A 60,948-nucleotide genomic window follows, 5' to 3' on the forward strand; every position below is an offset into this window, starting at 1 on the left:
GATCAAACTTTCACTCTTCGCAGATGATATGATCGTATATCTGGAAAACACTAGGGATTCTACTACAAAACTTTTAGAAGTGATCAAGGAATATAGCAATGTCTCAGGCTACAAAATCAACACCCATAAATCTGTAGCCTTTATATATACCAACAATAACCAAGCCGAAGAAACAGTCAAGTACTCTATTCCTTTCACAGTAGTGCCAAAGAAGATGAAATATTTGGTAGTGTACCTAACAAAGGACGTGAAGGATCTCTACAAAGAGAACTATGAAACTCTAAGAAAAGAAATAGCCGAAGATGTTAACAGATGGAAAAACATACCATGCTCATGGCTGGGAAGAATCAGCATTGTTAAAATGTCCATACTGCCCAAAGCAATATATAATTTTAATGCAATTCCTATTAAAGCTCCATTGTCATACTTTAAAGATCTTGAAAAAAATAATAGTTCGTTTTATATGGAATCAGAAAAAACCTCGAATAGCCAAAACATTACTGAGCAATAAAAACAAAGCAGGAGGAATCACGCTACCAGACCTGAGACTGTACTATAAATCCATAGTGATCAAAACAGCATGGTACTGGCACAAAAGCAGAGAGGTAGATGTCTGGAACAGACTAGAGAACCAAGAGATGGATCAGCTACTTACCATTATTTGATCTTTGACAAGCCAATTAAAAACATTCAGTGGGGAAAAGATTCCCTATTTAACAAATGGTGCTGGGTAAACTGGCTGGCAACCTGTAGAAGATTGAAACTGGACCCACACCTTTCGCCATTAACTAAGATAGACTCTCACTGGATTAAAGATTTAAACTTAAGACATGAAGGCATAAAAATACTTGAATAAAGGGCAGGGAAAACTCTTGAAGGAATCGGCCTGGGTGAATATTTTATGAGGAGGACTACCCAGGCAATTGAAGCAGTATCAAAAATACACTACTGGGACCTGATCAAACTAAAAAGCTTCTGCACAGCCAAGAACATAGTGAGTAAAGCAAGCAGACAGCCTTCAGAATGGGAGAAAATATTTGCAGGTTACACCTCCGATAAAGGTCTAATAACCAGAATCCACAGAGAACTCAAACATACTAGCAAGAAAAGAACACATGATCCCATCTCAGGGTGGACAAAGGACTTGAAGAGAAACTTCTCCAAAGAAGACAGATGCAAGATCTACAAACACTTGAAAAAAAGCTCATCATCCTTAATCATCAGAGAAATGCAAATCAAAACTACTCTGAGATATCACCTAACCCCAGTAAGAGTAGCCCACATAACAAAATCCCAAAACCAGAAATGTTGGCGTGGATGTGGAGGAAAGGGCACACTTCTACACTGCTGGTGGGAATGCACACTAATACGTTCCTTCTGGAAGGATGTTTGGAGAATACTTAGAGACCTAAAAATAGACCTGCCATTCAATCCTATAATTCCTTTACTAGGTTTATACCCAGAAGACCAAAAGTCACAATATAACAAAGACATCTGTACCAGAATGTTTATTGCAGCCCAATTCATAATTGCTAAATCATGGAAGAAGCCCAAGTGCCCATCAACCCACGAATGGACTAGCAAATTGTGGTACATGTATACCATGGAATACTATGCAGCCTTAAAGAAAGATGGAGACTTTACCTCTTTCATGTTTACATGGATGGAGCTGGAACATATTCTTCTTAGCAAAGTATGTCAGGAATGGAAGAAAAAGTATCCAATGTACTGAGCCCTACTATGAAGCTAAATTATAGCTTTCACATGAAGGCTATAACCCAAGTATAGCACAAGACTATGGGGAAAGGGCCAAGGAAGGGGAAGGGAGGGGGGAGGTTTTGGTGGAGGGAGGGTAATAGGTGAGGCCACATCTATGGTGCATCTTAGAATGGGTATAGGCGATTGCACTAATGTACACAGCTATGATTTAACAATAAAAAAAATAAATAAAATTTAAAAAAAGACCAAATAATAATTGTAATACCCACCTCATTGAGAATGGAGGAATGAATAAGTCACTCAGAACTGCATGTGGCATAGAGGAAGTTCAAGAGAAAGGTTAACCTTTATTATTACATTAGTGAACTGGTCTGGAGTTAGTCCCTTAATCTTTCTGAGAAGTGATGACTTTTAAAATTAAGTTGAGTGTACTCATAATAAGATTATAACACTATGTGTGGTTAAACCTAAAATCCAATTTCACTATTAATATTGGTTTTACGAGAGTCCAAGACCTGAGGGTTAAGGTTTTCTTTGTCAGTACCCTGGAGGTAAACTTTACAGTCACAGCCTCCTTCTATTTCCCTGAACTTCCTTGAGCTGTTTAGAAAAACTTTCTTTCTTTCTTTTTTTTTTTTTACTCCAAGCGGAGAGCCCTGCTGGAACTTAAGTTTGTGGTTGGAACTGATTCGGAAATAAGACTGAGTCACATTCTGGACCATAGACAGAGCATTTCCAAACCCCATGAAGTGCTGCTGACTGCTCCTCAAGACACCCCCCTCCCCAGGTGTAAAGCTCTTTTAGAACTCGAAGTGTAGTAGTATCAGGGCCTTAAACAGCAAGCATTATTCATTGTTCACCTTGAGAAACTGATACTGAAACGGGAGAAATGATTTGATTACTTCCTCTAAAGGGATTATTCAATGTTGCCCTTGGGTCTAAATATTTATTTACTATTGCCAAGAATTCTTAGTGCATGATACATCAGTGTTTTTGGATAAGTCATAGATTTGGCTAAAAACAAAATTTCAGGATGAGTGGCGTGGCAAAATTACAGGATGTCTTTGAATGTCTTCCCTTTAAAATAAAAGAGACAGTGTGTCCACATGAATTGCCTACCAGGAGGGAGCTAGAGGGGTCGGACACTCTTCTTAGCCCCGTTGTTGATTTGGAGTTTGCTCTCTTCTGTCCTTCAGTTTGGGTAAGCAGCATTATCTGAAGTTCAGAATGAGAAAAGTACCCACACTTGATGTTTAGAGGAAATGTGCTTTCTTGAAATATAGTAAGAATTACTATGTTTCTTCTTTCGTTTATAAATTTCAATGTTAGTTCTATCTCTTCTCTGACTTTTTAAGGTAAGAAGTAGTATAGTAAATGATTCTTTGCTAAAAGCAAAAAGAGGAATATTTAGTTATTACAGACCTTCAACTATTCTTGCAAAATGTGGGGGGCCACTTGGGAACCTACTGAGATTGGGACCAATTTGGGGTAGAGTTTGGTGCAGTCACTTTTCTTTACTCTACAATCAACTTCATTTGCTTTGTGTTGACCATTAGCAAGTGTATCTGTTTGTGAGTTAGGTATGCGTGCGTGCTGCTGCCAGCCTCTGCGGTTTTATAGAATATAGTAAGTTCTAGGATCTACTAAATGTTATGGCTTTAATATTTTTTCCAAAAATAGAAACTTATTTTATTTCCTCTTAATTTAGCTTTTTGCAGGAAATTCTTATAAGACTAGTGAAAAATAACAGTTAAATAGCATTATCATTGTAAGGGCTGCATGACCCAAAGTTTCAATAGGAATAAATGCAATGTTACTTGTCTAAAACCAGGTGTTATATGTATTTTTACTTACTAAAACATGTTGATTGATTCATTATCCCAGGCAATGTTGAGCAAGTAAAAATCGTGGCTGATAGGTATGTTGCTATGGTTTTCTGTGATTTTTCAGTAGAGACACTGGCTACTCTTCCCAACTACAAGTCTTAAGGAGCACCATCTTTTGCCCAGTGGCAACCTTCACCCTAAAAGTGACTCAGTCATCTGGAGTAAACTGAGAAACCAGTTTCCAACTCTTGCTTTTGATTAATAAATACAGAATGGAGCTTTGGATCTTGGCAATTCTAACAGCCCTCATACATTCCACAGTAGCTGCAACAGCTAAGTATAGTAAGTATGGCTTTTCACCTAAAATGTCAATGTTTTAAAATTAAGTACTCCTTAGAACATTTGCCTTGTTTTAAACTGCTTGCTTCCAATTGTTGCAGTTGAATTGTAAACTAGGAAAGTCATCATTTGCTTTATAATCATTCTTCATCAATATCTAGCAGAAGAAATTCTTCATAAGAAGTATACTATAATTTTAGTTTGACTTACTCAAATATGTCAGAATTTAACATGGTGCCTACCCATAGGCGGTTATTGTAGGCATTTGTTGACTGGCATACAATTTGTTTAGATAGGCACAGCTGCTTTGCCACTGTTCCACTAAGAGGGATTTAGCTCCAAATAATTCATTAATATGTGGTACTTAGCAGAGCATTTCTTAAAAGATCTTAATCATATACTTTACTTAGCAGAGCATTTCTTAAAAGATCTTAATCATATACTTATCCTTTTCAAAAGTATTGTAACCCACATATGACCCATTTCTAAGCTTTATCCTAGAAGGAAAGACTAAGAATATAGAAATTATGATCTTTTCAAATGGTCATTTCAAGATCGTATTAATATTTTTATTTGCAGATAATCTATCTGGGGGCTTGGAAAATGAGGCTTTGATTGTGAGATGTCCTAAACAAAAAGGAGCTCATTACCCTGTGGATTGGTATTACTCAAAAACAAACAAAAGTATCCCCACCCATGAAAGAAGTCGTGTATTTGCCTCAGGTAGAAATCTGAAGTTTCTACCAGCCAAAGTGGATGATTCTGGTATTTATACCTGCATCATCAGAAGGTATGATCCAGAAAGCCACCATAATCTTTGAGCTTCTTCCCCTTTCTTTCAAGCTGATGGTTTGAGATAGCCTCACTTTTATTCCTTCCCTTGCCTTTTCTGGAAGAGCTGAATTTATAAAGCAATCCTAATAAAAGAATACTTCTAGGAGTGTCTTCAGGTTGGGGTCAGGTGCCTATGAGCTAAGTATGTGGATTTGTAATTGCAGGAATTAACTTGTAGCCTCATTGGAGAAAGGCTTAGCTTTCCTAGTGACCAAAGGAACTGAGATCAATTGCTCACTCTTGGCTGGAATTAAAAACAAACCACAGAAAATCTAGTAACCTAGTTGTTCAGCATTATAGGGTGAAAAAGGGTGGTTGCTAATGGCTTAGACCTAAGCTACAGAAGGTCATATGAGATTGCACACCTACAAATTACTTACTCTAGATATAAATTGTTATATATTCTGATTTTGTATTCATATTTGGCACAAAATGTCAGATGAACTACATCAAAAGGTAGGATGTGTAATTTAAATGCCTGGGTTCTAAGCCTGGACAAGTGTCAGTTTCAAATTCACGCTCTGCCACTAGTTAGCTGTGCAATGCTGGCAAGTTACTTCTCCACCGCTTAGTTGCCTTATGTGTAAAATATTTATATATATATATATATATACACACACATATATATAGTAATATAATTCACCTCAAAGTATTATTGTGGCTGGGAATGGTGACTTGCACCTGTAGTCCCAGCTACTTGGGAGGCTGAGGCAGGAGGATCATTTGAGCCCAGGAGTTTGAGGTTGCAGTGAGCTATGATCACAACATTGTATTCAAGCCTGGACAACAAAAGCAGAATTGTTTAAAAAAATAGCATATTGTGAGAATAAAATGAGTGAATGTGTGAAAAGTGCTCATCATAATGACTAGTGCATAGGAAACTCTCATTAAATAGTAACTACCTTTATTATACTGGGATCTTGGCATTACAGCAGGTGCAGTGATGTGGTGTATGAAGAAATGGTGAAGGAGGCATTCTTAGGGCTACAACAGGGATTATATTTTACCTTAAGGGTGATAAAATAGTATTTGAAACTCTATATTTTAACAATAATTTTTAAATAAAATAGCCATTGTTTTAAGAAAAAAGCAATACTAAGTAAAGGCTACAGTTGGATTAAGTTATTGCACAATGCTAAGTGATTCTTTTTAATTGTCTGACTTATTTCAATAGCCCCAACGTCAATAAGACTAGATATGTAAATGTTACCATATATAAAAAACAACCAGATTGCAACACTCCAGATTATTTGATACATTCCACAGTATCTGGATCAGAAAAAAATTCCAAAATATATTGTCCTACAATTGACCTCTACAATTGGACAGCACCTCTTGAGTGGTTCAAGGTAAAAGGAAATATGTGTGTTGGGGGAAGGGGTGGGTAGATGAAATTTACGCACTTAGATACAAGGGAAGCATTACTGATTAGGGAATGGATTTTCTTATTTCAGAATTGTCAAGCTCTTCAAGGATCAAGATACAAAGCACACAGGTCATTTTTGGTTATTGACAACGTGATGAGTGAAGATGCCGGTGATTACACGTGTAAATTTACCCACAATGAAAATGGTGTCAATTACAGTGTGTCAGCAACCAGGTCATTCACAGTTCAAGGTAAGCTACTGACTATAACGAAGGAAAACATTTGAAAAAAGACAAACTGGGAAAAATTGTGCCCTCTGGTTAGGTTTTGCCCTTCATCTCTTCCCTGTACTCCCTCCTGCTCCATCTTCCCTTGCATGTTCTCTCCTATAATGCAAAGGGATTTTCTGAATGCACTACTGAGGCATAAGTATTATAACAAAGACATTTGCACCAGAATGTTTATTGCAGTCCAGTTCATAATTGCCAAGTCATGGAAGAAGCCCAAGTTCCCATTGACCCATGAATGGATTAATAAATTGTGGTACATGTATACCATGGAATATTATGCAGCCTTAGAAAAGATGGAGACTTTACCTCTTTCATGTTTACATGGATGAGCTGGAACATATTTTTCTTAGTAAAGTATTTCAAGAATGGAAGAAAAGTATCCAATGTACTTAGTTCTACTATGAAACCAATATATAACCACCCACACTTCCATATGAAAGATATAACACAACTACAGGCCAAGATGAAGGGGGCAAGAGGAGAGGGAGGGAAGGGGAGGGGGGAGGATGGGTGGAGGGAGGGTAATTGGCAGGACCACACCTATGTTGCATTTTGCAAGGGTACATGGCAAATATATTATGTATAGAGTATAAATGTCTTAACACAAAAGTTGAGAAAATGAGGTGAAGGCTATGTTAACCAGTTTGAGGTAAGCATTCCAAATTGTATATAAAACCAGCACATTGTACCCCATAAATGTATTAATGTATTCAGCTATGATTTAATTTAAAAAATGAATAAAATAAAATAGTACAGCCACTATGAATAAAAGAAAGAAATTTAAGGAGGAAATTAAACTACCAATCCAAAGCCATATCTATTCTTTCTTTTTTGACTTAATTTTTGAAAGACAAAGAGATCTGGATGCTAACATAATTTTATTTTTTTGCATGGCAAAATACCTCTTACAAGAGCAAGAGCCACTTTCTTTATCCTAATTTGGTCTCAGAGACTCTAAACATTAAAGAAAAAGAATTCAATCTTTAATATAACTCACTGGACTAAATGTTTAATGAGAAACTTTATGATGGGGTACAATGGCGTATGTAAATATTATTGAGTAGTTTCGAATCCTGCCTTACATCGCTTTCTACATCATCAATGACCAAGTAGTTTGCTTCATTCTCAATTTTATTTTCCAAATTTATTTTAAATTTTATAAAAGATTGCTTAGGAGAAAGACTTCTCAATCATAGTTTGTGAAATCTACACAGCTTGATCTATAGATGGAGATGAAATAGCAACTTTACATGTTGAAGTTCCTCTAGGCCAAAGCAATTTTGGTGAAAATTTTATTTTTTGGACTTTTTCAGTGCTTATCTGTTGTCAACATCACTAGACTATATTCCCATTAGCGCCTTTCACTATTTAACATCACCCCCCCCAATCCCCCAGTGATCCTTATTCACACTGTCTTAAGGTAAATGAGCAGGTAAGGGTGGAGGATTGCAGCAATGCTTTAGAAGACATCCCCTTCTCTGTTCTGGGCTCAGTGGCCACAGGAATTAGAATTTCTTAAAAAGAAGAGACTTCTTTTACTGCAGAGGAGCCACAGCGGTGAGGAACTTTGAGGAGTATGGACTCACACATTTGTCATTTCATGGATCTTTTGAAATCTTCTCTGTAGTTTTATGCTTATTCTATAGAATTGGGGTCTTCTAATAATTACTAGGTCATGCAATTAATATAATGGGTTGTATGGGCTTGTCTTAGTTGATATAGAAGAGATTAGAGAGGTAGAGAGAAATTTTTATTTAAATACTTTTGTGTCATTTGTGTGTGGGTATTTGTTTCCACGGATTATTGTCAGAAGAATTTGAGAAATGTTACTATGAGAAAGGATAGAAATATAAATATACAAGCTTTATATTGATGACCATCCAATGCTGTCCTAATATTTATATTCTTTTTTTTTTTGTCTTTAGATGATCAAGCCTTTTCTTTGTTTCCAGTTATTAGAGCTCCTCCATACAATGAAACAAAGGAAGTGGAAATCGGTAAGAAACCTTTAAGAATGGTCTAAATATTACCCGAAAAATCCTTCCTATGTCCCCCGATCTGAATTTCCTTAGCAGGGGCTGGTAATTTCCATAAGGCACCTTGAAGGTTAAGGGAAGGGACACCTGTGGAAGCATCTGCCCCAACTAATGGCTAATACTAGAAACCCTGGGCATAGTGAAATGCAGCACTTACATGCAATTTATAATTCATGGTGCTTTCGTGTGGGCATTTCATTTTATCCTCTTCTATGGGATGGAGAGCTGGAGAGATCTTTCTGGAGATGGTAGCTGGGCTGGGTAAAATATATTTGCCTCTAAGAGTAGAGCTCATGAAAGATGAGGAAAAATGGAGAGGAGAATAAAGGTGTGGAAGAGAGCAGTCAAAAAAACCCCATCAATTTCAAGTAAAGGGCAATCCTACATTACTATGTGTGGTCTGTGAAGCCTGAGTCATTTGCCAGAGTGACTTTCCCCCATGGGTCAGAGGGTCTTGGGGGCTGAGCTTCAAACCTAACTGAGTGAAATAAAGATAGTGAAAGAGGGGAAGCAGCCAAGGGAGGGCATAGAAAGGGCAGAGAGGGAAGAAGGTGCTGGAAATGAGGGAGGGAGGAACGAAGATGCTGGAAATCATCCCGAGGCATGCACCAAGTGTTTGCTGAACGTTTTTGCACATTAAATGAAATTAAATCCTACTCTGCGAATTTAATGTTACTGGTGAATTTCTTTACTTTTCATCTAGGAGAAACAGTTAACATAACTTGCTCTGCTTGCTTTGGGAGAGGCGCTCAGTTCTTGGCTGTGGTCCTTTGGCAGCTTAATGGAAGCAAAGTTAAGGACTTTGGTGAAGGAAGAATTCAAGAGGAGGAGGGACAGAATCAAAGGTATTTGTATATGGAAGTGAAAATGTCTCCTTCCACACAATTTGCACCTGCAAAGCAAGCATTCCAAATAACAAGTTTCTTTCTTAGTTCCAGCAGTGAGATGACTTGTCTAAACATGGTGCTAAGGATAGCTGATGTGAAGGAAGAGGACCTGTCACTGAAATATGACTGTCTGGCCCTGAATTTGCATGGCGTGAGAAGGCACACCGTAAGGCTGAGTAGGAAAAATCCAAGTAAGGAGTGTTCCTGAGGCTTTGGTCACCTGAATTTGCTGTGTTAACTTTAAGCTTAAGGAACGATATATTGGGAAGACAATGGAAATGGCCTGTCTCGTGAAATGTGCCCCCTTGAGGACACTGGCTCTGTGCAACCTGGTCTTCCCAGAATGTTTCTGAAGGCTGGGAATCTTCTCTGTTGCTTTACTTCCTCCTTGTCCTCTGTCAGTTCCTCTGGCAAACTCAGCCACTTGTTTGGTCATCCTTCTGTCTTCTTGAGCACCATCTATTTCACTGTATGTGAAAGAAAACACACCAGCTAAACTGTGAACATGTCCTTTTACGTTCCTTTATATATTTTATAATCTGTTATAAGCATGTTTCCTTTTATAGATTTTTCAGTCATAATGAACGCACATCTATTTAGTAATGATGGCAAAATGGACAAAAAAGTCGATGTTTACTGACATTTCAGTAAGAAAATCTTAGATGCTACTTTTTAAGGCATGCATTATCATTGTTAAACTTTTAAAAATATTAAATTTAGGTGACTCATGGAAAGTCTGGTAGCTCAACCCATTTCTTTGTTGCATCTTTTTTTCAACGTGTAATCCAGGTACCAACTTTTCAGGGGAGCCTTCCTTGACCACCAGTTTTTGGTACACATATCTTCCATGTACTCCTCCAGCATCCTGTCTCTGTCATTGCCCAGGTCCTTGCCTTTCCAAAAGCTGTTTGACAGTTTGCTTAACTTGACCATGAACTCGGTGAGGGCAGGGGTGCAGCTCCCTCACCTTTGGGTCCTCAGGCTATGGAGTAGCGCCTAGCACATAACAAGGGCTCAATAAATATTTGTTGAGTGCATCAATGAATGCCCAAGGTTATCAATTAAAATACTTCTTGCACATTTCTACTTCTCTATCTACAAGGCTTAATCATATAACAAAACACTATTTTATATTTATGTTTGGTAAACTGAATCATTTTCCCCATAAATCAGAAAGACAAGCTGTTTATAGCTTCCCTGTAGTTTTATCTGAATTCTAGCCTGTTTTGATGACTTCATTAACATTTGACACAATGAAATTTGACACTAATCTTTAATGTATTAATTTCAGATACTATAAACAACATTTTTAAAAGGTAGCATTCTCTTTTATAAGTAATGGGTGGCATCACAAACAACCCAAGGAGGGTGGGATGAGTGATCCCTGCCACTTACAGGCAACATTACTGTGTGTGGATGTTTCAGAACAGTAATAGAGTGTCCCCAAGTCACTGTGCTCCTGATGATCACCATACCCAGGCAATGTTCAATAGCATCAGGGATCAAATACTCCTCCCACAGAGGCAGACTGATTCTGTCACTGACTTCCTTTGTGTGTCTCTGAATGCACGTTGCCTCAGAAATAGCTTTACATGTCTTTCATTCCTGAGCACATCGTGTTTCTTATAGGAAATCTTTCTGCTGTACAAAAAGGAGAGAAAAATACAGTAGAACCTCTGTAAGGTGACCACTCAAGGGACTGTGTAACAAACTGGTCAATATATGGAGGTGATCAACATAAAGAACTAGGCCTACCGTACTGATCCGTACATGTGGCACTCCTCCAGTCAATGAAAATTAGGTCAACTTAAGGAAGTGGTCAATGTAGGAAGGGGTCAACTATGCAGGTTCACTACTGTGCATTTTAACACTTGTCTCTCCTTAGTGGCTGTAAAACTATATGGAAATTATTTAATGTGCTTGTCAAATAGCCCAAGAGAGTGTTAAAATCCAAATTCATACAGATGTGGAGGATGTGGCCCAGATTCATTGGTGAAAAACACACAGGAAACAACAAGATGTCAAAGGATTAGGGGTGCAGGAAAGCAGGCCATCAGTCTGACATGGTTGTGGCAGGTCTCTGCTTGAGGTGGTGCATGGGATTTTTTTGTTTCCAATTTTGACTTCAACCCCCAATGTGTAAGTTTTTACAAAACAAACAGAATCGTGAGTTTTGTAGATCATTTGGAGTGATGTCATGTTCTGTAGGCCATCAAGATTCTGCCAGTGATAACTGTGCGCCCACCCCCATGCTGGCTGGGCACCTATCCAGGTGTTGTGTGAAGGCCATGCTTGGGGCCGAGGTGGGCACAGCACAGCTGGAGTCATCCATTTGTTCTCCCCCCAACTACCCTTGCTTCCATATCTTCATGCTTTGCTTGCATTATTCCTGATGAATGTTCTCTGGTTACCTGTTTATTGGAATGATTTTCATGTAACAGGTATTTGATGATTTTGCTCTTTCTTGTTTATTTGTATTTCACCTGTTTTTCTTCAAATCAGCATGGTTACACTCTGTTTTGACAACTGTATAAATTAAACAAAAATTGTCCTGACTGCTGTTGAATTGTCAAGATATAGTCCTTCACTTTTGAAATGGCAGCATTTCTCAAATTTGGGAAAAAAATCTTTGAAAACCTATGTTTCTATATCATGAAATATTAAATAAATATTTGACACTCATAATAATAATAGTACACATTTATTCATTGTTTCCTATGGACCAGGCCTTGTCTAGTTATTTTACATTTAAGTTTTTCATTTGTTTTCCCAACATTCCACAAGACAGAGACTGTTATTATCATCTAATTTTATAGACAAGAAAACAAAGGCAAAAGTTGAGTAACTTGCCAAATACTGTAGTTATAGAGTCAGGACTCACATGCAGACAGCATTTTCCTATTTATAAGCACTTATAAGAAGTTTCTAGTTTTTGTTCTTCACACACAGAAATTATCTGCACATTTATAAAACCACTGACCTTTAGGAAGATACTGAACTTGAACTTCCTTTAATGCCTTAGGTCAAGTTCTTTCCTCAAGTTGGAAGTGGCAGCCCCTGGCATAATTACTTCACAATAATCCCCACAATTAGTATATATTCCTACCATGCATCCCAACAGGATTTTTGGAGAGCATGAACTGGAAAGGAATCCGGCAGAAATTATTTACTTACAGTTTTTATGACTTAACCTGATGATGGTGAAGACTGTAAAGACTTATGCCAATTTTCAGTGTTTTCACCTCGCTTCCCCCAGATCATCTTGATCACTCTTGATTTCATGGTGCTGGATACTCAGCTGACAAACTCTTAGAGCTAACAGAAGCATCTGCCAATATGGGCCAGTGATTTTCATGCATTGAGACTTAGGATGAAAATGAAAAGAACCACAGAATTTCATTTGAGATTCTGTTCACGTTCACTTTTAAATAGGACTGTTTCTAAAGTAAAATACTAACAATCCTAAAGAGGGTTAACTGAAAATAGCCAAAAATACCACGAACGATCGTAGTGCTTAGGTTCGATTTGGATGTCGTCTGTTACAAATCTCTGAAGGTGGAAACTGTGCTGCACATGCATTGTGTGAAGCAGGAGTGCCAGGAGAAAGTTCAGCGATGACTGGGCACTGTTCACCTTCAGAGACACACGCAGTAGGTGTGGGACCCAGAACTTAAAAACTGGACTTACCTATCCACTGACATGGCTCTTGCTTCTTCCTCGCTTCCTACACCACCAATCCCTCAGGTGCAACAAGTCCCTCAACCTTTTGCTTCTTTCTCTTTAAGCCCAACATAGGCTTGTTCACTCCTTCCTTACTGAAGGACTTTGAACCCTCCTCATCTCCTACCCCAAGTACCAGACCCCACTGTGCTCCGAGTACCTGTCGTCTCTTTCCACAGAAACACACCTCCCACTATCAATCAGATTAGTCATGTGTGAGAACCACCTTCACTGTTAACAGTCCACTCTCCACCCCTTTGTGCCTCTTGTGACCCTCATGATAGGCACAGTGCCCCTTAGTTGGGGGTTCAAGTCCGATCTAAACACAGCCTTGATCTACCTTTCTAATCCCGTCTTCCACTAATTCCCCAAACTGAATTACTCCAGCTTCTCAGAAAATACACTCTCATCTCTGTAATATGGCTCATAGCATCAATCTGGCCAGGAAAACATTTCATTTTTGCATCTCACTAAATCTTACCCAGTCTTCGCAGACCTCCTCTGGCAGGAAGGCTCCCTTGCCCAGTCTAGCCTAGAGTGAGCTGTCTTTTTACAAGTCTCTGCTAGCAAAAATCACGCCAATATGTCCCATCTTAGCTAAGTCTACACCTGCCTCTATGTTTCTTTCTTGCTTGTAGACTGCCCTATGGTGCCAGACTGATATCTTGTACAGAACAAAGGGCTCAATAAATGTTAATTTACTGATTCTTAAAGCAGCCATAAAATTCCAAGTGGACGTCTCTTGTGTGAATCTCCTATACTTGCAACAGAAGGCGTTGCCCATGTATTTGCTTATTTTATCTTGTTTTAGTACTAATAATGATGTTTTTTTTCCTCCTACTATCTTTTGGACAGTTGATAATCCAAGCATCTACTACATAGTTGCAGGATGTAGTACCTTATTAATGCTAATCAATGGCTTGGCAATCATCCTAAAAGTGTTCTGGATTGAGCTTATTCTGCTCTGGAGAGATATAGTTAGACCTTACAAAACTAGGAATGGTAAGTGGCAAATCTCAATTTTTTCTTCCAAAGAAAAAGTCCCATAATGACTGTTGGTCATTTGTCTATTAATCTCTTAGTAGCTATGTTACTAGACCCAGATTCCATTTTCCTTGCCAACGTATTATCAATAACTTTTCCCTTTGTGTTTTCTCAGAGGCCATTCTCTACTCTATCCTGTGTCTCCTGGTTGTCTTTAGCTTCATCTGAACAGTTCAATTTTTGTTCTCAGTAGGATTGCTGCTCCTACTAAATCCCCAATAACAGAATCTGCCCTGAGCCCAAAAAGGTTGAAATATTTTGGGACACATATGTTGGTAAAACTTTATGAAATTCAACCCAGTAATGCAATTGTTCCTGTTTTCCTGATGTGAGCAGGTTAGAAAGGTCCATCAGAAACCCGTGTATTGTACCTGAAATTCGATTCCTTGAAAGTCTTACTTAGGCACTTTACATATGCAGACAAAAGAAGACATTTCTGCCCGCTAAATATGAGCATCACTTTTTTATTTGGAGGCAGATAAATGTTAGATGTTTTGTGTGGTGGACTCAGTTAGGAGCTAGTTGTGAAAAATTTGAATCCCTTAAAAAAATTCTATTCCCTTGGCACTATTAGTATTTAACACTTTCACCTCCCCAAGGGAAATATGAGGCAAACAAAAGATGATGTGGAGGTCTACCCAACACAGAAGAAAGCTCCTATCCGTGACCATAAATGCTTCCTAACCTATTATTAATCAAGCTGGTTGGAATGATGTTAACTACCCTGGGTGGGCTCTTGTCCATTTTCTGTCATTCAGTCTCACCCAGTAAAAAAGAGAAAAGCATTGGGATGAAGATTGTTGTTTCTTGATCATATTTTATGACAGGGGATGGCCCCCATCATCTTTTGATTCTAGAATATTTTGGAGAATGAGATCTGCTCACCAGCAAACATAAAATGTGGAGAGGAATGTCTACTAAGAGTCCAGTGAGAATTTTTAAAACCAAGTAATGCAGCTGTGCTTCTTGCTTTCATTTTCAGACGGAAAGATCTATGATGCTTATGTTATCTATCCTCGGGACTACAAAGCTAGTCCAGAGGGAGCCGGTCCTGTGGAGTACTTTGTTCACCAGATTCTGCCTGATGTTCTTGAAAATAAATGCGGATACAACCTCTGTATTTATGGGAGAGATCTGCTACCTGGAGAAGGTAAAGCTATCAAAATGCATCAGGAATAGAAATTCATGCTTATCACAAAGCTAAGAGCTGGGCCACCTTCTTCCTCCATTGGATAAGAAATTGCATTTACTACTCTAGGCTGTAAGAGCGGAGGTTTTAAATATTTCTCTAGAATAAGGAGACACTTATCCTTTCTTCTCCCCACCCCCATCATTGTCCTAGTGATGAGTTTTTCATAATAAAGTTGGTGATGTGAAGACAGAGTTAGGGGTCCTTAGCTTTGTGGCTCTAGCAGAGAACTGCTCAGTCCCCTGCTAAGATAACTCTGACACATCTTAATTCTCTCCCTAAGATTGGTTAAGAGGAGTCAAACATTGAAGAGTTTTGTTCTGACAATGTTTTAGCATTAGCTAAAATATTTTAAAAGGCTCAGAGTCTTCGCGATTTTCCTTAGATTTGTGAAACATTTGTAAATGTATAGTCTTGCCAGAACAAATAGAACTGTGGCTTCTGCTTCTTAATATTTGTAGCTAATTTTTTATTTTATTTTATTTTTTGTTTTTTTCTTAATATGTGTAGCTAATTTTATGTACTTTTGACAATTTTATCACAATTCCAATGATGTCAGTAGTTATTTTTCTTGTCTCTCCACATGGTTATGTCCAGTACCTAAGAACACTCCTTGTAAAATCTTTCTTAGTTATTCAGAGATTAGGAAGGGCTTGAAATGTGAATTATACCAGGATATCACAGGCATAAACCTAACAAAGCACAGGCAGTCTTTGGGTTACAAACAAGAAAGGTTCTGTAAGTTTGTTCTTAAGTTGAATTTGTATGTAAGTTGGAACAGGTACATTTACCTGTGGCCTGTAATAACCTCCATTTGTAAGTACAAGTCTTACGTCAGTCAGATATTGGTAACCTGGGGACTGCCTGTAAATGTTCAGCTTAGCATTTTAAATTGACATTCTTTTATTATTATTATTATTTATTAATATTAGATCATAGCTGTGTATATTAATGCGATCATGGGGCACCATACACTGGTTTTATAAACAGTTCGACACATTTTCATCACACTGGTTAACATAGCATTCCTGAGAGGAGGGATTCAAGTGCCTATAGATTTAAAGATACTCACAACAGTTGAATTTGATTTGTCCTGGAATATCTGGGTAGTGCTAGTAGCCTCGTAATGGCTCAAGAGACTTGTAAAATGTGCAGTTTAAGAGAAGGCCATGCAATACTGCTCTTGAAGTCTCTCCTCCCTCCAGTTCTCCCACTGGCCACCCCTGCAGGTAGAAATAATAGTGAATTGAAAATATATTATTATAATGGTTACACAATATTGTCAGTGTAATTAATGCCACTGTTTTGTACACTACTGGTGAAAATGATTAAAATGTCTAAAATTAAAATAAAGAAATAATAGAAATGATCTCAAATGCTCGTTTCATGTTACAAGTGTGCCCAAGGCTCTGCAGTTGTTTGTGAGGTCACACTCTGTGTCACCTGGGACCACAAGCTCTCCATCTCTTCTTTCTCAGTCATTGACTCTGTTTTGAGTCACCCCATCTCCCCAGCTGAACTCAGATGTCAGCTCTCCAATGGTCAAGTGTGTGTTGTCTTCACTGTGCGACCACACATTCGTTTGGGATGGTTTCCCACTTCCCTCCCTCAGTGTATGTCCTCTGATCTCTCCTCAACTGACATGAAATAAAACCCAACAAAACAAGACTACACTTCACTCCTCCCGTAGAAAAGTTCGTGGCTGGCCAAGGCAGTGTGTTTATTCTCGTGCCAGTCACCTTCCTTTTGCCCGTTAACTCTACTCTGCAGCCACCTCCATCTGTAGAGATGATCCTCGTGGGATCTGTCACTCCTTGGCCTCTAACACAGACTGGGATTGGAGGTCAGAGGGTGAGCGTCCAGCTAGGGTTTCAGGGCAGCTGTGTTCCTTCCTCCTGGAGCACTCCTGTCGTCACCTGCCTTGAGCATTTTTCAGCCACCACTCTGTGAGAATATCCTGAGTGTTTCCTTATTCATGGGTTTCCTTAACATGCTTTCACCGCCTGCAGTGAGAATGGGGTGTTGCACATGCTCTTTCTAAGTCCACCCAGAGCTAAATGGAATCCCCCTGGAATTGATATTCCATAACTACTTACTTAGAAAAGGAATCTCATCAGGCGGCACCTGTGGCTCAAGGAGTAGGGCGCTGGTCCCATATGCCGGAGGTGGCGGGTTCACCTACCCCCGGCCAAAAACCACAAAAAAAAAAAAAAAGAAATAAATAAAAGGAATCCCGTCTTTCTTAGGATTTTTTTCTATCTGGATGAAATAAGCTCCTACAGCAGAGGTGATTGGGGGGTGAAGTGGATGTAGGACTTCCTTAACAAATTTGATCAGTTCAGAAAGGCAAGGCTTCCTGAGCTTGTGTTCTTTAATATGTGAGTTACAATGTAAGCAAATATTCTAAAAAGATAATATGTAGTTAATGAACCTGAATTCTAAGTCTCCCAGTAAGCAAGAAGCTAAATGTCTCCACGTTCCCACTGAGCTGGAAAGACTTTGTTTTCGTTAGGGCTCATCTATTTGGGCAAAATGAGGGCATTGGAGCTGATGCTCTCACTGTCAAACAGGTTCTCTACCCAACTATGTTTCTACTTTTCTGAGTAAGTAGCTGTCAGAATCTCACACCAGATTACAACAATAAGAAGTTTTAAATGATCGGAAAACATCTATGACCAAAGCATTAACCTGGAAAAAAAAAAAAAAAAAAAAGATAGGAAATCTTACTTCATTTTTTGTGTGACCAGATGCAGCCACTGCAGTGGAAAGCAGCATCCGACAGAGCCGGAGGCACATCTTCATCCTGACTCCTCAGGTCTTGCAGAGTAAAGAGTTCGCCTACGAGCAGGAGATCGCCCTGCACAGCGCCCTCATCCAGAACGACTCCAAGGCCATTCTCCTTGAAATGGAGGCTCTGAGCGGACCAAGTGGCCTTCAGGTTGGGGAGCTTCAGGACTCCCTCAGGCATCTCATGGAAGTGCAGGGCACCATCAAGTGGAGGGAAGACCACGTTGCCAACAAGCGGTCCCTGAATTCCAAATTCTGGAAGCACGTGAGGTACCAAATGCCTGTGCCAAGCAGACTTTCTAGTTTGACTTCCCAGGGGCAATAGTGCTTGCTGGGACGAGCTCAGGTGTCTGAATTTGTGGATCTCTGAACTCCTCCTAGCTGGATCCCACCCCCCTGAGCAGACACGGGCCGCTGAGGCATGAGGACTAGGACTGCCCAGGCGTTCAGGCCTCAGTGTTCATCTAGTAACTTTACTTCCATTTCCAGGATTCTGGGGGGATGCTGAATGCCCCCCAGTTTTTCTCAATCTTCCCCCTACCCGGCATCCCCACCCCATTTCCTTCCCTTTCTCTCTTTGCTTGCCTCTCTCTATTGCAGGACAGGGTCTTTCCCCTGTGCCCTTTTTCTTTCTTTCCATCTTTCTTGTTCTCTTTCTCTTCATTCCATTTCTCAACAATCTCCAATCTGAACATTCATAATGAGCTCAGGAAATCGCCAAAAAACCTGAATTCTTGTGTAAGTATTACCACGAATCTCTCTTATTTCTTCCTCTGTGTAGTGAAAGTAATGGACATTTCACCTACCATGCAAGGTGTTGTAAATAAAACAAATTTAGCCATACTCATTTGGTGTCCATCACATAATCGTGGAAAAAATGTCTATAAGTTATAAAAGCACAATTATTTTTAACTGGGTCAAGTTTGCCTACAGTAGAACGTGGATCCCCAGTGTTCAGTTGGATGAGTTTTGACAGGTGAACACATCTGTGTAGGTATCACCCAAACCAAGATGGAAGTATTTTTGTCACCCCAGGGAGTTGCATCATGCCATTTCCCAGCCAATCTCACTCCCCAAGGCAAACAACATTCTAATTTCTATCTCCGTGGATTAGTTTGGTTGGATATGGATATTCGTATCAATCAAGTCATTCAGTTACTTCTATACAACATAACATTTTAAAGATTTGTCTGTGTTTTGTAAGAGTTTGTTGCTTTGTATTGCTATATAGTATTCCATTGTATGGCTAAACAACAGTTCAACCATTTTCCTGAATGTAAGGGTTGTTTCCCTCATGTAACTATTATGAACATGGTTCCTGTGAACATAGTTGTGGATGTATGTTTTTATTTCTTTTTGGGGTTGATACTGAGGAGTGACCATAGGGTAGGTGCATGTTTAACTTTTAGAGAAATTGACAAATTGTTTTGTACACTAATTGTACCATTTTAGATTCCCACCATTTATAGACGAGAGTTCTGGTGCTTCACCCTCTCATCAATGATTGATATAGTCAGGTTTCTTTATATTTTAGTCATTTTAATTTGTCTTAAACGAGTATCATTGTGGTCTTAATTCCCAGTTTTCTGATTATTAGTGACATTGACTATTTGTTTATCTTCTTCAGTAAAGGTGAAATATTTTGCCCTATTTAAATTGTGTTTCTTTTTTATATTTTTGGTGTATAGAAATTATTTACATATTGTAAATATATGTTCTTTGCCAGATAAAGGCAAGGTGAGAATTTTTTCAGGCTTACCAATTCATTTTTAAATGATGTCATTGTCTAGCAGTTATTTTAATTCTGATGACATCCAGTTCATCAGTTTATCTCATCTGACTAGTTCTTTTCATGCCCTAAGAATTTTCTTTGCCTGCTGCAAGGGCATGGAGATTTTTATGAAATAATATTGTATGAAATATTTATGATTTTAGCTTTTATGTTTTTGAATATATATTTTTCAAAAATATTTTAATGAAATATTTATGGTGCTTTTATGTTAGGTCTATAGTCTAATATGAATTAATATTTGTGTGTGGAATGAGGCCAGGATCAAGGATCTTTTCTTTCTTCTTCCATAGAGATACCCAGGTATTCCAGAAACACTTGGAATACTACTTTCCCTCTACTAGTGGACATGGGGCTATATATGTGGTCTATTAATCTACTTTTTATTTTGTATACATAAGGTATCTATAAAGCTCATGTGCAATTTAAAATAGTTGTCTATTTTATGTGTCTTCTGAACATATCACACTTGCATGGTTACTATTGCCTTATTGTAACGTGAAGTAGGCCTAAGTCCTCCAATGTTGTTCTTGTTCAAGACTGTTCTGAGAAGTCTAGATTATTTGCATTTTCTCTTTGAAAATTTCTCCTGGGATTTGGATTGGTTTGCATTAAATATAGACTCTCTAACATACAGAGTCCAAACATATACAGACTCTATAAACTATACAGTTAATGAAGAATGGCTATCGTAACAATAATGAGTCTTCCAATCCATAAACATGGTACATCCTTCCATTTTCTTGGATATTTCCTCTCAGCAATATTTTATCATTTTCATAATAGGGATCTTGAACATCTTCCAAAGAAGTTATACTTTGCTAACTTTATTTTTTAATGCTATTGTAAATGGCATTTTAAACGAACCTCATTTTTCAAATTTCTTTCACTAATAATACAGAATTAAAACTGATTTTTGTGGACTGACCTTGTATTCCATGATCTTGCTCATCTCACTTAAGATCTCCAGTAATTTTTTTTTCTAGATTTCAAATCGACATGCAATTATGTCCTCTGTCAAAACCAGTAGCTTTACTTATTCCTTTCCAATCACTTTTTTTTTTTTCAGGTTACTGTGAGGATACATATAATTAGGTTACATTATTTGTGTTTATGAGGTGAAGTCCAAAGTCTGCATCCTGGGTGATCATTACCAGTCTTTAGGCCTTCTGTTTTTATTTCTTTGTTTATCACAAAGTAATTATTCCAAGACAAAGCAGATCTCTTTACCTTGTTACTAATCTTAGGGAAAAGCAAAATGTTTCATTACTATCTACTAATTAATTATTACCTGTAGATCTCTTTAAGAGATCATTAGGAATTATTACTGTAGAGAGAGATCTACAGGTAATAATTAATCTCTTAAATCTCTTATCAGATTAAGAAAGATCATTCCTTTCTACCCTCCATTTTCTTAGCGTTATTAATTCAGACACTGTTGAATTTTGTCATGTTTTTTAGTGTATTTATCGAGATAATTACATGGTTTTTCTATTTATTATATAGTGAATTGTTTTGATGGGGTAAAAAATAATGTCAATTATTATCTCATTAAACTGTTTCTCTGTCAGCCATGGGTTTCAAGCTTCATTTTTGTTTGAGAACATTTCTACAACACTACAAAAATCTAGAAACATTCTCCTTTGTCTGTTTTTTCTTTTAAACAATTTACAATCTTGATTTAACAACTCTGCGTGCCTCTCTGTTATTTTTCCCAACAGTGGAACCCCCATCCCTGGAGGGCAGCTGAAAGCCTAGTGTAGACCTGAGTGCAAGAACCATGGGCCGTCCCATTCTCAGGCTCGCCTAGGGGAGCCCAGGTGGCTTTGGGACTCACTTTAGCCAGCTTCCTTCCTTTCTTCAGCCCTCCCCCAGCCCTTGCCCTTAAATGCGGGCGCTGCACCCCTGGACGCCGGCGTCCTCCCTCCGGAGTGCAGCGCCCCGCGGCCTGAAGGGTGCGTGCGAGCCGCGCGAGCGTTCGGATCCTGCAGGTCGCTCGGCCGCCCGGGAGTGCCCGGGGACCCGCGCTGGGCCCCTGGGCGGAAGGTCCAGGTGGCTTGGAGGTCACAGTCCGTGGGGACAGGGCAAGGAGCGGGGATTTCCTGCTGCGCCCCGTCGCCCCCACTGGGACTCGCAGGAGGGCGCCTGGGTGGAGGGACCGGTGCCTGCGCCCGCTGCCGGGAGCACCCGAGACAGGGCGCGTCTGCGATCGGAGGCACCCAGGACCGCGGCACTCCCGGCCCTACCAGAGCCTGGCTGCCGCCTTCACAACCACTTTTCCTTTCTTACTTTCTGTTCCTTTTTTCTCTTTGTAGCCCTCTCTCCTTGCTGGGTCTCTATCCTGCACCCCCCGCCCATCCCTCCTCTCATCCCCCCGCGGCGGCGTGTCTCCTTCCAGGTTTCACGTTGTGCGGGATCGCGCTTCTCACCGGCTTTCGGAACTCGGCCTCCGCAGCCTAGACCCCGACTGAAGAAGGGGACGTCTCTTGGGAGGTAAGGACCGGCGCTGCCACCACCCGCTGGGCTCAGCACCCTCTCTGCCCCCCACCCCCACCCCGGGCGAGGGTAGACCCGGCCTCCCAGACGGAAACAGACTATAAACTGGGGAGACAGAAGCGTCGCCTTTCCCTGATAGCACAGTGAGGTTCTACATTCTCAGAACAGCTAATATAAGTTCTCTTTTATTAAGTCTTACTGTGTGTCGGACACTGTAGAAAACTTTTAGAGATATTTTCACTTAATCCTCCTCAGGGCCCAGTGATTTACGGACCACTATCAGTCTTAGTGAAAGAAAGGGGGACCAAAGCACCCAGAGGTTTAGTCACTTTTCCCTGTTTTTGTATACTTGTGATTGGTGGGATTACACCTGCGGTGTATCTTACAAGGGTACATGTGAAACTTAGTAAATATAGAATATAAATGTCTTAGAACAATAACTAAGAAAATGCCAGGAAGGCTATGTTAACCAGTGTGATGAAAATGTGTCAAACGGTCTATAAAACCAGTGTATGGTGCCCCATGATCGCACAGCTATGATTTAATAATAATAAAAAAAAAAAAAACAGAAAGAAAAAAAAAAGCGCTGTTGACCCTGGCTGTACGTGCTGGAATCACCCCCGGAGTTGTGAGGGTTCTGAATGCCCACAGTGTACTCCAGAGGGCTGGGATGGGCCCAGATCTCATTGTTGTTTTCCAAGCTGTAGGTGAGAGCTAGTGTCCTGGAATGGCTAAAACATACTTTTCAAAATTTAAAAAGCATTAAAGTGGATTATACACATGTGCCAGTGGCTCAGATGGCCATCTAGATCTAAAGTTCAGAGTATGGGCTTAATGCATTCATCAATTCAACAAATAATAAACAAATAAGTAGCCGTGAAGTGAAACTATATCAGTTAGTGATAAGTGCTATGAGGAGAAAAACAAAAACAAGCTGAGGGAGTAGGGAGAGAGTGGTGTGTGTAGGCAGGCCTGCTGTGATAGATTTGGCACGCAGTGTTTGGACGGACCTGCCTATCACCCTGATATAGAGGAAATACAGAACTATTCAATTAATGATGGAAAAATAATTGGTAGCTATTTGGGAAAAGTAAGTTTAGGTAGGCCCCATCTTCACACCAAACAAGAAAATTGGTGGATGCAAAAAGTTAAAGGTAAAAAAGAAGAATAACTATGCCATAAAAATGAAGAAAATACAATAAGCACCTATCAGTATTTGACCACTGAAAGTAAGAATCACAAAGCAAAATAGTGATTGATTTGACTGTATCAATATAAAACCTTCCACTTTTTAACACATCAAAAGAGAGATTAAAAGTAAACTAAAGACGAAGTTGGTCGAAACACTAAATGTCTGAGAACTGGACAAAAGATATAAAGAGATGGTTCACAAACATGGAAATAAAATGGCTCACAATACAGGATTAATATTTGCCTCCTTCATGCAAAAGAAATGCAGATTCAAAAAACAGGGAGATACCATTTTTCCATTTTGACTACCTAGTTAGATTGGAAAATGGAGAATGCTTAGTGCTTTACTAAAGACAGTAGGTAAACACTGGCACTACTAAGGGCAGGTGGAAGAGTTATTGCAACATTTCTGGAATGCAGTTTTGCAGTATGCATCTGTCATTTAAATATGTTTAAAATGTACTCTTTGACTTAATCACTATACTGCCATATAATAGCACCAAGAAAATAATAGCGCATGAAGCAAATAATAATAGCTAATATTTATGTAGTTTGTATGATTCACCAGACACATTGCAAAAATAATTCAAGCACCTTTCACTTCAGCTCTGGGAGAAGGTATTGTTATTCCTTTCTATAGATAAAGACATTGAGACACAGAGAGGGTAAGTGACTTGCCCCAGGTTATTCAACTGGTAAAGGGGAGAATAGAGATTCAAATCCAGCCAGGCTGCCATCAGAGCTCATAGTCCTAAAAACTGAGCCATACTGCCTTACACATGAAGATGGTCATGGGGTTATTTCACGGTATAATGTATCTTATCAATGATAATATATCCGTATGAAGTAATATTAGGTGGCAATTAAAATGGTGTTAGCACCAATAGTGTTGTAACACAGGAAAATGCTCATTATACACTATTAAGTGGAAGTGTAGGATGTGAGATTATTTAAACATTATCTTTATTATTTAGAATATATAGAAAAAAGCACAAGAAAACTTGCACAAGCTATTGAGAATGTATAGAAAACACAGACACACACACAAAAAAACAACAAAGAAAACATGTTAAGAATATTTTCTTCTTTTAGTGTTCATTTTGTAAACAACCTATATTAGGCATAATGCTTTGGAAATGAGAAAAATACTAAAAAAGAAAAAAGAAAGAAACAAAAGTTATGAAAAATCAAAATAAATGATATAAACAACAAACATAACACTAAAAAAAAACACTTTAAATTTCCTACATGCTTGAAATTGAGTATTTATATTCTCCAAATCTATTTTATTAATATGTGCTAAGGCATCTAAGACATTTCTCACAGTAACTCTTTTTCTGGAGATGAATTCGTTATTTAATAAAATCTTAATCTCTTAAATTCACATGTAAAATTTAACAAGTATATTAAAAATGTTGCATGCACACATATATACACACAGAGAGTGGCGTGATGATCAGCTGTTTTTGGTAGACTGGATCTTAAATGTTTCATATTGAAGAGTTAACTTATCAGAATGTGGAATCATCTCATAGCTTTAGTTCTTGGCAGACCTTGACGATTTAAAAAAAAAAAAAAAAAGGTGATGCTCTTTACAAGGCTCTGTCAACCTCAACCGGAGGAGTAACACAAAGGAAGTAACACTTTTCTTTCTACCCAAAAAACCAAAATAAAAGAATAGACAGAGTTAATAATAAGATGTGTGTGGGGAGCTGCGAGGGAGGTTTCAAACCATAGAACTGTTGTAATTTGATTAAGAACAGTTGGTACTTTCCATACAGACTTATCCCTTTTGTCGTTATATTATTGATTAGTATCTCTTGGAAATTCCACCAAATGTTTGGTGATGTTATTCATAAGGATAGATGTAAATCCTCTGGCAATTTAACCATTAAACTTTATCCTGGATTTGGGTACTACAATGGTCCTTTTTTAAAGATGGGAAATGAGGTGCTCAGAGGGGAATTATTCTAGGCTAGAAGGCTACCACTCGCTCCAGAAGTCTGCTTAAACACCAGCTGCTTTCATCACTCAGTAAATTCTGCAGGGATGGTTCTTATCATCTCCATATTGGGAATGAGCAAACAGGCTCTGAGACTTTTATGTAACTTGTTTGAGGTTGCACAGCTTGTCAGGGCTCAGACTGGAATGGCCAGCCCAGGTTTGTGTATCCCTGAAACCAGACTCTTGCACCATGCCGAGTTCCCTCCTCCCAGTACAATTCTTCAAGGAGTACGGAGTTATTATGAAATATGCAGATGGAGTGAAGGTCTCCACTGAGGAGGAGATGTCTTCCCTTTTGCTCTGAAGTTGTAATGAGAAGGGTGAAGGTTAGGTTGTGATAGGATCAAAGTTAACGCAGATCTTAGTCACATCGGGTCCCAGTCTGGAGTGTAGGGAACTGTGCTTACTGTGTGCTAAGTGGATTTTAGTGATACAGTGATGAGCAAAATAGACTTAGTTCCTAGACTTATGAAACCTATGTTCAGAAAGGAAGATGGATTTAAAAAAATTCAACCCACAGATGAAAATCTAATTACATACAAATCATAATGAAATTTTCATGTGAAAACACACACACACACATACACACACACATTCTTACGTGTGTAGAACTGCTGTACATAGCTCACCATGTCCCAGTTTATTCATAGATTGATAGATTTTCTAGGAATACTGTTGTCCTCCACTTGGACTTGGAGACAGGATTTAGCAGACCAGGCATAAAGTTCATCAGGCTCTGTTGTAATAGACAAATGAATTATTCCGGGCTTCTTCTGGAAGCCAAAATTCATTGCCTTGAATTTTCATTAATTTTATATGGCTGAAAGTTCTGAGAATTAGTGACAAAATTAAGAAATATGAAGACCTTCTGGGTTTTTTTTTTAAGTTTGTATGCCAGAAATTTTTTAAATTTTCATATATGTATATATGTATATAATTTTTTTTTTTTGAGACAGCATCTCAAGCTGTTGACCTGGGTAGAGTGCCATGGAGTCACAGCTTATAGCAACCTCAAACTCTTGGGCTTAAGCGATTCTCTAGCTCTTCCCAAGTAGCTGGGACTACAGGCGCCCGCCACAATGCCTGGCTGTTTATTTTTGTTCCAGTTGTCATTGTTTTAGCTGGCCTGGGCTGGATTCTAACCGGTCAGCCTTGGTGTTTCTGGCCGGCGCCCTACCCACTGAGCTACGGGCGCCGCCCCAGAAGATCTTTTTAAATGTTTAGAAGACAGGTATGCTGGGGCAGCGCCTGTGGCTCAAGGAGTAGGGCGCTAGTCCCATATGCCGGAGGTGGCGGGTTCAAACCCAGCCCTGGCCAAAAACCACAAAAAAAAAAAAAAAAAAAGAAAGGTGTGCTTATGATTGAAAACTTCAGTTGAATCTGTCTTGTTCTGTTTTCCAGAGAAACCATTTGAATCAGAATCCTAAGCATGTATCGTGGAGCATTATCCTTGATACTCTGGGCATTTATGTTTATAAACACCTCAGGTAAGTGTTTATAAAAATTCACAAACGTACTTCATTAATAATGTAGAAGGCATATTAAAGTTTTGGGGTTTTGTGCGATGTTGCTCCTGAAGTTGCTGAATTTATTGAAATAAATGATTTGAAGTTTTATTTTACAAAGTTGCCAACCATTTGGTATTCCTGGCATGAAGAAAGATAGAAAGTAAAGAAGTTGCATATGGTATTGTTGAAAAAGAAAAGATCCTACCCTCCGAGTTTTATAAGAGGGAGCAGGATGTAAAAACTGGCATCCTGAAATAATTTACATTTGCCAGAGATGAAAATTTTGTTTCATGTCATTTGAAACCAAGGCGGTAAAAGTCATCTTTGTTGTTGATTTTTAGAAAGTTTTTAAACTAACTTATCTCCTTTCAGAGAGGAAGCCAAAGATTCATCTTAGTTAGATAATGAGAAGGAAAGTAAATGGAAAATGCCTTACAGATCTTTTTAAAAAATTAGAGTTACAAGGAATATACAAAAAAGATTGATTAGGCCAGGGAGCTCCAGTAGGCTTCATAGCAAGTATCAAATACAACTTTAACTTATTAGGAGTGATTGCTTGTAGGTGCTGTTTTCTGTTTTGAGAAAGATTCTGAGGCCCCCTTCCATGATGGAATAGCAAGATATTCCTTAGGATTTGGAGGAGAAAGATTTATTAGCTAGGAGAGAGAATCACACGGGGTCATGTCTCCTACTTTGAGAATTACTGCCGAAGAGCAGAATTAAGGTTTGATATTTTCAAATAATGCAGGTCTAAATGTTGGGGTCTATATATTGAGTGAATCCATGTATTGTTGAGATCCATGCAATGTCATCCTGCCCAGATGGGAAAGGCACGAGGGAGATACTTTCTTCTTCTTCTTCTTTCTTTTTTTTTTTGAGACAGAGTCTCAAGCTTTCACCCTGAGTAGAGTGCAGTGGTGTCACAGCTCACAGCAACCTCAAACTCTTAGGCTTTAGCAATTCTCTTGTCTCAGCCTCACAAGCTGGGGCTACAGGTGCCCACCACAATGCCCGCTGTTTTTTGGTTGTAGTTTTCATTGTTGCTTGGCAGGCCTGGGCTGTATTCGAACCTGACAGCTTCAGTGTATGTGGCTGGTGCCCTAGCTGCTGAGCTACAGGCGCCGAGCCGAGATACTTTCTTCTTGATGTGGAATGATCTATCAGAGAGCACTAAGTGAAAAAAACAAGGTGCAGGAGGATGTGTGTAACAGGTCCTCTGTTCTCTGGATGCACACTAATAACCTTGCTCCCTGTCACATGAAAGTATGTATCAGGCACAGAAACAGTGACACAGCCTCCTCTGTAAGGTGAGTGAAGTCTCAAATCCCTCTTCTGGTCCTTCGAAGAACTTGTGGAGAGTGCTTTCCACAAGTAGTTCACTCTAGGCAGATAATGGTAGTGTTCCATGTGCAGGATTGATTTGACCTAGTTATTTCTAGGTGACAACACCTTAGAATTGTCCAAGGGCAATTTCAAACACATTCCAAAGGGCATAGGTTTTTGGCCCTGAGGGGCTCTCACATTCTGGTTAGAGAGTAGCCGGGGTGCCTGTACTGGCATTTTGAACTCCACATTCTACTCATTTCTCCAATCAAAAAACATTTCTAGCAAGCATTATGTTAATCTACAAAGCCTCTGATGGTAAACATAAGATTAGATATACCAGGTAATAGGAAAGTGTGAACTTTCATTGCCAACCACCCACCGCTGGAGAGTATGTATTTCACTTTAGGTTTTTCTTTTTCTTTTTTTTTTTTTTTTGGTTTTTGGCCAGGGCTGGGTTTGAACTCGCCACCTCTGGCATATGGAACCAGTGCCCTACTCCTTGAGCCACAGGCGCCGCCCCACTTTAGGTTTTTTCAAATGATAGTTATCTCCAGAAAAAAATAAGTGCATACGTCCATCAAAATGTGTGTTTATAGAAGCTTTTTAAAGATTAAATAAAACTTGGAAATAACTCAGATGTCCAATAGATATTTGTTCAGTGACCCAAATCCCAATAGTTATTCATTTATAGAATGGATAAATGAATAGTCAAGTAATAACACAACTGGATACTACATAATGATGGGAAGAGAACACACCACTGATAGGTGCACGGATGCCTATCACAGCATAATAATATTCAAAATAATCCAGACACCAAAGAGCGTATATTGTACAATTTAAACTGTTAACGACTTACCATAGTTTTGAAGCTCAATTAAAACTCACACCCTCATATGCACATATATCTCACATTCTGTGCTGAGGTATTGAAATGTAAAATAGAGGTTTATAACAAGCGGTGAACATAAGGCGGATGCTTATGCACTCTTGGGCTATAATGTAAATTTGTCCTCCATGTTTTCAAAGGATGCTTCCACCATTCGAGCCACTTCCTTTTTATGTTGTGGTTAACAACACTGAGTTAAAAGCAGAATGTTGCTTTGAGAAATAAATCTGAGCTGTAGAAAGGGCATTTCATCCAAGACCTCAAGAAAACGTTTCATTCTGTGTAAAGATTCTCATTCTCAAAATGCAGTTAAAGTACACTGTGGAACCCCTGGAAGCCAGGATGCGAGAAAAGCCCACTAACGCAGACCTTGAACTGCCAGAAGTGCAAAAGCAGGAGGAATAGCATTTGCCCTGTGTTGATGACAGGATCGAGTACATTTCCAAAGCCAGGAAGAGAGAGAGCTCAGGGAAGGAAAATGAGAGGCCACAGACTGGACTGATACTATGTTAGTCAATCCTTGATCATCCACTTGGGACTGTAGCAATTGCACACTCCCTAACCCAGCTAGGCACACCGTTCATCACCTCACACCTGCTGGGGATCGGTTAGGTAGACTGGCCCAGCACCAGAGGTAGGTGAGATTTCTGATGATCCGGCTGGAGAATGCCACAGTCGCTAGGTTTGTTTTGTTTTCCATAGAGACTGTGGATGTTTTAGGGTTTAGGTGTGGCAACACTGTCCCTTCTGTGGCTTTCCTTATGAAGACATTGTAATGTGTAATGTTTACTCTTAAAAGATGGCACTACTGTTAGCTGTCTTCTTGCTATAGCAGATTACATTCTAATTCCTTTCTGTTTCCAAGAAGCTGTTGGAAGTTGTGTTTTCATTTAAGTTCTGAAAAAGCCTCATGCCTCCTTGGGTTAAAAGAAAACTGATGTTAAAATAAGGGAACCCGCAGGAAAATGACTCAGCGTTCTCAGGACTTTCTTACCAATGGTGCTTGTTCACCTTAGGAGAGGAATAATTACCTTTGTCATTTGTTTTTCTTTTACTTTGCTTATCTCTTGAAGAAGACTGTACTTCACGTTCTCACATCACTGCAGTTGAAGGTGAACCTTTCTATCTGAAACATTGCCCCTTTGTACCTGTGCGTGAGAATGAAACCACCCCCACACAATGGTGGTATAGAAGCAACGGATCACACGAACACGTTGAGCTAAACCCAGCAAGTTCACCCAGAATCACTTTGTGGAATTATGTTTTGGAGTTTTGGCCACTTGAGTTAGACGACGGGGGAGAGTACTTTTTCCAAAAGGGGTAAGTATGCCTTTTCTTTAAGTTAGAATATATTTTATAGCATTATTTGCCTTTGTTCAGCAACTCAAATATACAGTAATCTGAAAGGTCAGATGACCCAAGCACATTTTTGTCTCTTAATGCTTCCTGCAACATTGAATAAATACTTCATTATTGAAAAAATACATTCATCTCCTCATATTTATTTTTCTAGTGATAATAATGAAGGATGTTACCTTGATAGGATTTCCTTTTAGGGAATTCTTGTCAGTGATAAGTGAAGATTTAATGTCAGTTTTAAAATTCAGCTGCCTCTGCTGTCTAGACCCTTTGGTCAAATGAAATCGATGGCTTGAACTTTCTGATACTGTGTAATACTGTAATATCAACATGTCTGGAGCAGGGGGCAGTGTCAGTTTCCTGGGTGGCATCTCTAGGCTGGGGAGGAGGACTGGGAGTGATGCAGGCCCACTCCAGGCTGGTTTGCAGGGGACCCTGGGAGCCAGGTGGCAGTGCTAGTAGAGAAGTGTGTTTGGCAGCCAGTCACAAGCCCACAGCCAGAGGAAGAGGGGTTGGGAGGACATGAGAAGGGCTTTGCAGTCCACACTTATGCCGTGGGCCTAGATTCTGCTAGGACAGTCATAACCAAGTGGCATAACCTCTATGAAATCAGAGCAAACACTTACAGCATCAACCACTGTTACTGAACTTGGTTCTCTTCATACGTATCTACCTACATAAGCGTGTATTGTCATAGAATACCTCCACTGACTATAGAAAATGGCTCAGGGCCAGCTGAGTGGTGCTGGTGTGCTGTTAGCCCCATAGATGGGTCCTGATCATTATCAAGCGCACTCTGGACTCTTTGAGGGCAGACTGAGATATCACAGTGGTTGATATAGCCTCTGTGGTTTCGTACAAAACTAGGTCAGAAAGAAATCAATGAACTCATTTTTTTTACATGATAATTTGTATGTAACTTTTTAAGAGAGAAATGGGTCACAACTGGAGATGATAGAGAGCACTTGGAGATGTTTCATTCTCACGCACAGGTACTGTTGATATTACAGTATTACACAGAGAGAGGGTGTTGGCCATCTTTCTGATATTCAGAGTGGAGAATACGGGCCAAGTAAGGGAGCAAAAGAGGAATCATTGTATAGAGGTAGGGTGCCAGCAAGGAGAAAGGGTAGCAGGTAGGAGAGCCGGCCCTCATCCTGTAATAGCTGTGTGCCCTTGGGAGTATTGTTTAACCTCTTGGAGATTTAGTATTTTTATCCGAACCTAAGAAAAATAGTTATCTTCCTTACACGTACATAGTGCAATACCTGAACCTCAGTGAGGGCTAGACTTGTCTTCCTTCCATCCTATTGTAGACTTGAAGGAGAACTGGAAGAGTCCAGAGTGAGCACAAATTTGTTTCAGGCACTCAGGAAACTTAACAACACCTCTGCTGTATTTAGTATATGCATCTATATATCATAAGTGCAGGGAAGAGAACATCAGATTGCAAACATTTTGTCTTTAAACATATCATTCACTTTTTTCCTTTCTCCAGATTATTTTCTGATTAGAAGGAACAATTATAAAATTTATTCAAACTCACTTGCGTTCAGTAAAACATTTAAGGTGCTAATACAGTTTTGCTGAGGGCAGCAACTCCAGGCTTCAGCTTCCTCAACCCTAAGAGAAAGAGTTTGGAATCTACTGCCTTGAGAAATACAACACCTAAAACATTTACACACACATACAGAAAACAGTAACAGGAGTGTATTTGCACGTTTCATGAAAACAAGGCCTTTCTCTGTCATCCTGGGCTAAGACCTTCTGAACTTGTTTAATTACCATAGATGATTGAAATTTTAAGCAATTTGCTGTTTCGACATCTATTATATGGTCTACGATAGGGTGAGTGTGTGTGTGTGTGTGCGTGTGTGTGTGTAGACTGCTCAGGTTTTTACCTCTTACCTTCTGCCCCCTGACAGTTGAATTTCTTGCTGCTCTGAACCAAGAAGAGGCAGAATAGACTTTGGACATCAGTGAACAAATCTCTTTATACAAAAATAAGGGGAAAAAATGTATCGCATTGGTTCCTAAAGGGAAGGTGGGGGATATTTGCAAAGTGTCTCATTTTAAAATAACTTTTACACCTTTATTCCATAGAAACGATAGTCGGGGATGGCAATTAAACATAATCAGAAGAGATAAACACAGCTGTTTTACTGAAAAAGAAGTAACTAGTAAAACTGTGGAAGTTAAAAAGGCTTTGGAAATAACCTGTGAAAATAGGCACTATCAAAACCGGATCAACAGCACATCATTGTATAAGGTAATGCTTTAAAAATGTTTTTTTCCTTTTTCTTTTTTATTAAATCATAGCTTTGTACATTAATGCAATCGTGGGGTACAATGTGCTGGTTTTATACACAATTTGAAATGTTTTCATCAAACTGGTTAACATAGCCTTCACGGCATTTTCTTAGTTATTGTGTTAAGACATTTATATTCTACACCTAGTAAATTTCACATGTACCCTTGTAAGATGTACTGGAGGTGTGGTCCCACCAGTTACCCTCCCTCCACTCATCCTCCCCCTCCCCTCCCCTCCCTCTCCCCTTTCCCCTTCTTCTTGGGCTATAATTGGGTTATAGCTTTCATAAGAAAGCTATAAATTGGTTTCATAGTAAAACTGAGTACATTGGAATCTTAAAATTTTTTAAGACTTGAAAGAAAAGATAAAATTCCAAAAGGAGGGGTTAAAGTCTATGGACCAATTTAATCTTGTAAAAAATAAGCTGTTTGACTCCAGACAGCTCAGTGGGCCTGTGGTGAACTGAGTATCCTCACAGGATTGTCATAAAAAGCTGTTACGTAACATAGGTACCACAGTAACACCCTGGATTTGTGTTCAATAAATGATAATGGCTTCTGTTCCTTCCTTCATTTTTCTTCTCTTTCAGTACATACATTTTGGGGAATGCTAGTTTAAGGATTTTCATTTTTCTCCTGTCTCGTGTACCTAACATTTTAAAAATGCCACTGCATATAGTTCTTCTAAATATATTAGCTGATTTTATAAAATTGGAAGATGAAAAAACAAAGAATGAAGAAAGTAAAAATTACTCATAATCCCACCAGCCAGAGATGCCGGTTTTTTCCCCTGGTGTAAAAATCTACTTAAAAAAAAAAATGGTATATTTTGAGGCAGGTGCAGTGGCTCATGCCTATAATTCCAGCAGTCTGGGAGGCCAAGAAGGGAGGATCGCTTGAGCTCATTACCAGCCTGAAGAAGAACAAGACCACATCTCTAAAAAATAGCCAGGCATTGTGGCAGGTGCCTGTACTCAGGAGGCTGAGGCAAGAGGATCCCCTGAGCTTAAGAGTTTGAGGTTACTATAAGCTGTGACACCATGGCGCTCTACTGTGGGCAAGAAAGTGAGAATCTGTCTCAAAAAAAAAACAAAACAAAACTATATTTTGAGGTGGGTATAGTGGCTCATGCCTGTAATCCTAGCACTCTGAGAGGCCAAAGCAGGTGGATTGCTTGAGCTCAAGTGTTTCAGATCAGTCTGAGCAAGAGGAAGACCCCCATCTCCACTAAAAATAGAAAAACTAGCCTGACATATTGGTGGGCATCTGTAGTCCCAACTACTCAGGAGACTGAGGCAAGAGACTCGCCTGAGCCCATGAGTTTGAGGTTGCTGTGAGCTATGATGATGCCGCAGCACTCTACTCAGGGCAATGGAGCGAGACTCTGTCTCAAAAAAAAATTTTTTTTTTTTCATTTTATTACTTGTGTCTTTTATTTATCCACTAAAATTTACATTGTGTTTATTCCCCACATCTTTAAATATTCTTCCATATATGGGATCCCATTTTGCATGTGCCTGGATTCACTCAACTAATCCCTTTGTTCTTGGATGTTTATGAATCTCCTATTTTGCAATATTATTTAAGAAATAAAATGAATGTCATTTCCATAAGTCTTTGGGTTTTTATATGATTTTTCCTTAAACCAGATTCTTAAATATAGAATTACGGGCTCAAAGGCTATGAACATGTTTATAAGGCTTTTGAGCCATATTCTCAAACTAGCCTCTCCTGAGAGCTATGCTGTATAAAATCCTATACCTGGTAAAAAATGCAAGCAAGCAAACAAACAAAAATTCAGCCACAGAAAATTTCTGAAACTCCTAGTAGTTTTTTTTCTTTTTCATTTCTTTTCTTAATAGTAAATTAAACTTTTGCCTATATTCATTGTATCTTAACTGTTCCTTTGTGGACTATCTGCTTATTTTCTTGATTTTTTTTTTTTTGCAGTTTTTGGCTGGGGCCGGGTTCGAACCCATCACCTCTGGTATATGGGGCCAGCACCCTACTCCTTTGAGCCACAGGCACCACCCCCTTGATTTTCTTTAGTTGGTATGTCTTTTACTTGTCGAGCTGTGAGATCTCTTTTTGACAATGCTATGGAGATTGTACATACACATAATGTGTGTGTGTATACAGAGAGATCATGTGTGTGCATTAAAATATACACACTCACACTATACACACACAACCCCTTACTACGTGTGTGTAGAAGAACAAATCTGGGTGGTGCGAATCTATCAGGGAAACTTTGAAGTGCGGTGAGAACGGATGATCTGAACAGAAGGACTTGGGAAAACTGAGGCCACCGATGATGATTTCCTTGAAACTGTTGTTTGTACATTTTGCCGAAACACTGTTTACTTGTGTTTTTTCAAAGAGAGCTCTTATTTGAAATGTTTTCCAAACATATGAGTCAGTCCTGAGTTGACTCGACTCTATTTCCTGTCAAATGTACAAATCTTTCACAGCGCATGTAAATTTTTGAAGTTCGGGGTACTGGGTTTTAAGAAATTCCAACAGGCAGATATTTAAATTTAGAAAAGAGGTGTCCCAACGATGTTTTTAGTAATAGCGCAATGGCTGACCACTGGACTAAGTTGTGTAAGCCTGTTGACTGACCATGACCTACCTGAGAGGAAGGGAGCAAGGAAGCTAAATTAGTAAACAACTGAGTGGAAATGAAAATGAAGAGTCTCTGATCTTTTTATATTTGTTGGGAAAAATCATTTTGGGTTTATGACAATTTGACTTTCATGTAAATTACTGCTGTGAGGTACACCTGTGGGTGCCTTCAGAACCATTCTGAGCACTGGGTCCACACTCAGTGGCTACCAGCTTTGGGGGACAGGAGGCCCTCCCTGTTTGGTGCTACAGGAACAGAATTGAATGATTAAGAACAGCTAATCAGCTTCCATTTTTCCCATCTAGTCCCTGGCTTGATGGGATGGTTTGAAGAAGGTGGCTTTATTTATTATTATTAATTTCTGTGACATATATGTACATGGAAATTAGTGCGTGTGTGTGAGTGAGAGAGAGATGTTTGAGTGTGCCTTTGGATTTGAAAAATTTTGCTGCATTTCTAATCATTGGTACTAGCTTCTGGTGGAGGACATCATATCACACCAGGTCTGCTAGGTACTCAGTTCTCTGAGCAATTCTGCTCCTACCTACTACTCACCCCAGGATGGGTATTCCTGAGTACATGAGAAAGGCCTGAAAGTGTTATAAAATAAGAGCTGTGACCCGAGCAGCAATTTTTGTTGTAATGTTTCTGTGTGTGCACATGTGTGTATGTGTGTGTAAAAGAGAGGTTAAAGGAAATGATGGAAGCAGCTACAGAGCCCCTGTGCTCTCTTGCAGCAGGAATCGGCTTGCATCTCATTGGTTCAGTGGAAGCTGTGCCGAATCACTGGACATTTACTCAAGCATTGCAAGTTTTCATTCTGTTTCCCTTTTTCTCTAAAGATGTCTAACTTTAAAAAAATTGAGTGATTACAATATGAATACCACTTTTACTTAAAATATTTCAACTCACTTTCTTAAAAACAGAACTGTGAAAAGCTACTTGAGAACAATATAAAGAAGAATGCCGTGTTTGAAGATCAGGGGTTTTATTCCTGTGTGTTTTTCCTTCATCATAATGGAAAGCTATTTAACATCACCAAAACTTACAATATAACAATAGGTAAAGGTAAGAGAAATCTTAGAATTGGGAAGAAACAAATGTATTTTAGGAAAACAAAATTTTTTCTTTCTTCTAAAGCTGCATAGGAATTAAGAGGCCACTTAGCTGAGGTTGTGACTACACCACTAATTCAAATATAAAGATCCAAACTTTCGTTTTGGTGCCCGTCCACTTGGCTGAAAAATAATTTTTTTGGCTCCAAATGAAAGTTTATATGAATAAACCTCACATAAGTTGGCTCTTTCTCTTATTTGGAATATGAGTAAATTGTGGAATCTTTTGTTGTTTAAACTTTCATTTACACTCAGCAAATATTTAATGAGGATGTATACGTTGGATAAACTGTACTTGTTCTGGGAGGCAAGAGAAGTAAGGAAATATGAAAAATGAAAGAAGTACAAAACTATTCCCAAGGAATTTGGTTGTAATCCCGAGAGGCAATAAGCCGCCTAAAGGTAGCCCAATGTATAAAACAGTGAAAGGCCTTTCATCTGAAAGGCTTTAAGTATATGGTGAGAAACTAGAGGAAGACCAGATGTATCAGACCCTCTCTTAACCTTGATCTTGGAGACTGAGTGTCATCAATAGGCAGAAGGACATGCTGAGGAAAAGGAACCCTCCAAGAATGAGACAATGTAAAGAGGACAGGTGGTAGGAAGGGGAGGCTGCTAACAGTCTGGTTTGTCATGGACTCCAACTATGCATGATGAAAAGACAGAAGGCCGGGACCTTAGAGATAATGTAATTAATCCTCTCCCTGTGAAGATGTCTTTCCTATGGCACAGCCAATAATTGATCTTCTAGTCCCTTCTTGGGAACTATCAAGGAAATTACCAAACTATCCAGCAGCTTAGTTTAATATCTGACTAATGGGAAATCTTTTTTTCCCATCGAGTCAATGTATGCCTTGCAGTAGCTGCCACCCACAGGTTTTTGTTTGCCTGCAGTAACTTCACAGAAGTCTAGCCCCTTCTTAAAATGACAGCTTCTTTGAAATATTTGAAGAGAGGTGACCTATCCACCCTAGGCTTTCTTTCATGTACTCCTGGGAAACTGTGAACCCAGATAGGTGACTCATTCAGCAGAATCCGTGGGCTCACTGGGGACCACAGCTCCTTCGCTTTGGTAACATTTGTCCTCTTCTCTTGGACCATCCACTTAGATGGGTATTCACCCATGCATGGCTTCTGTGGTGAATTACCTCAAACTTAGTGTCCTCCCTAAAAGTCAAAGTTTCAGCAGGATTGCATGACTTCTGGAGGCTCAAGGGGAAAATGTATTTCTTTGCTTTCCCATTTTCTAGCGGCCACCTGCATTCTTTGGCTGGTGCCCCTTCATTGGAGCTGACTATACAGCATCTTCAAGTTTCTCTCTCTCAACTTTCCTTCCATCATCACATCCTCCATCTGACTCTGACCTTTCCATCCCCCTCTTATGAAGACCCCTGTTACAACATTGGATCCTCCCAGAAAACCTGGGAGAGTCTCCCCATTTCAAGAGCATTCATTTAATCCTATCTGAAATTTCCTCCTTGCCCTGTAGCAAAACATTTCCAGGACCTGGAGATTAGAATGTGGAAAACTTTAGAGGCTGATATTTTGCCTGCCACAACCCAGAACTTGGTAATCCCATAACAGACTTCTTAAACCCCTAAACTTAAATCTGTGTATAATTATCTGCCCTGAGTTCTTCGGCTTTACTTTTCCATGTGTATATTGTTTAATCTCAGGTCAATCTCTGGTCCTTTGATACTCTCAGTGCCTGTACCCTCTCTCCCATCCATCTTTGCATCAGCCAGCCACTCTTTCCCTCCCTCTTTGAAGAAGCAGTGTGACTAGCCATCATTAAAAAGGGCCAGGGATTATGCCAAGCGCTTGAGTTGAATCATCTCATATGATCTTCACAACAGCTCTGTGAAGTTGTGAGCTTGGGCAAGTTAAATTCCTTCTGAGTGTGTGTGAAGCTCAAAGCTGGTTCCAGGGCCAGGGAGCTCTACTGCTAGGACCATCTCCCATCCCACCTACGGTCCCCCACTCTGCTACACAGGCTCACAGCCTCCCACTCCACACCTGAACTGTTCATCTTATGCTCCTTGTCTTCTGGGAGAATGCCACCTGCGTCTTGGAGGATGCCACTCACATGTCCCTCCTCCTCTCTGCCTCCGTGGCCTCTTCATTTGTATTTCTGATTCAGATTCAGTTCCGTGTGTGTCTCTATCAGTAACCTGAGAAGTTTCTGGAAAGAAGGGATGGAACTGAGTTCTGTTCCTCATCTTGGCATCTCGTACACCTGTGGTTGGTGCTTGGTGCATCATAGGTGCTCATTACAAGCCTGTTGAGTGAATTACAGAAACAGCAATAGTTCCATCTGTGATCCTGCACATGACATCCAGAAGTCTAGATTCTTCAGTATCCTGGACATTTTTCTGTGGATTTGGTAAAGTTTGCGACTAGTCTACTAAAATGTAGTGCTTAGAGTTGGAGTCAATAGACAGGGGGTGTTATGACTTGTGCTGAGGACACTGGGGCTCGAACTCCCACCTTCTCTGTGCTATGTCTCTATTCCAGGTGGTCTGTGTTCATGGATGTGGGCCTCTCAGCTGCCATGTGGCAAGCCCTGTGTGGGTGGAAAGGCGTGATCCCCATCCTCACCCTTCATAAGGGTCATGGCCAACACTCCTGTAACAAAAAACACGTTAGCAAGAGAAAAGTATAACAAATTTATTTAATCCAAGTTTTACGTAGCATGAGAGCCTTCAGGCATGAAGACCCAGAGAGACCCAGGGAAAACTGATGATATGCTTAGGTTCTGTGAAGCATGGACAGCTGTGTAGACATGTGATTGGCCAAAGGGGTATTAACTAATGGTCATGGAGTGAGTGGGGGACCCAGCCAGCCCTGTCTATTTAAACTCTTCTCCCAAGTAGAGGGGGGTGGGACCCTCTGGAATGAGAGTCCTTTGGACCTATGATCGTACAAGGGCGGTCAGAGAATTCTTCATAGCCAGCTCCTAGACAGAAAGGGGAGGGCAGTTTAGAGTAATTGTTCTAGGTTGTACAGCTTGCTTTGGGGAAAAGGAATTCTAGTTTCTATGACCCACCTATAGGAAGAGGAAGTCTGGTTTTTATGACTAGCTTTAGGGGAGAAAAAGGGTGAGAAACAGGAGGGCAGGAGAAGGTCAAAGAGATCTTGGTTCTGAGGCTGTTTGAGTCCTTCTAACATCCTTTAGTTCAAAGCAGTCCGCAGGCCACACTTTGTGGTATCATTTTATGACGCCCAAGAGCAGCTAATTTCATGAATAACATCCTCTGGACTCCCACCTGGCATCTCCCGTTCTCCTTTTCTCATCCTCTGGCTGGTCTGGTTATCTGTCCTGTCGCTGAAGACAAAAGCTGTGCCATTTTGACTCCATGATGTTAGCTTCAAAGGTAGACGAGCCATGCCAGGTGCATGCCCTGGGGTGTGGGCTTCTTCCCATCACCTCAAATAAGGCTGTACCCTTCACTTTACACCAGGGTTAGAAACCCAGTGCTGGTCTGGGTTTCCAGTGATGTAACCTGAGCATTAGCAGACAGCATCCTCTACAAAGGATGTCCTTTACTGAAGATGTCCTTTGTACTACCTTTCCCCAGGTTCTTGGATAATTTTCTGGAAGAAAAAAATGGATCCAGAGAACGTAGTCAGTAGCAATTTTCCCCATTACAAAAATCACCTCCTGCCCCTTGGTCCTTGAATACAGCCCACGTTGCTCCATAAGCTTAGACCTGAGAGTTTATTCTTTTTCTGGATACATGTTGGCTCCTCCCACCTGTCACCCAGCACTCCAGGCTTGCCAGGAGAGCCTGAGTCCCAGGGGAGCTCCATCTCGACTCCTCACCTGCAGTTCCACTGTGCTGATTTCATTCCCACCTTGCTGCCCCCTGCTTTCCCCTCCACTCCTCATTCAGCAGCGCTGCACTTTCTGAGGGCCCAGGGAGGTGTGGATGCTGCAGGAGACTACCTGACTCATGGTGTGCTCCACATTGCCAGGGGTTCTGCGCCCTGAGTGTCTCTAGGCCCCAGGAGCCTGCTGTGGACGTTGCTTGGAAATGTCCCAGAAGTACTGAAGTTGTTAGAGGGGAATGGTCAGGTCATGAGGGAGGTTATCGGTGTTGATGCCAAGGCTTACAATAACTTAACTGTGTTTAAGTCTATGCCCATAGTTGCTCTCAGTTTTGTGGGGATATAGACTCCCTTGGGCTGTATTCTAGCATTTATTTATTTTATTATTTTATTTATTTATTTATTTATTTTGAGACAGAGTCTCACTCTGTTGCCCTGGGGAGAGTACCGTGGCATCCTAGTTCACAGCAACCTTAAACTCTTGGGCTCAGGTCATCCTCTTGCCTCTGCCTCCAGAGTAGCTGGGACTACAGGTGTCCATCATAATGCCCAGCTAGTTTTCCTATTTTTAGTAGAGATGGGGTCTCACTCTTGCTCAGGCTGTTCTCAAACTCCTGAGCTCAAGCGATCCACCCTCCTTAACCTCCCAAAGTGCTGGGAAAACAGATGTGAGCCACCACACCCGTGGTATTCTAATATTTACTAGGAGGCTACAGGGTGATGATTTCCTTCCTACACATCACTGGATGTAGAGTATTTCCAGTTCAGGTCAGAGGTCATTTGGGAAAAGAAGTAGAACAGGGCCTACAGCCCAGCAGGCCAGCAGGGCCGGGGTGGAAGGAGCCAAGCAAGTTACCCAGGGTGTAGTATTGAAGGGACACTCCTCTCAGCATCCTGCCAGGAAAATGTGGAGGCCAGAGATTCAGGGCTTGGGTTGTGGTCCTGCACTCTGCACATGTATCCGCGAGGAGCTGGCAAGGACAGAGGGAAGGAATCAGGTGGAATAGATTGTACTTCCTGTGACTTTGCATCTTTTAAGTCCTGCAGTTTGGTCGTGTCAGGGGTCTGTCAGCCATCGCCCTGGATGAGAGTCTTCCTCTGCCTCTATAGCTGGGGTGAGCAGAGCCGCAGGTTGGAGCTGAGGGGAAACAAGATTCAAGGTGTTTCCCATAGCACTGTGAGTGTGGGATGGAATGGAAGTGAAGCAATCAACATTATGAGCTGCAGCCGTTGGTTAATGAAAACAGGACCCAATTAACTATGAAGTGTGGTTATTTGAATCTTCTTTACATCCAATGAGCATATTATAACAGATACTTGTCGTAGAAAACCTGAAGGCAACACTAATGCATTTTTCTTTTCTTTTTTCATTTTTAGATTCCAATTATGTAGCTCCAATTCTTCTTGGACCAAAGCTTGAGTATGTTCCCGTGGAACTAGGTATATTCTGATATATGTAGCATATATATTCTGCATTTATGAATGGGAGCATAATTGAGTCTTCTGCGGGTAAATTTCCTTCATTATTGAAGGACATTGGGTGTGCAGTACATTGCCTATTTAGTCAAGAACATTACAAAACCAAAAAAAAAAAAAAGAAAAATGAAAAATAAGCATGCCCTTGTTTGAAAGTTGCCACTTTTAAACAGATTAAAAGGAATGGTCAGTTGGAGAGGTAGTGGAACTGCCTGCCTCAAGCTGTTCTCACCAGTCTGGTTTGTAGATGAGGGATTTGTCACCCTGTGTGTGCCTTTGCTCTATTGTCATTCTGAATATGAAAATGCAGTGAGAACACTCTGGAGAGATAATTCTATATTTTATAGTCTGAATATTTGATTGATTTCACTTGGAATCAATGGGCTGAATTGACTGTGCATTTAGAATTTGTCTAGGTAGGAGGTATGAATCAACATGTCCAATTGAGCAATTTCTTGCAAAAAGGAAAGGAAGACATTAATTTGTTAAATAAATATGCTACACCAAGTCTTGTGCTAGGTGTTTGAATTAAATCCTCCAAGCAGCTCTAAGGGGCGTTTCTCCCTGTTTGATGGATTGAATAACTGAAGCACAGAAAGGCTAAGTAATTTATCTAAAATTATTGAAAGGTAGAAGAGCTGGGTTTCGTGACTGTGTTGACTGCTTCCAAAGTCCATGTTGGATAACCACAGCTAGAGCCACGGCTGGGTATGGGGTATGACCCCATATGCCCAGTGCAGCTGGGGCACTCTGCCATCCGTACTTGTGGTTTGCCTGCTCTTAGCTTGATTATTTATCTTCTTCTACTTGTTGAGGCGTAATTGGCACTGCTTGGTCTACTTTGTTGAAATGGAATGTTAGAAAATTAATTTCAATTATCCATTCTCGTAGTATGTGCATTTTAAGTTCTAAATTTTCCTCTAAGCACGACTTTAGCTGTTTTCCATTAAGTATTGGTATGCCATCTTTTCACACCATTCAGTTCAAATCATTTTTTAAAAAATTTCCCTGATTTCTTATTTCACCTATGGATGACTTATGTTTCTTATTTTCCAAATATCTGGAGGATTTACTAGTTATCTTCTGTTATTAGTGTCCAGTTTAGTTTCATTATGGTCCAAGATGATACACTGTGCCATTTCAACAGTTTGAAAATTGTAGACTTGCTTATGGCCCAGAATATGGTGTATCCTGATGGACATTCCAAGAGCATTTGAAACGCTGGTGTATTCTGCAAGTTTTGATTTTATCATTCTTTAAATGTCAATTAGGTTAAGTTGGTTGATGTATTGTTCAATTATTCATATCCCTACTAAAGCTTTTGTGTGCTTGCTTTACCTGTTTTTGGGAGAGAAAATGTCAATCATCTTCAACTATTACGGTCAATTTCTCTGTATCTCCTTTAGGTCTGTCCACATTGGCTTTATATGTGTTGAGGCGATCTATCTGAAGCACTCACACAAATGTGTGTCTATTGAATTGACACTTTTATCATTATAAAATGTCTATCTTTGTCTATCACAATAGTTCATTTCTCAATGTCTGTACTCTCTAATATGAAGTCATCATACATGGTCATACCACCTTTCTTTCATATTCAGAAATGACAATAGAGAAAAGATACACACAGGGTGACAAATCCCTCATCTACAAACCAGACTCTGTCCAGAGGCAGGCAGTTCCACTGCCTCTCCAACAGACTGTTCTTTTGTTTGGGAATGGAATGTTTTATCTTTCTTTACATCCTTTTATTAATAACCAGGCTCTGTGCCTGTAGCTCAAGCAGCTAAGGCTCTAGCCACGTACACTGGGCTGGCGGTTTCAAATCCAGCCTGGGCCTGCCAACAGTAATGACAATTACATCCTTTTACTAGTAACCATATCATTGTTCTTACACCTAAAGTGTGTCTCACACAAACTGCAGGTATGTACATCTTTTTGGAAATCCTGCCAATCCTGATACACTTTAATGTAGACTTTAGTCTGTCTATATTTAATATAGACTTTAGCCTGTCTATATTTAGCATATTACTAATATATAGCTGGTTATATCATACATGCATATATGAAAGTATTCATTTGACTTTTTTTAGTAGATTATACTTCTTGGTTTAAAATGTCCATCTTTTCAACAACTTGTTCTTGATTTCCTTTATTTTCTTTCACATGCTTATTCAAAGTCTTTATCTGCTACATCCAGCATCAGGATCATCTAGTTTTTCCATCAATTATTTTTCATATTTTCTGCTTCTTTGTATGTCTGTTATTTTTTTTTTGACTGTTGCTGATCTTTGCATATAGAACAGCCAATGTGAATTATGTCTGTATTCTTTTTCCCGTGAGTGTTTGCTCTTCTGTTGGGCACATAGTGTGGGAGGGTTGAGTATCTCAGTTCACTCAGCATTGAGCTGGGGTGGCCAGGATGCAGATTGGGACTTAGCCTGCCTTTCATCTCCGGTAGTTGGGGCAGGGGTGGTGGGAGGCACTGTAGGCATGTGTTTATTGCAGGCCTTTTTCTTTATGAGACTTGCTCTCCTGAGCACCGTAGCCTGCAGGTGATATCATCCAGCCTTTGCAGCCTCCTGTGCTTCCCTGGCTCTCAGCAATAATCCTCTAAGCCTGTGCAGCTGTTGGGAGCTTCGCTAGTTCTTTTATCTCCCTGTGACTCCTGTTTATTTCAAACCAAAGAAAATTCCTCCATGGAATAAAATGGCTAGCTAGCTCAGCTCATGCTGGAAGAGATCTTTCCTGACTATACTTCTAGTTCAATGCTTTCTCTTTATTTTCCTTGCACTTTGATGTCTTCAGCAGCTATATGTGTGTGTGTGTGTGTGTGTGTGTGTGAGAGAGAGAGAAAGTGTTATTCATTTTGTTTATCTAAAGTTTCAATAAGAGTGTTGACCTGACACTACTTACAAATTGTATACTGAAAACAAAGTTCCTGGTTAGCCTGAGTTTTAATAATTGATTTAAAAATAAACATTAAAAAGAAGCCAATTCACTTTAGTGATGACTCGTAATTACTACCTAATTCTTCTGTTTTGTCATTTTTTTAATTAAAAAAAACCTATTTTACTGTCTAGGATGTGACGCTACATTTTCTTTTAGGTTAACATATATTTATGACATTAATTTGAAGCCTTTGGAAAATCTGAGTTCTTAAAATCAAAACTTTGGTGGTCACCTTTTTCCTAGGAAAAGAAGTGCAACTCAACTGCTCTGCTTTGCTGAATAAAAATGATGCACTTTATTGGATCTTCAAAAAAGATAATGAACCAGATCCTAATATACACGAAGGGAAAGAAATGAGGACTAGGTCTGTATATGTGGCATATGACATATATCATGCGTATGTAATGGAAGAACTAGAGTATAACTCCTGAGTGTCTGAGGTGGGGTTTTGGGTTAGTTTAAATTATAATTATAATTTACGTATTTTACAATTATAGTTGTCATACCTTAGGTTGATGGATTATGCAGAAATTGTCAAGATCTAAGCTAGAAAAAGAATGTCCATGAGGGTTTTTGGCATTGCCTTGTCAAAGCAGCTGTCGGGCATGGTAGTGTACATGCCTGTGGTCCCAGCTACTCAGGAGGCTAAGGTGGGAGGACTGCTACAGCCCAGGAGTTTGAGTCCAGCCTGGGGAATATAGAGAGACCCAGTCTTTTAAAAAATTAAAATAAATAAAAGAACAGACAAAAGTAGCTTTTGGTCAGGATCTGATGGGGATAGAGATTTTTACCTAGCCTCTTATAAAACAGCAATTACCTATGCCATGGTTTGGTTTTCAAATTTTGAAAAGTGTTAAGTGCATTATTTTTATTAATGTGTCCAAAAAGTTACAAATGACACACATACTGATCCTTAAATAGCCTATATTTTTTCAATAACAAATAGCCAGACTTATTAAAACAAAATATTCCTCATATATGGACATTTAAAATTTTCTGAATGGCTTTGTGATTTATTTTCTGAATACTGTGATTATTAATTCATATACTGATAACACTACTCGGGGTCTAGTGGGTGGTGATTCTAAAGTGTCTGTCATCTTACCTGCCCTTGTTATATTTTTTCTACTTTTTACATCTTTTTCTGGTATATTCTTTTTCTCCATGACAGTGACTTTCAATTCTTGCTAACACTTGTCTGTAAGGTCTGGCTCCTTGGCTAAAAACAGGCAGGTGATTAGTGCCTAGTAAAGACTGAGTTTAGCTGACTGGCCGGGCTCTCCGTTTCCTGTCCTGAGGTTGGCATTTTTTCTTTCTGATGGTCTCCTTCTAATTTTTAAAGTAGCGGCTCTCAACCTGTGGGTTGCGACCCCTTTGTAACAATGAAAATACAACCTGCATATCAGATATTTACCTTATGATTCATAACAGTAGCAAATTATAGTTATGAAGTAGCAACAAAAATAATTTTATGGTTGGGGGTCACCACCACATGAGGAACTGTATTAAGGGGTCACAGCATTAGGAGATATTAGGAGGGTTGAGAACCACAGTTTAGAGGAATACATGAAGACCAATCCACCAAACTTCTCATAAGTGGAGCCTAAGCTGTGAGAGCAGGGCTGTCTTTCTTGGTAGTTGGGTGCTTACCACGTGTGTTTTATACCATCTGTTTTGGCTTCTCACTGCCTTTTTGTGTCTGCTGGTTTTCACTGGTTTTAAATGGCTGGTATTTCTGAATGGGAAACTTCCTTATGGAATCATTGTAAAAGGTACTTAATTGGAGGTAAAATGTAGTACATTGTAAAATGAACTACAACTGGGTCCATGTCCCAGGCACTGGAGGTACTTGTTGTTAGGTGTGCAGACATGTAGGGGCCACGCCCGGCAGGGCTGATACCAGGCCCACAGAGCCTGTCATGTGGGGAAGAGGACGTCCTGTTTGCTTCACACAACCACAAGACAGCTTAAATCCTTTGAGGAAGAGGAAGAGAGATTGCTGCCAGTGGTTATGGCAAGGTATTGACTGGTGCTTCTCCTATGCTTGAGGGTGTCTGAGAATAGTGTTTGTTTTTTTTGTTTTAAGATTCACCAAAATAAAAAAACAAAAAAAAGATTCACCAAAATGAAAATAATCTCTAGGATGGAATGGACAAACTTGATATGAAACTGTATCTATGCTAAACAACTTACAGCTTTGTCACAATTAGTGGACACCTTTCTGTGGAAAGAACTCCAAGCAGTTAGGAGAGGAGAAAGTAATTGAAACAGAGAATAATTGCATGTGCTTTCAAGTTAGTATCATTATCTCCCAGGCATTTTAATTCTAGGCAGTTGAGTGTCCTCAGATAGTCTCAGGAGGGCTATTTCCATCAGTTGTGATGCTCCCCGAAGAGTGGGAGGATCCACCTTTAAAAGTACCCACCAAATACAGCCTCTGGCCGTATTATTAGGGAAAAAAACATCCACCAGAAAGAGAAGATACCACGTAACAGAATAGCTGCCTTTGGTTACTTTAAACTTAAGAATTCCCTTCTCTTAGGTCAATTTGCTAATGAACACAGCCTATTGCTAAATTATTTTATTTTCTTACAGGACTTCAGAAGGCAAATTTCATTCTTCAAGAATATTGCAAATTACGAATATTAGCAAAAATAATCTAAATTTTCCATATAATTGCACTGTGACCAGCAGTGGAGGCAAAGATACCAACAGCATCATCTTGGTGGAAAAAGGTACGAAAGTTTTATTTGGGGAAGTTTGTGGAAACTTAGCATTTTGCTGCTGAGAGGCTCATGAAGATCATCTCTTCCTCATGCTCCACGTCAGAACCCAGCTCCTGAGGGGGTGACATAATTCATCTGTGTCACAGGCTTTCAATGGTAGAATGGCACGCAGGCCTTGCTGGGGATCTCTGTGTCATGATTCCAAGCAGAGAATGAAAACATAAAGCTTGTTCTTCTACATTTACCAAGTTTCGCAAATACCCCTGTAATATGCAAATGTTTTGGCACAGTAACTGAGATAACGCCGGAAAGGCTATGTTAACCACTGTGATAAAAATGTGTCAAATGGTTTATGAAGTGAGTGTATGATGCCCCATTATCATATCATTGTATACAGTTATGATTTAATAAAAAAAAAAAAAAAAAAGCTTGTTCTTGCAGTGATGAAGAAATCAGTGGGCCAGAGCAGGCAGGCAAGTGAAGCTCAGGGACACAGATGCAGGGGAGTGAGGCTGAGGGTTGCAGTCAGGGCAGCGTCCTTCCACCCAGAGCATCTGGAGGGAAGTTTGCAGATCAGTGTAGGGTAAGCGCACACTGTGGGTTCTTAAAGTTTTTCTGTGTCCATATGATAGAGTGCCCTATCCCCCACCTCCATCCTCTATCAAAATCACCCAACCAGAGCTGGTGGCTCAGTAGCTGCTCAGAAATGGCTGAGACACAGACTCAGAAATGAGAGAGAGGCAGACACACACCGTGATAGAAAAGAACAGAGACGGGGTGGGGGGCAGAGGCAGAGAGAGGCACGAACACACAGAAAGCGCCTCACATACACAGACGCAGAGGAGTGCCTTGAGTTTGGTGAAAAACAGGAGTGGAGATGGAGAGCTTAAGGGGCAGAGGCCGCCCTCTCCAGTTCTGCTGGTGCCCATTGGCAGCTTGTGTAGTACGTGGGTCATTACAAAAATTTGGAGACACATGCAAATCAAGAAATGTAAAATCCACACAGATGGAAACAAATTGTAGCCCTCCCAGTGACCCTGATTAAGCCTGGCAGGTTGAAACTTGCATGGGTGAATTAGAAAGAACACTGTCAGCTGTGTTTCTTGGCAGTGAAATAATGGACCATAACACAGTCTGTCTCAAAACTTTTGTGGTGACCCATGTACATGTATTTAGGGCACTTAATCATAAAAGGGCACGTTTATACATAAAATATGCTAAAAATCTGAGGGCTCTGCCAGGCACTGTACTACTTTGCATGTGAAATCTCATTGACTCTTTTCTTGAAGCAGCAACCCTGTAAGTGAAGCAGCAACTATTATTATCTTCATTTTATGGATCGGTGGTTCTCAACCTTCCTAATGCCGCAACCCTTTAATACAGTTCCTGTGGGTCACAACCCACAGGTTGAGAACCGCTGTTATAGATGATGATACAGGAGTTTTGGGGCATCCATGGTTTTTCCCGTGACATAAAATAATTGATGGAGCCAGGCCCCACACCCAGACAGTCTCAGCTCAGTGTGTGCACTCTTTCTCTCTCTCAAAACTGTGAACCTCTGGGTTCTCACCCCACTGGCTGAGACTTAGGATTGGGTCCCTCTGTATTTCAGCCTAGTATCTTATTACCTCCCAAATCTGATTTTCATAGGTACAGACAGAATACATTATTGGGCAGTGCTTTCCATTTAGGTCTCTGGATAGCCTCGTATACATTTTTATTCTTTAAAAATGCGAGTAGAAAGATCACCACTCTCCAGACGAAAGGCAGAAATGTGCAGTAACTCAGTGCAACGCACTAGCACTTGGGTGGGCAACTGGATTGGTGTTAAAGGTAAAAACTGATCACCACCATGTGATTATTGCACAGTGACCACCACCACTGCTAACATTTCTGATAGTTTCCTTTCTTCTCTTTCTTTTCCAGCAGACATGGCTGATATCCCAGGTCATGTCTTCACGAGGGTTATGATCATGGCCTTTTTGATCCTGGTGGTGGTGGTGAGCCTGGTGATTGTTGGTGTCATTTATAGAGTTGACTTGGTTTTGTTTTATAGACATTTAATGGGAAGAGATGAAACATTAACAGGTAACAACTACCGCCATGCTTCGATTTCTTTTCTTATGCTCTCATTAAGAAACCAAATAAATAATCATTAATCTTCCTCTCACTTTGATTATATTGTTGACTTAATCTGGGGGAGAGGTTTTCCATGGGAAAAAACTGTTCTGCAGATGCTCTCTGTGATGAACCTTGTTTGTGCCACCTGTTCTTGTGTTTATGTATATGGTGTCCAAAATTGTTTTCTAATTGCTTCGCGTGTGTATTTTATATCCTCCTTAATGCCTTGTGAGATGCTTGAACCCGGGAACTGTGCATCTGGATGCCTCGTACACATACCACCTTACGCAGTTATCCAGTCCATAAAGTTGATTAGTCGAATTGAATTGCATTATGGCTCATGATCTTAACTAGGCAAGGAGACTGCATAATGTGCCTGTAGAACCCCAAGAATGAAGCCAAATGATCTGGGTTCTACTCTCCTGGATATACTGCTTTTATCTACTACCTGGTGACACTATGCCTCAGTTTCCCTATCTTTAAGGCTGATAGAAGTCCTCAAGTTTCGAAGTAATTACTGAATTAAAAAAAAAATCAATCCAGTCCATTGCACTTGCTTTGTGTGTGTGTGTAGATGTGTTTTTGTGTATGTTTGTAAGAAAAAAAACAACCTTCAAAATCCCAAACATCTAAGAAACTATACAGTAGGCAGACCCCCCTCTCAGCGTGGTTTCACATCTGTGATTCCCATTTTCCCACCTCATTGGTAACATGTTTGACCGGATATAAATGTAGATACTTATTCCACTCCTCCCTTTAAAAAATCTTGGCTTAATATGCACATTACTTTCAACTTCGCTTGTCTATACCTTAGGCACATTTCCATGTTACTTTATGAAGAAGTCCTTTATTTTTTAGTGTTGAGGGTTTTGCGTGGAAGTGTTACTGTTTATTTAGTCTCCCTTTGATGGACTTTTGAGCGCTTTTCAATCTTTTGTTACTGCAAAAAGCTGCGACAGAGAGCTCTGTACATGCATTGTTTCATGTGTGTGCAATATATCTGAAGGAAAAATTCACCAAAGTGGAATTTCTGGAAATAGAAAGGGCAGATGCAGCTGTCATTTTGATAGATGCCGTCAATTTCCTCCCATACTGCTAAATTATCTACCACCTTCAAAGGATGAGAGTAAGTTTTTCCCACAGCCCTACTCACAACCTTTTGGGCTTTTGCCAATTTGATAGATAAGAAGTTGTATCTCAGAGTGGTTTTAATTTGTATTTCACTTACTATGCAAGAGCCTGAACAACTTGACTTATTTTCATGTCCTTTCTCAACATACCCACTCATATCTTTGCCTATTTTCCCATTGGGCTGAGGGCCTTTTTTTTTTAATTTAGGATTATTTATTTCTAGGATTTACATTTTAGGGATTTTAGCCTATAACATGAAATGCAAATATTCCCAGCTTGTAATTTGTCTTTTGACTTTGGTTATAGTCATGCAGAAAAGACTTTTTAAAATGTATCCAAATATCTTTTCTTTTGTGGTTTCTGGATTTGAAGTCATAAGCACAAAAGCCTTCCTAACCCCAGTTTGTGCAGAAATTCTTGTATTAGTGCCTTGAGATTTTTATAGATTTTTTTTTTTACATTTGCAACTTTTAACGTAACAATATAAAATTAGCGAGGTTAATAAATCTAGATTTGAGGCTACTGTGTGTGTGATTTTGCCCTGGAGAGAGATGCTACAACAACTGGGAAGTTTATATTTGATATTTTCTGAATAGCGTCTGCTTGCATAGACCAATATTTATCTTCAAATGAGCATTGACTAATTTCTTTTTTCTTTTTAACTGTTTTCTTTTTTTTTCCTCTAGAGTTGTATTTGACTTGATTCACACTGGTGTTTTTCAATTCACACGTCTCAACTCTCAAAGTGGTAGTGCTCAGAGGCACTTAGAGATGTGAAGAGAGCGCTCTAAATCGCATCTAGTCAAAGTGTGGATCTCCAGCAGATACTGTTTATGAAAAGGGCAGAAATGGGGAGATAAGTACAAAAATACAAACTTTTTTTAGCAATTTAATATTGCTGCAATATCCAAGAGTCTGTTGAGTGTTAGTTTACAAATAATTGGAAATGAAACTAATCAATAAAAAAAGCAAATGTAAATGAAAATGTGGTCATTGACCACACAATTTGAGAAGCACTGATCTACCTGACTCCTTTTGGTCCCAAATATCCATTTACATGATAATTTCCTTATATAAAACCAAAAAAGAAAAAGAAAAACCAACCACCTGAAAAACTAATTACCATTAGATTTTAAATTCCTTACTTTAAGCATTTTATTTTATTCTGTCAAGTCTCAAAGCCACTAAGCCTTTTGTTGCCTGGATTTACACTAAAATAGTGACACCAATTAGCAGATTCATATTTAAAAAAAGAGAATTGAACAGAATAAGAAAGTTGAAAGAAATTAATAGTTGAAAAACTAGTTTCTCGTGGGTCAAAGCAAAGCTTATTACATGTAATATAAATGTATGTTTGATGCAATTATCTTCCTGGTTTAGTGCAGTCTGTTACATCCTGATTATAAGAAAAATGTGGCTTTTTAAAAATTGTACTGACTTTGTTGCCTTATGTCTTTCATCACTGACGAAATGAAAATGCCAGTGGAAGCACTAGCTGTTCATTAACTAGAAAATAGCTGTACTTCATAATAATTTAAAAGAATTTAGGGGATCCATTTTCTGATTAAACTAATAACTGGTTTTATTTTTACCAGCTTTTTCTACCTTTGATATGTATGTAATTCTCCAAAATTTATTATCTTTCACATGCATGCATTTCTGCAAAGCAATTGCTTTAAATCAACAATATGTTCTGATTAGTCCTGCCAAACTAGTTGCTATGGGTAGAACTGAAGAAGCTTTGGCCAGCAACAGAAAATGTTATTCAGTGGACCTGACCACTGTAGAGAATGCTGGGCTGGACTGTCGAACACAAATGATACGGTACCATACAGGACATGGACCTTGAATAGTTTTATCCTGTTACATTTTAATTAAGAATCCAATAATATTAGCCTTCAACTCAGTAGCCAGTTCACTGATCCTGATAAATACTCCAAGCATAAATATAACTCTTTGTCCATCTAACCAATTGTCAAGGCATAAAGCAGACCCTACCCCTACCACTTCCTTTCTTCATCTACCAATTCCAATTAGCATCAATTGTATTTTTTAGGACTGGACGCAACATTTCCTCTTTTTGGAAAGCAAGTCCACTGGGATTATTCCTTCTTCTCTGTCCCAGTTATTTTGTTTGTGTTATGCTATTTTTCTATTGTGAATGTGTTGTTTGTAACTTTTCTAAAGTTGTTCCATCTGTCTGCTTTGCCTGTTTCAACTACATTAGATGAAGCTAGAAGAGAGAATTGTATAATTTCTTAGTTACCCAGGTAGGAGAATGGCCTTTGTTATTTAGGTAACATGTTTCTTTCAGAATTTGTTCTGTTAGCCATCTAAATACTGCTTCATTGACAAGATAATTAAATAGGAGCAGATGATACAAAAACCTAGAGTCTTGCTCTGTTGCCCAGGCTAGAGTGCTGTGGCCTCATAGCAACCTCAACCTCGTGGTTTCAGGCAATCCACCCTCCTGAGTAGCTGGGATGACAGGTGCCTGCCACAATGCTTGGATAATTTTCTGCATTTTTAATAGAGACAGGGGTCTCACTCTCACTCAGGCTGGTCTTGAACTCCTGAGCTCAAGGGATCCTCCTGCCTTGGCCTCCCAGACTCCTAGATTTATAGGCATGAGCCACTGCACCTGGCCAGGGAAAATCTTTCAATGGATCAGAAGTTTTCCTTTTGACAGCAAAATTATATAATATTTTATAATATCGTAGTGTTGTCCTTATAGCAGATTTTTTAAATCACCCCGGTTATTTCTTCCCACTTTCCAGTGTAAACACTTAGCTTTGTTTCCATCTCAATTTTCTCTGGGCGTCATTTTGAGGGTAGAAATAAGGATGGCAGGAGGATTAGGGATATGAGTGAGCTGAAGTGAGAGCTGCTTTCCACTACTGGAATGAGGGCATATGTGGACTCTCTGGCACACCTTAAAAATTTTTTTTTTAAGAGACTCACTTTAAAATGAGACTTTTAAAGTCTCACTTTTAAAGAGTCTCACTTTATCACCTGCAGTAGAGTGCCATGGTGTCATAGCTCACAGCAACTTCCAACTCCTGGACTTAGGCGAGTCTCTTTTCTCAGCCTCCCGAGTAGCTGGGACTACAGGTACCCAACACAATGCCCGGCTATTTTTTTTGTTGTTGTTGCAGTTTGGCTGGGGCTGGGTTCAAACCCGCCACCCTCCGTATATGGGGCCAGCACTCTACCAGCTGAGTCACAGGCACCGCCGCACATCTGGAAATTTTTTTTAGCACCCTGACTTATAGTTTGTATTTCTCTCTTTCCCTCTATGATGCCAAACAGTAGGAGATGCATAAAACTATTTTGGCTAATTGGTTGCTTGGCTGGCACATGAGGTTTAAATATAAACAATACTATATTTAATTTTTCTTTTTCAGTGATTCTACACTCATTATGTATGATATTCACTCAAGTTTGTACTTAAATAAACTTTTGTTTACAAACTAATTAAAAGAACCAACCTTATCTCCTAGATGGAAAGACGTATGATGCTTTTGTGTCTTACCTAAAAGAATGTCGCCCCGAAAATGGAGAGGAGTACACCTTTGCTGTGGAGATTTTGCCCAGGGTGTTGGAAAAACATTTTGGGTATAAGTTATGCATATTCGAAAGGGATGTAATGCCTGGAGGAGGTAAGAAAGGCATACCAGACAGAAAAATATTCAAGATGTTTTGTCTTTTTTTATTCTTTCAGGCTAATTGAGGGTACAAAGAATTAGGTTACACTATTTCCATTTGTTAGGTTAAGTCCCTTTTATAATTGTGTCCTGCCCATAAGATGTGTGCCATACACCCTAACCTTGGGCCCATTAAGTGGGGCACCCCCAACCCCTCCCTTCTCCTCTCTCTTGGCTCCCTTGTTCCCTTGCCTCCCACCTTGTACTGATTTGAGTTTTTCTCTTATGTGGGTGCGAAATGAATCAGCTAGCACTATCCAGTCATCCCATTTTCCTTACACACAAATAAGTCCTTAGGAATAGGAATAGCCAGGTGAGTTGGCGTAATCACTAGGAGAGAACAAACTATGATGCTTGCAATAGTCTCTTCTCTTGGCTTTATTCTTCCCTACTTCAGGATTCGCTGGATATCTGGGGGAAGGAAGTGGGCCTTTCATTTTCAGCTACAGGTTCACAGCTGGCCCTATCATGAGGGCATTTATCTACAAATGACCCATTTGAGAATATTTGCACTGCAAATGAGAATTCCTAATTTAATCCCATCATGTTTGGACTATAAGCACAGGCTAATTCTTACCAAGAAATGTTCATTCTTTATTGTGTTGATATTGGTGAGAAAATGAGAGTAGAGAATAGGAGAGCAGGAAAAGGATAAATGAGGAAATTGGTACTTCCCATCAGATCACAGCTATGAAAGTCCATATTTTTCATCAACACATGAATACGAATGGGTGTGGCACATACATTGTGGCAAATTATAGTTAAAAGAAAATAATAACATGTCCATGCTTTCTCTGTTTTCTTTCTGAAGTCTTTCAGAGCATTTGAAATCTGGTGTCAAATTATAGTGGATACTGACGTTAATAAAAAACACAGATGTTTTCATTGTTAACCATCATTCACTCTTGTAGCCAATAATCATTGCATGCCATCCTTTTTTTCTTTTTCTTTTTTTTTTTTGTTGTTAGAGACTCATTGAGGGTACAAAGAACCAGATTACATTGATTGCATTTGTTAGGTAAAGTCCCTCTTATAATTGTGTCCCACCCCAAAAAGGTGTGTCACATAATGTGACCTCCCATCCCCTCTCTCCTTCCCTCTCTCTGGTCTCCCCTTCCCCTACCCTCCACTGTGTACTAGGTCATTAATTGTCCTCATATCAGAATTTAGTACATGGGATTCTTGCTTCTCCATTCTTGTGATGCTTTACTAAGAATAATGTCTTCCACTTCCATCCAGGTTAATACAAAAGATATAAAGTCTCTGTCTTTTTTAATGGCTGAATAGTATTCCATGATATACATGTACCACAGCTTGTTAATCCAATTCCTGGGTTGGAGGGCATTTAGGCTGTTTCCACATTTTGGTGATTACAAATTGAGCTGTGATAAACAATCTAGTGCAAGTGTCCTTATGGTAAAAGGATTTGTTTTTCTTCTGGGTAGATGCCCAGTAATGGGATTACAGGATCAAATGGGAGGTCTAGCTTGAGTGCTTTGAGGGTTCTCCATACTTCCTTCCAAACTGCATGCCATTCTTGAATCAAGTTCTGAGCGAAACATTGAAGATACAGCAAATGAGAAAGGGAAAATATTACTAGCTAGAAAGACAAAATAAACTACTATTTAGTAATTTAAAAAATCTCAAAAGAAACAATCTGGCCAATTGTCAGATGCATATACCACTGTGGTGTTTTTATGTGGCAATTCTTTGTATCTAAGAAGGTATATTGACATTCAGGAAGCACGTATACTTGCCTTTACATCAGTTATACTGTACCTTCATTACTTAACAGGAGTTGTTCTGAAAATAGATTTCCTCTTACTTCTTAAATAAAAATAAAGATTGTTTGTATGTTTAATTGCAATTAGGTTTGGTTCTCCATTTGAGATGGCTCAGAAGTCTAGATCATGGCCTGGCACTCTGCCTCCCATGGGTCAGAATCTCACTTGCCACAGACATTAGTTTATAAGCTGTCTAAGGCTGCATTTGAACTACAACAATAGAGTTGAGTATTTGTGACAAAGTGAGGCCTGCAAAGCCTAAAATATTTATACTATTTGGTTTTTTACAGAAAAAGTTTGCCAACCCCTGGTCTAAAATAATGGCTAGGTTGGTTTGGGGGTTTTGTTTGTCTTTTAGTCCTTCAATTATGACTTTAGTGTGTTCATTTATGCACACAGAGAAGCAAGACGGTACAATGGTTGGGCAAGTGTACTCCACCTGCGTTCAGGTTCTGGTGCTGTGTGACTCTGGGCATGTTATTTAACTACTCTGTGCTTTGGCTTCCTTGTCTGTAAAGTGGGGGTAATAACTATACCTGTTTCACAGGGTCATTATGATGATTAAATGGATGAATATAAATTAAAAAATTTAAAAGAAGTTATGGGACACAGTAAGTGCAAGTGGTCATTATTACTGTTACCTATATGATTGTAATAGGCATATAAAATTGAAAATGAATGGCTTGTCTTAAAGAAGAACTTATTAGTAAGGTTAAGATGTTAATAATATAAGATAGAACTGTAGAAAATGATTTTCATTTCATGACTACCTTTTAGTCTCTTAATGTGGCACATCTTATATTTTCAGCTGTTGTTGATGAAATCCATTCACTGATAGAGAAGAGCCGAAGGTTAATCATTGTCCTAAGTAAAAGTTATATGTCTAATGAAGTCAGGTATGAACTTGAAAGTGGATTCCATGAAGCCTTGGTGGAAAGGAAAATTAAAATAATCTTAATTGAATTTACTCCTTTTAAAGACTTTACATTTTTACCCCAATCACTAATGCTTTTGAAATCTCACAGAGTTCTGAAGTGGAAGGCTGAAGAATCTCTTTCTTACAACTCAAGGTTCTGGAAAAATCTTCTTTATTTAATGCCTGCAAAAACAGTCAAGCCAGGTAGAGATGAATCTGAAATCTTGCCTATTCTTTCAAAACCTTGATCTTCAGAAAAAGTGATGCCAATAGAATACCAGATAGTCTGAGATTGAGTGTAAGAGCCTGCCCACAACAAAGACCATTATTCAAAATATTTATCCAAATTCTACTCAGAGTTTGAAGATTAAACGTGTCATTGGGTTGTCGGGAAGAAGATTAAATGTTGAGCTGTGGCCACCTGCTCCTGGAAGATCCTGGAATTCAGTAGAAAGGGATCTCCTCCTTTTCTCTTTTCCATACCTGGATGCAGCTGTTCATACTTAATCCCATACTCAGCACACGTGAGACTGGACACTCTGCAAAGTAACTGATGCCCTACAAAAAACCGCACAACGTGAAGAGTTTTTAACGCTGGTGATTAATTTGAACTGAAGGATTTTAAGGTTATGAAGAGGGGTTTTCTTTGAACCAGTGGGTGACAGAGTAACTGGAATGCTGCTTTCACTTCCCTATACCACTGTGATCTGGTGAGATGTGGGAGGAGAGAGCTAGCAGGGGTGCCTGGAGGGGGGCCTACTGTCAGCCAGGCCTCAGCCTTACCCACAGCTGCAGGCCAGCAGTTCTTGGAACTCCAGTAAGGCGCTGCAGCACGGAGCCTGCTTATTTGGACCAATTTAAGGGAACTTCTTTTTTTTTTTTTTTGTAGAGACAGAGTCTCACTGTACCGCCCTCGGGTAGAGTGCCGTGGCGTCATACGGCTCACAGCAACCTCTAACTCTTGGGCTCACGTGATTCTCTTGCCTCAGCCTCCCGAGCAGCTGGGACTACAGGCGCCCGCCACAACGCCCGGCTATTTTTTTTTGTTGTTGTTGTTGCAGTTTGGCCGGGGCTGTGTTTGAACCCACCACCCTCGGCATATGGGGCCAGCACCCTACTCACTGAGCCACAGGAGGGACCCCCAAGTGCCTCATCTTTAATAAGAGAAACAAATTTCAATTCAGACAGTTCTCTGCGTCTTTCACTTTTAATGGTCCAAAACATTAGTTAACTTTGTCAAAATAGTTATATCTAGAATGGTGTCACATCATGCTAGCTATTAAATTGCAAAAGCATAAAAATGACCGTTAATGCTTGGTTTTAAAAAATCCCATGTTTAGACCAGTGGGCATGGTAGCTTACTCCTATTAATTCTAGCACTCTGGGAGGCCAAGGCAGGAGAATTACTGAGGTCAGAAGTTTCAGACCAGCCAGAACAAAAGGGAGGGCCCATCTCTACAAAAAATAGAAAAAAGATTAGTTGGGTGTGGCAATGCACACCTATAGTCCTGGAAGGAGGCTGAGGCAGGAGGATTGCTTGAGCCCAAGAGTTTGAGATTGCAGTGAGCTATATGATGCCACTCTAGTCTAGCCTCAGTGATAGAGCAAGACTGTCTTAAAAAAAAAAAAAAATCATGTTGTTTAAAATACCCGTAGTATAGAGGCAGCATTATGGTGGTTAAGAGTGTGGGCTACACAGCCTAACCTGAGCTCCAATCCAGACTCTGCTATTTAATTGTGACCCCTGGAACTTTACCCAACCTCTTATGCCTCAGTTTCCTCATCTGTAAAAAGATACTTTGTAATAATTGTACCTACCTCACAGGGGTACTAAATGAATGAATATAAGTAGAGTACTTACCATAGTTCTTGGTAATCTGTAAGTGTTGCCATTACTATTGTTATTATTACCCTTATTAATTATTACTTAGATCAGTGATTCAGCAGTGGACCAAATGGAAACTAAAAGCAGAAAAGGTAGCAGATCTAGAGACCAAGGTGGTCTTGAGGACATTTGCATAAGTAGAGAAGCACATAGGAGAAGTGTAGGGAGAGGCAGAAACTATTTCTCCATTAGACATCTGCTACTTTTAATGATGGCAGAAGATGACTGTCTCCCTAAGGTGAGCTCAGCACTGTGAGTCGTCTTCATAGCCTCAAACATCATGGCAATCCATGGAGATCACTGAGTATGAAACTCTCAGGTTAGGAGGCTGGTTAGACCATATGGGAACAGCATGAATGTTCTAGAAAAGTTTAAAGCAGAGAATTTAAAACAGATGGCATAGAGATTACTGTAAATCAAAGAATAATAAGATTTTCTGTGCGAGAAAGTGATTTTAATTTTTGTAAAACTTATGATTTCGTGTGCCAACAGGCTGGCTAAAAAGAATTTAATAATTTATGTTTTGTATGTGGAAAGATAGTAGCAAAAAAATATAATCAAAAGAAATGTTATTGCTATAACCATAATCTGTAATAGGTAGATCGATTTTGCTTTTTTATTACATATGCTTTAAAACACATGAAAAGTGTTTTGTATTAAATACATTTGTGTTAAAGTTGTTAAAGGTATACATTAGATGTATGCTTTAGAATACCTGAAATACACAGAAATACATCAATGAACCATTGGTCTAATGCCTTCGTTTTTGAAATTTCTCAACATCTTTTTCTCTTTAAGATTCCAATCCCTCATTCCAATATACACTCCTATCTATTTTAACAGAATAGAGGTCATTCAGAATGAATTTCTACAGCTTTTTCATTTTAAAAGTCATATTTCTTTGTGCCTAACTTCTTGTTTTACCTTTCATTCAAGAGCAAAAGAAGAAGTCCTTCCCTATCTTGCAAGGCCACTTGATACTAAACACAGACACTTTTGTACGGTACATCTCTACATGCCAGTTAATTGATTTGCATATTTTACATTTCAGTGCAAACATTCCCAAATAGGAGTAAAAATGTTAGGTATAAAATGTCTTTCTCTTCTCTAAGTTCAGATGCCCTTAAACTGTTGATACGAGATTTCCACCCTCCCCATTCAAGCCTGGACAGGGGACCCCAGTTTTCCTAGGCTTGGGCAAGTTCATGAGGGGAACACCCTGACCTTTTGCCCTGAGCTGGGGGGACTACATTCATTCCTTTGTCAATAACACTCATTAATGATAAAAACGTGTTTCTATTTGCCAAGTCCTGGCCAAATGTAATTCTCAAGACCTAATACCCCTAGATAAAGAGCCCATATAGAGACTCCACAGTTAGTTCTTTTCCCCCACCAGAAGCTCTGGTGCCTTTTTACTTTTGTATTCCTTTCTAACTTCTAATAAAAATCCTGTCTTGCTGCTGATCTGTGGTCTGTGGGTTCATTCCTCAAATCCCCAAGACCAAGAACCTACTGAAGAACAAAATTCCAGTATCACTGTCAAGTCTATTTCAGGGAATCACAACCAACACTCCAGGAAGTGTCAAGAATCACTGCACAAGTTGTCTGGAAGTATTTGTTACATTGCAGCTACCTTGCGTCAGAACAGAGAGAAGCCTTATGGCTCACATACTGCAAACCCTGGAAATTGAGGCATGGCGAGTTCATGACCTAACTGGAGTCGCATACCAGCCCTATGTGACAGGGAACTAACACTCTGAGAGCCTAGAGCAGGG

General features: G+C 39.6%; 2 protein-coding genes across 5 annotated transcripts; both read left to right on the top strand.

Annotated features, from left to right (window-relative positions):
* The first annotated feature begins 3,807 nt into the window (after nucleotides 1–3,807).
* On the top strand, nucleotides 3,808–18,831 carry IL1RL1 (interleukin 1 receptor like 1). The gene is made up of 10 exons (XM_053588530.1): nucleotides 3,808–3,887; nucleotides 4,464–4,674; nucleotides 5,893–6,067; nucleotides 6,173–6,335; nucleotides 8,300–8,371; nucleotides 9,114–9,255; nucleotides 9,343–9,488; nucleotides 13,873–14,019; nucleotides 15,044–15,211; nucleotides 17,998–18,831. Exons 1-10 carry the CDS (start codon nucleotides 3,818–3,820, stop codon nucleotides 18,360–18,362), a joined length of 1,659 nt encoding a protein of 552 aa, XP_053444505.1. The 5' UTR covers nucleotides 3,808–3,817; the 3' UTR covers nucleotides 18,363–18,831.
* Nucleotides 18,832–21,723: 2,892 nt separating this feature from the next.
* IL18R1 (interleukin 18 receptor 1) lies at nucleotides 21,724–59,921 on the top strand. Of its 4 annotated transcripts, none has more exons than XM_053589752.1 (12): nucleotides 21,724–21,781; nucleotides 22,142–22,319; nucleotides 26,919–27,004; nucleotides 30,314–30,560; nucleotides 32,703–32,868; nucleotides 36,462–36,603; nucleotides 41,856–41,918; nucleotides 45,150–45,270; nucleotides 47,502–47,641; nucleotides 49,559–49,720; nucleotides 54,385–54,543; nucleotides 57,181–59,921. In XM_053589752.1, exons 3-12 carry the CDS (start codon nucleotides 26,947–26,949, stop codon nucleotides 57,534–57,536), a joined length of 1,614 nt encoding a protein of 537 aa, XP_053445727.1. In that variant the 5' UTR covers nucleotides 21,724–21,781; nucleotides 22,142–22,319; nucleotides 26,919–26,946; the 3' UTR covers nucleotides 57,537–59,921. The 4 variants fall into 4 exon arrangements, with proteins under 4 accessions (XP_053445727.1, XP_053445731.1, XP_053445729.1 ...); XM_053589756.1 differs by having other exon boundaries at nucleotides 21,761–22,319; nucleotides 57,181–57,268; nucleotides 57,398–59,921; XM_053589753.1 differs by lacking the exon at nucleotides 21,724–21,781 and adding an exon at nucleotides 21,864–21,878 and having other exon boundaries at nucleotides 22,225–22,319.
* The last annotated feature ends 1,027 nt before the right edge of the window (nucleotides 59,922–60,948 follow it).

This window comes from Nycticebus coucang, chromosome 4, assembly GCF_027406575.1.
Source record: "Nycticebus coucang isolate mNycCou1 chromosome 4, mNycCou1.pri, whole genome shotgun sequence".
NCBI lineage: Eukaryota > Metazoa > Chordata > Mammalia > Primates > Lorisidae > Nycticebus > Nycticebus coucang.

Excerpts from the sequence above, each read along its gene's own strand:
- IL18R1 (XM_053589752.1), top strand. The coding sequence starts at position 26,947 with ATGTATCGTGGAGCATTATCCTTGATACTCTGGGCATTTATGTTTATA. Across the intron at positions 41,919-45,149 it reads GTATGTTCCCGTGGAACTAG|GAAAAGAAGTGCAACTCAAC; the intron begins GTATATTCTGAT and ends CCTTTTTCCTAG. Across the intron at positions 47,642-49,558 it reads CATCATCTTGGTGGAAAAAG|CAGACATGGCTGATATCCCA; the intron begins GTACGAAAGTTT and ends TTTCTTTTCCAG.
- IL1RL1 (XM_053588530.1), top strand. The coding sequence starts at position 3,818 with ATGGAGCTTTGGATCTTGGCAATTCTAACAGCCCTCATACATTCCACA. Across the intron at positions 6,068-6,172 it reads CACCTCTTGAGTGGTTCAAG|AATTGTCAAGCTCTTCAAGG; the intron begins GTAAAAGGAAAT and ends TTCTTATTTCAG. Across the intron at positions 9,489-13,872 it reads GCTGAGTAGGAAAAATCCAA|TTGATAATCCAAGCATCTAC; the intron begins GTAAGGAGTGTT and ends TCTTTTGGACAG.